Raw genomic sequence first — 60,948 nt, 5'->3', positions numbered from 1 at the left:
TTTTCAAAATGCACTATCCCTATGCATCCCGATTCGACGACGGGGACTGATCGCGCCTGAGAAGAGGATCTCACACACCTTCGGTAAGTATTTTTTTTTTTTTTAGGGCAGCCGAGGCAATATTTTGACATCCAGTCAATACCGAAGGAGCTCTGCAAGGGTGCAGTACCTCACCCAGGTGGGCTCACCTGCTATGGTGAACAGGGGCCTTGTGGGGGGATGGGAAGATTGGAAGGGATAGACAAGGAAGAAGGAAGGAAGCGGCCGTGGCCTTTTTAGGGACCATCGCAGCATTTGCCTGGAGGAGATGTGGGAAACCACGGAAAACCACTTCCAGGATGGCTGAGGTGGGAACCGAACCCACCTCTACTCACATGACTCCCGAGGCTGAGTGGACACCGTTCCAGCCCTCGGACCCCTTTTCAAATTTCGTGGCAGAGCCGGGAATCGAACCCAGGCCTCCGGCGGTGGCAACTAATCACACTAACCACTACACCACAGAGGCGGATATAAGTGAAGTCCAACAAGTTTAAATATACTTTTTCATGAAGTTATTTTCAAGTAGTCAATTTTTTCATTAATTTTCACTTGAAAATATTGTTTATAAACTTAACTAAACTTAACCAGTGAAGCTACCTCAATAATTCTAGTACGTCTTCTTCTCCTCTATGAAATATACGTGCATGCAAAATTTCATCTCGATATCTTAAACACTTGACAGGGCTTCACGTTTTTTGTCATAACTCCGGAAGTATTGGAGATATTGACATAAACTTTGCACTGTTATAGAGGTTCAATTTTAAAGGAAAAAATAAATTGAAAAGTCGCGTTTTTCGTTGGTCAAAGGTGTTGGTACCCCCTTAATTTTATCAGGTGACATTGAGTGGGCCACCAAAGACCTTTAACAAGCCAGCAACAATGACATGAGGTGTCAAAATATTTGACTGCCTTTCAAATAGACTACCTCAGTTGGAATCGAACCCGTGAACTTGGAATCATGTGTAGTTCACTACAACTGGTCCACCGAGGCAGCTAGTCTTAGAACATGCTAACATTCTTTATGAATATGAGAGAGTGTGTCTCGAGCCGCTGTAAGTGATTAGTTCCGTACTAGGAGTATGAATGGTTCACGGAACAACGTCATTGGCTGAGCTTGTAAGTTGCGTGACTGAGTGTCTCCGGGTAAAGTATTCCTTCATTCGCTTCAGAGGACGCTTCTCTTTGGTAAGTAACTCTTAAATTAATAATTATTGCATCGAATATTTACGGCCCAACAACATTTCTTGCCGCTTGAAATGGAGGTCTTATTACATAGCAGACAATTACCATGACAGTTTATGCATTCACTTAATATCTCGCTCTTGTTGTTTGTGTTGCTACTACTTAGTTGTAAGAGTTTCGTGTATCTTCGTCATCAACTAGGAGTATACAAAGTCGATCCGATAACCTGTGTTACTATGGCTTTGGTTCTAGTGTGCGTGTTTGTAACTAACTAAGGCTATGCTAGTGAAGAAAGCGGCTGTAATCTGTGTATCGCATAATATTAGTAGTATTTATCTAGAGTGGAGTGGAGACGAAAGCCACTACCAGTAAGCCTGATAGTGAAATTCTAAACCTTTGCCGACTTAGTTGGATTCCCAAGGTTGAATCTATCCTTAAACATGTTTCAGATTTGAAACAGAATTGGGATTGAAATGTAATATTTAATATTTTTAAAGCTCAAAATGCATATATAATATAATGTGAAATCTACACAAGCATTGCATACTTAATATAATATCCATAGACATATAGCGGGTAATGTACATCATTCACGATTCTTTCACCAGTCTTTAGCAAAAGTACTGAGAGATTGTGTTCTGTTGAAATAGGTCACTAAGTGATAATAATATAATAATTTCGTATGGCTATTTCTAGCCGAGTGCAGCCCTTCTAAGGCAGACCCTCCGATGAGGGTGGGCGGCATCTGCCATGTGTAGGTAACTGCGTGTTATTGTGGTGGAGGATAGTGTTATGTGTGGTGTGTGAGTTGCAGGGATGTTGGGGACAGCAAAAACACCCAGCGCCCGGGTCATTGGAATTAACCAATGAAGGTTAAAATCCCCGACTCGGCCGGGAATCGAACCCGGGACCCTCTGAACCGAAGGCCAGTACGCTGACCATTCAGCCAACGAGTCGTACACTAAATGATCATGAGAACAGGGCATGTCACAAAGTCGACAGACACAGTCATCACTTGGGTTGTGAAATCCATTCGTCAGACATACTGTATCTTCTCATGGATCCCATGGATGCTTAAACGCGTATATATGTGTGTGGCATAATTTGTAATTAGGCCCTCCCCAGACACTAGTCTTTGCTACTTCCGTGTTGAAGAACTCTGCTGGTATTTGTTGTGCGTTTTTTGTCGTCTTTCTTCTAGTACCTTTTTTGTAATTTGCTTTACAGAGAGGTCTTATGGCAACGAAGGGAGAGGAAAGGGCTAGAATTGGGAAGGAAGCGGCCATGGCTTAATGTACAGCCCCAACATTTACCTGATGTGAAAATGGGAAACCACGGAAAACCATCTTCAGGGCTGCCGACAGTGGGGTTCGAATCCACTATCTCCCGGATGCAAGCTCACAGCCGCGCGCTCCTAACCGCACGGCCAACTCGCCCGGTTTTCTTCTAGTATCTCGATCGATGCAATGTTATACGGGAGTTTAAATATAGACTTAATGTCCTCCAAGAAAAATGTCTCATTAGCCATTGCATGTATGAGTCGGTTTTCTGTATATTTTGAAACATGAAGAATTCGTTTCAGAAATCTGGCTTTTATGTTTTCCAATCATCTCAAGTTTGGAGCAGTCAATTTTCGCCATATTAACTTGATACCGTACTTTACTACTGGTGCAATTTTAGGTTTGAATAGATTCATTGCTGTATCTATTGATAGATACCGGAGCTTTCGTATTTCATACATGGCTTTGGTTGCTGCTGCAGTTTTGTCTTGTAAGTGCAGTGTGAAAGTTGAGTATGTAGTTTGAAGCGTGATTCCCAAGTATTTAAGGGAAGTTAGGACTGAATTTATAAAAAATAGTAACTATTGATAGAATTGAATGAAGTTCGGTTTGTGGTCTCCTAATGGTAAAATAAGGCCATATAGCAATTTTCAGGAGAATAGCAACAGAACTTTCTGAGAGCCGCCTCTGTGGTGTAGTGGTTAGCGTGATTAGCTGCCACCCCCGGAGGTCCGGGTTCGATTCCCGGCTCTGCCACGAAATTTGAAAAGTGGTACGAGGGCTGGAACGGGGTCCACTCAGCCTCGGGAGGTCAACTGAGTAGAGGTGGGTTCGATTCCCACCTCAGCCATCCTGGAAGTGGTTTTCCGTGGTTTCCCACTTCTCCTCCAGGCGAATGCCGGGATGGTACCTAACTTACGACCACGGCCGCTTTCTTCCCTCTTCCTTGCCTATCCCTTCCAATCTTCCCATCCCTCCACAAGGCCCCTGTTCAGCATAGCAGCTGAGGGCGCCTGGGCGAGGTACTGGTCATACTCCCAGTTGTATCTCCCGACCAAGAATCTGAAGCTCCAGGACACTGCCCTTGAGGCGGTAGAGGTGGGATCCCTCGTTCAGTCCGAGGGAAAAACCGAACCTGGAGGGTAAACAGATGATGATGATGATGATGATGATGATGATGACTTTCTGAGAAATTAGCACTTACAATTTAAAATTTAAAAAATCGATAACCATAAAAAATGCTCCAACTGAACAGTTACTTCAAATATCACATTCAAAATTGGTGCAGAGGCACTTCAAGGTATGGAAAGAATTTTAACAGAGGGAAAGTCTGCATATGTAGTCCATGAATGTGAGGAAAAAATGTGTTTTACGTGTTTATGTTTTTCTCAAATTATGCTAAAAAAATACCCCTTTGAAGGCTACTATCTTTTAAAGTATCAAAATTCCTTCTGTTAATATCAAGACAATACAGGTGTTAACAACCCATGAAATTCTCATGGAATTTGAAATCAAATTGGTTCAGCTGGAACATTTTAAATACCTGAATATGTATATATGAAAGAAAAAAAAAATTTTTGTAAGTAAAAGCTAGTGGATGGGGTCTCAACTGGACATTTAAATGTCACGCTAGTACTTTAAAAATGGCGGAACCCGACAAATACCACCACCAAATGATCCGCAGGAGTCCGGCGTACAATAATATGCACAAATTGAAAAATCGATAATTTTTACTTTTTTCACCAAAAACTGTCCCAGCCTCCCTTAAACGATGTTACGATTTCCAATTGTGTGCCGTTACAAGTGAACACATCTGTTGTTCTAAGGTCCCTTCCCTTATGAATTTCATTACAACGATTACCTCATTAAGTAATTTAGGTACATTAAGTACGTATTATGTAACTTTGTAAATATTCTTTATGTGTGCGTGTAATAACGTGATAGAAAAAAAAAGGAAACAGGGAGATAGAATACTTCATTGTAAATTTTCCTTGAGGTCGCTTTGAGTGGCTCAGATGGTAGAGCCCTGACGTCTGAGCACAAGCTGGCGAATTCGTTCTCGACTCAGCCTATTGGTGTATTTTTTATAGGTGCCCCAATACACCAGACGACGAACGGTAGATTTTTTCGCGCGCTAAACAACTCATGCAGGTGAAAATTCTCGCAACTCAACGCCTATAGCTAGTGGAACGTAAAATCAAGAACATTATTAATTATCACTTCTCATGTGGTTAATGATCTTCCTTATTTAGCGTATACACTGAATAATGAAACCATTGCAAAGTGAGAAAAAAACGTTTGCTTGTTTTTAACCTCGTATAACATAGATACGTTTTATGAAACTACTGGGATAGGAACAGGTTAGGACAAGGAAAGGGGCGGAAGAAGCCTTGATTAAAATACTCTGAAGAGGGTTTTCCGTGGTTTCCCATTTTTCATACCAGGCTGTACATTAATCAAGGCCACAGCCCTTGCCATCCCATCGTCTCCGTAAAACCTATCTGTGTCGGTGCGATGTAAAGCAAATCAAAAAATTAATTAAGATACTCTCTCAGTACTTGTCTGATGCATAAATGGGAAAGCACAGATTTGAGACTTCAACTTCAACACTGTCGATGGTGAAGTTCGAACTTCCCACATAGCGAATGCAAGCTTACAATAATTCGACCCGTATCCCAGAGCTAACTCACGTGGTCTACGATCCAAGATTTAGTTAAGTTGATCATTTTGGAAATTTTCTGTTGAATGGTGGTATATAAAACTTGTTTCAGGCCATTCGAATTATCCTGTAGTAACTCGCCGACTACAGTTAAATTAATATATTTTGTATATATGTGTTTGTACCTCTTATTCCCGTTTCCTGGGGCCAGTGATGAAGCTATATGAAATAATAATAATAATAATAATAATAATAATAATAATAATAATAATAATAATAATAATAATAATAATAATAATAATTGTATTGCCTTTACGTCCCAATAACTACTACTTTTTCGATTTTTGGAGACGCCCAGGTGCTGGAATTTAATCCTTCAGGACTTCCTTCAGCACGAGGCAGACGTATTTGAGCACCTTCAAATACCACCGGACTGAGCCAGGAACGAACCTGCCAAGTTCGGATCAGAAGGCCGACACCTCAACCGTCTGAGCCACTCAGCTCGGCGATATGAAATTATATGGCATGTTGCATGGTTTTACGGTCGGGTGCCCTTCCTGACGTCAGCCTGATTCGAGGAGCTAATGAAGATGAAAAGAGTGATTGTGAATGAAATTGGGATAAGGAGGTGGAATAAATCAGTTGTAGCCCATGAGTAGGAATTGTCCCAGCATTTGCCTAGAAGTGAAAATGGTAAACCACAGAAAACCATTCTCAGAACAGCCGAATGCAGATCTTGGCTCCAGAGCCGTAGCGCTTTAACACGCGCGGCCACTTCGCTCGGTAAATTCATAAATATTATATATAATATTTCAAATAGGTCTGCCTTTGTAGTGTAGTGGTTAATGTGATTATCTGCCACCCCCGGAGGCGCGGGTTCGATTCCTGGCTTTGCCACGAAATTTAAAGGGTGATACGAGGACTGGAACAAGGTCCACTCAGCTTCGGGAGATCATCTGAGTATATGGGGGTTCGATTCTCACCTCAGCAATCCTCGAAGTGGTTGTCCGTGGTTTTCCACTTCCGCTCCAGACAAATAACAGGATGGTGTCTAACTCAAAGCCAGAGCCGCTTCCTTCCCTCTTCTTGTCTCTCCTTTCCTCTCCAGTTGTATCCGCCCGACCAAAAGTCTCACGCTCCAGGACACAGTCGTTGAGGCGGTAGAGTCCGTGGGAAAGACTAACCCTGGAGAGTAAACGGATGAACGAGAAAGAAGAAGAATATTTAAATAACTAGCGAATGTACCCGTGCTTCGCTACGGTATTCTACATTGTATTCGAATATCGAAGTAAATAGTGTACATGCAGTAAATAAGATAGTTTTAAAATTGCATGTCTCTTAGCGTTATCCGAGAAAGAGCATGGGGAGGTCCCCGTACGTTTCCAATGTAAAGTGTTTGTTACGGATTTGTGATATAACGGCAGGCTCACTTGCCTACTGGCATTCACAATCAGGTTGGGAAGTTTACATTATAATTGCAGGCCCCATTGCCTACTATGCGGACAGAATCGATTTGGGGAGTTTTCGTTAAAATGGCAGCCCCCCTTTCCTACCTCCAGACAGATTACAGTTTTTATTATAATGGCAGGCAATTACCCTACTATCACTCGAAATTGAGTTGTGCAGTTATCATTATAATGACAGGCCCCTTTTCCTACTGCCAGCCAGCGTACTGCCAGTCACACCAAGTTGGTGAGTTTCCATCAAAATAGCAGGCCACTATGCCTAATGCCAGTCACATTTTAGATGAGTACATTTCTTTATAATGGCGGGCACCCTTGCCTACTGCCAAACACAATCGGGTAGGGGAGTTTTAAACAAAACTGCATGCTCACTTACCTTCTGCAAGTCAAATCGAGAAGGGAACTATTCATTACAATTGTAGGCCTTCCTTACTAATGACAGTTACACAGGAGTTGGAGAAGGAACCCTTTCCTACTGCCAGTCAAAGTCGGTGTGGGGAGTACTGATTACAATAGCAGACCGACCCTTTCTCGATCGCTAAATCGACATCAGTGAATATATATAGATCGACATACGAAAGTATATGCGTGTTTACAATATTGAAGACCTTCATTTACAGATTAACTGCTACTAAACGTACGTCATATCGACAAAGGATTATACCATAAGACACGCCGGATTTAGTGGCCTAAATGGCTGGTCCAATGATATGTCATCTATTCTTGGGTCAGATTGAGTTAGAAACGTGGAACAGGGTAAAGGTTTTGTAAGATCATCTCACATTACATTACTTTTCGGATAATAATGTGACAGCTACATACGTAGCATTTGGTTCACATATGGCTACTGAGTGGGCCAATTTTCGTGAAGAGTTTGATGATTCTGTATTTCATATAAGTAATTGAAAGTATGAATAATGCATGTGAAAATTCCAAATTGACTTAACATCGATTAATAGAGAAAAATCAAACGTAAAAGGGATACAGATACGGCATAAAGTCATAAGACCAAGGTTGTAGATCATTCCAAATTGAACGGAGATTGTGCAATCCGTTACGTGATAGGAATTTCCGAAGGTCTGCACCATCATTAAAATTGCCTGCATATTTCGATATTCTTCGGGGATAAAAAATGAAAAATTTAATGATATAGGATTTTTCATTCGTTACAGGCTAAAACGTATAATTTTGTCAAATTTCAATTATCTTCTTATTCTTCTGGCAGATTATGCCACAATGTGGATTTTGGGCGAGGCGGGTAAAAATTAGGACTTTCAGGAAATCAAAAATTATGGAGATTGTTATTATTACCCCTTAAACGGAAAGCTGTACGAAAATTTCGCCAAAATAGTCAGTGTAGAGGTACACAGTCGTTACGATTTGATTTATATAGATAAGGAATCTGCTCCATGTAAAACACCTTTTGGGCTATGTCCGCTGGACTTAACCTGCAAAAGTGACCATTCATGATATCTCCCTTATTAATCCTCCTGACGAAAAAATGCACATGAAAAAAAAGGTTTAGAGGTGGAATTCCATCAGGTTTGGTCGATTTCCAGTCAGGTTGGTCTTGTTCTGTATATATTGTGGAAGAGTAAAATCACCATTTCGGTTCCTTATAAACCGCCAGTCCATTCCGGAACATGAAATGTTATTTACGTTTAAAACCTACCTTTGGACAGGTGGATGCTAAATATAAATTTTGTTTCGAATGTCTTCAGTAGTTTTCAAGTTGTAAGGAATACGCTTTACACGCACCCGCTCGTGAGTTAAGTCCGATGGGACTTGTACAGAAAAACGGTCCTTTAATGATATCTCCCTTATTGATCCTCGTATCGAAATGATGCACATGAGAAAAAAAGGTTTAGACATTAATTTCTACCAAGGTAGGTAGACTTCCATAAACTTTTGTTGTGTATATTTTTTGGAAGTGCAAAATCACTGTTTCGGTTTCGTATAAACCCCCAGTTAGTTCAGGGATTTAGAAACAATATTTGCCCTGAAACCTATCAAGGACAGGTGTATTCTAAATACGAATCTTGGTGGAAATGCATCCAGTAGTTTCTAGCATTCACGTACATACGGCGTAATTAAGGAAGAAAATAATACAGTTAAGAATGTTGAAACTAATAGAAAATGGATTATAACTGAGGACAGCCGGATAACGACAAATAAATAAATGCCGTGAGTTATGGATATAATAAAGCGCTAACAGAGGAGAAATTTAGGTTCAGTGATTCTTAGGTAAACAAATATGAAGATGACTAATGGTGTTATTACTTAATCTATTCGAAGGCGGTTATAACCTCCAACGATATTCCGCCAATATCCCGCAGATGAGCCGATTGATGCCTCTCTTGCCATCTACCCAAGGAACAACCACGAATTTAAAAGCATGATGAGGAAAATGGCAATACGTTACTTCCCTACTGGCATGCAGTCAGAGACGTTGCCATGGTAACCTGTAGGTTCGTTCTCGGTCTGTCGGTCACTAAATGCAGAGCATGATACCAGCAGAAAATTGTAAATTTCTCCGTCATGTGAAGAGTAAGGTAAATTATGAACATAACGAAAGTTGTTTATAATGAAGAGACGTTTCACGTACGGTAAACGAAGTTTACAGAAAATCAATAGTATAAGAGAAAATAGAGGAAAACCACTGTGGTTTTCCTATAAACACCCCGTCTATTCAAAGATTTTAAAATTATATGCATATCGGAACCTTTCCTGGGATGAGTATACTCTAAATATGAAGTTTGGCTGAGATCTATCCAGCCGTTTCGACGTGATGGTGGGAAAACCACTCTGGTTTTCCTATAAACCCCCCGTCTATTCAAGGATTTTAAAATGATATGCATATCTAAACCTTCCCCGGGATTAGTATACTCTAAATACAATGTTTGGTTGAGATCCATCCAGCCGTTTCGACGTGATGGTGGAAAAACCATTCTGATTTTCCTATAATACCCCCATATATTCAAATATTTTAAAATGATATGCATATGGAAAACTTCCCCGCGATGAGTATCCTCTAAATATGAAGTTTGGTTGAGATCTATCCAGCCGTTTCGACGTGATGGTGGAAAAACCATTCTGGTTTTCCTATAAACCCCCTGTCTATTCAAGGATTTTAAAATGATATGCATATCAAAACCTTCTCCGGGATGAGTATACCCTAAATATGAAGTTTGGTTGAAATCTATCCAGCCGTTTCGACGTGATGGTGGAACAGACAAACAGACAGACACAGAAACAATTTTATTTATATAGATTTTTACACTCGTTCTTCACCCCCTTTCCATCCCCGCCCAAAGGAGTCCTACGAGTGCCTTACACAACAGTATATTTTTTTCCCAGATATTAAGTCTTATTTGTACCTATTTTGGTTGACAGCTATGCCCAAACGTACATGCATAATCTCACTGCTCTAGAATCCTGGAGCTGACGTTGCCATGGTTACGGCAGTTCATTTCTTTATCCGATTCCTAGAGCAGGGGTAGTGTGGTGCCAATATCTCCGTAACGGTTGGTTTTAGGGCCTTAAAACATGGTTTTCGGGCCCGTAGGGCATACCGAGTTTTGTTCTTTGCGTCAAGAGGATTAAATTGAGCTTTGTCTCGTCCTTATACGACAAATTCGATATTTTGCCTATAATAGTATAAGAGAAAATGGAGGAAAACCGTTTTTCCTATAAAACCCCCGTCTTTTCAAAGATTTTAAAATGATATGCATATCGAAACCTTCCCCGGGGTCAGTATACTCTAAATATGAAGTTTGGTTGAGATCTATCCAGCCGTTTCGACGTGATGGTGGAACAGACAAACAGACAGACAAACAGACAAACAGAAACAATTTTATTTATATAGAAGATGACGGATAAGCATGAGCACGTTGAAAAGTGCAGACTTCCACTTCGAGATTCATATCTCCTAAACGGTTTATGATATTAAGAAACGGTTTGCGCCATCAGACGCCTCATTTATCGCTCTAAATGTTTGTTTCTAAACCATATCCTCGTATCTCCCATATTAAGGGGGTAAATTGAGTTTAAATTTTGAATAGGGTGAAATTTGGGTGCATTTTTAACATTTTACATTACATTTTGCCTACTTATGTATAAGCTAGAATCATGAAATTTGGTACACATATGTCCCTTAATCGTGCCAATGTGCGCACCTAACGCGATGATCCTATCATTCTTATAAGTGTGTCAAACAATGAAATATACTTGTAAAAATCACCAAATTTACGAACAATCCAGAAATACGGCCAAATTTAACGTATAAGGGAGAGAGATACGACAAAATGTCACAGGGCCAAAGTTGTAGATCACTCCGAATTGAAGGGACATTGTGCCATCCGTTTTGTAATACGATTTACCGTTTAGCCAAAAAATAGCTCAAAAGGAATGTCTGCACAGTCATTAAAATTGCCTCAATATTTCGATATCTTTGGGGGTAAAAAGTGAAAAATTTGAACATCTTGGAATTTTCCCGTCGGTTAGGGACCAAAAGCTATAATTTCACCAAATTTCAATTGTCTACCTCGTCTGGCAGGTTGTGCCGCCATCTTGATTTGGGGGCATAGGGGATAAAAATGAGGAAATTCCGGAAAATTTTTAAGCCCACGAAACCTATAGGTTATCGTTTTGGATATACTATACGACTGTGTTCTTATGCTGAGCCCAAAATTTGAGCCCCCCCGGCGTGCCCCCTTCAGGGAATTTTGAGAATTTCCGATTTTTCTAAGGATCCTGGGGACATCAGTTTCCCTCGTACCAAGTTTCAAATTTCTAAGATTTCTGGAAGTGCCTAATTAATTCACGTCTTTTTTCATTTTTAAATATTTATATATACATCGCTCCAGCCCGACTTGCTTTTATATATATAGATGACGGATAAGCATGAGCACGTTGAAAAGTGCAGACTTCCACTTCGAGATTCATATCTCCTAAACGGTTTATGATATTAAGAAACGGTTTGCGCCATCAGACGCCTCATTTATCGCTCTAAATGTTTGTTTCTAAACCATATCCTCGTATCTCCCATATTAAGCGGGTAAATTGAGTTCAAAGTTTGAATAGGGTGAAATTTGGGTGCATTTTTAACATTTTACATTACATTTTGCCTACTTATGTATAAGCTAGAATCATGAAATTTGGTACACATATGTCCCTTAATCGTGCCAATGTGCGCACCTAACGCGATGATCCTATCATTCTTATAAGTGTGTCAAACAATGAAATATACTTGTAAAAATCACCAAATTTACGAACAATCCAGAAATACGGCAAAATTTAACGTATAAGGGAGAGAGATACGACAAAATGTCACAGGACCAAAGTTGTAGATCACTCCGAATTGAAGGGACATTGTGCCATCCGTTTTGTGATACGATTTACCGTTTAGCCAAAAAATAGCTCATAAGGAATGTCTGCACAGTCATTAAAATTGCCTCCATATTTCGATATCTTTGGGGGTAAAAAGTGAAAAATTTGAACATCTTGGAATTTTCCCGTCGGTTAGGGACCAAAAGCTATAATTTCACCAAATTTCAATTGTCTACCTCGTCTGGCAGGTTGTGCCGCCATCTTGATTTGGGGGGATAGGGGATAAAAATGAGGAAATTCAGGAAAATTTTTAAGCCCACGAAACCTATAGGTTATCGTTTTGGATATACTATACGACTGTGTTCTTATGCTGAGCCCAAAATTTGAGCCCCCCCGGCGTGCCCCCTTCAGGGAATTTTGAGAATTTCCGATTTTTCTAAGGATCCTGGGGACATCAGTTTCCCTCGTACCAAGTTTCAAATTTCTGAGATTTCTGGAAGTGCCTAATTAATTCACGTCTTTTTTCATTTTTAAATATTTATATATACATCGCTCCAGCCCGACTTGCTTTTATATATATAGATGACGGATAAGCATGAGCACGTTGAAAAGTGCAGACTTCCACTTCGAGATTCATATCTGCTAAACGGTTTATGATATTAAGAAACGGTTTGCGCCATCAGACGCCTCATTTATCGCTCTAAATGTTTGTTTCTAAACCATATCCTCGTATCTCCCATATTAAGGGGGTAAATTGAGTTCAAAGTTTGAATAGGGTGAAATTTGGGTGCATTTTTAACATTTTACATTACATTTTGCCTACTTATGTATAAGCTAGAATCATGAAATTTGGTACACATATGTCCCTTAATCGTGCCAATGTGCGCACCTAACGCGATGATCCTATCATTCTTATAAGTGTGTCAAACAATGAAATATACTTGTAAAAATCACCAAATTAACGAACAATCCAGAAATACGGCAAAATGTAACGTATAAGGGAGAGAGATACGACAAAATGTCACAGGACCAAAGTTGTAGATCACTCCGAATTGAAGAGACATTGTGCCATCCGTTTTGTGATACGATTTACCGTTTAGCCAAAAAATAGCTCAAAAGGAATGTCTGCACAGTCATTAAAATTGCCTCCATATTTCGATATCATTGGGGGTAAAAAGTGAAAAATTTGAACATCTTGGAATTTTCCCGTCGGTTAGGGACCAAAAGCTATAATTTCACCAAATTTCAATTGTCTACCTCGTCTGGCAGGTTGTGCCGCCATCTTGATTTGGGGGGATAGGGGATAAAAATGAGGAAATTCCGGAAAATTTTTAAGCCCACGAAACCTATAGGTTATCGTTTTGGATATACTATACGACTGTGTTCTTATGCTGAGCCCAAAATTTGAGCCCCCCGGCGTGCCCCCTTCAGGGAATTTTGAGAATTTCCGATTTTTCTAGGGATCCTGGGGACATCAGTTTCCCTCGTACCAAGTTTCAAATTTCTGAGATTTCTGGAAGTGCCTAATTAATTCACGTCTTTTTTCATTTTTAAATATTTATATATACATCGCTCCAGCCCGACTTGCTTTTATATATATAGATTTTGATATGTGTTTAGTTTATGCCGTATTTTTGCGTCCGTTTTTTGGCACAGAACTTAGTACAAGGTACCCTTCATTAAAGTTCCAATTTCATCTATGCTGTGGCATTATGAAAGCTACAGAGGTATGAGTAGTGTTGAGCTATGATATTTGGAGCACGACTAGTGTATCTGAGTAGGCCTAATATGAAATCAGTCATGCTCCAGTAGCACTTCCTGGTCCAGTGAGGAAAACAATGGCAAACTACCTCACTCTTCATCCTGCTCAGTACGCCTCATTTCGGTACCACCATCGGTTTTTTTTTGTTTCCCAATATCCAACCACCTCTGGGCTAATGGCCTAACAGACAGTCTGTTATGAATAATATATTTATTAATTTATTTACCGGGCTAGTTGGCCGTGCGGTTAGAAGCGCACAGCTGTGAGCTCGCATCCGGTAGATAGTGGGTTCGAACCCCACTGTCGGCAGCCCTGAAGATGGTTTTCCGTGATTTCCCATTTTCACACCAGGCTTTACGTCGCATCGGCACTGATAGGTCTTATGGCGACGATGGGACAGGAAAGGCCTGGGAATGGGAAGGAAGCGGCCTTGGCCTTAATTAAAGTACAGCCCCAGCATTTGCCTGGTGTGAAAATGGGAAACCACGGAAAACCATCTTCAGGCCTGACGACAGTAGTGTTCGAACCCACTATCTCCCGGATGCGAGCTCACAGCTGGGCGCTCCTAACCGCACGGCCAACTCGCCCGGTGAACCAAATATCATCGAGTGGCGTGAAAACATGAATGGGCCAAGGGAGGTCGGATAGGAAAGATGAAAATGAGGAGCCTGGCATAAGCAAGTTGAAGAAATATCAGAATCAGTTCAGAGTTCGGTGAGTGTACACAGCGTCTGCCGTATGTGGGAAACTGCGCGTTTTTCGGGTGGAGGGGTGTTTGAAATGTGATTAACAGGAATGTTCGGGATAGCAAAAACACCCAGCCCCTCGACCTGACCGGAAATGGAACCCGGGTCCCCGAGGGCCGAAGACGAAGACGCTGAACACTGAGACATGGATCCAAACAGAACACGGACAAATCTGTTCGACGAGCTGGCAACTCTGGAAGGGAAGCTATTGCACGGTGCAACATCATTATGACAGAACTCGGAATATGGACATTCCGGCTGATACCCACACTCAAGAAGAGCTAGTGGGCGTCACTGCTGACCTTGAATGAGTGAGGTAACGTCACGACATCCGTGAGACAAGTGCGAGGAGACAGCGAAACTTTGATACACGCTATACTTGAAAGAGGAAGTGTTTACTTGGTATTCTGATCGCTCATGACGCATCGCAAGTTGCTCCAGACACATGTCACATCAGAGAGGACATTGCTGAACAATCACATTTGTCACTGAAGGTGACGACTTCTTCAAGGTGAGCTTTTAATATTATTTTATCTGCACAACACACGTTTGTAACTACTGTCTATTGTTGCACCACGCACAGTGGTTTAATATAATTATATTTGACTATAAAACAATCAATCATTCTCTAATAGAAGTATTTTAAAATTGGTGTTGTCTACTATAACTACTCATCGGATACATTGCCGAGTGGTTTGTGTCTTCTCCTTCGAGACTTGAGGCCCTGGGTTCAATTGCCGTCTGGTCGTGGGAACTGAATCGTAAACAGTTAATTCCCATGGCTCGTGGGCTGGATGTTTGTGCTGTCCGTAATACTCTAACAATGAAGGCTACTATGCATTTAAATTGCGTTTTTTTTTGTTTTTTTTTTTTTGCTATAGGCTTTACGTCGCACCGACACAGATAGGGCTTATGGCGACGATGGGATTGGAAAGGCCAAGGAGTTGGAAGGAAGCGGCCGTGGCCTTAATTAAAGTACAGCCCCAGCATTTGCCTGGTGTGAAAATGGGAAACCACGGAAAACCATCTTCAGGGCTGCCGATAGTGGGATTCGAACCCTCTATCTCCCGGATGCAAGCTCACAGCCGCGCGCCGCTACGCGCACGGCCAACTCGCCCGGTAAAAAAATTGCGTTGGGAATCGTCCTTAATGGGTATCTGAATTGTCAGCGCATGCTATGGACATAATACTGTCCGGCTTCTTGGCTGAATGGTCAGGGGAGTGGACTTCGGTTCATAGAGCCCAGGATTCGATTCCCTACCAAATCAGGGATTTTAATCTTAAATAGTTAATTTCCATGGCTCGGGAACTGGTTGCCTGTGCTGCCCACAATATTCCTACAATGCACACATACCTCCCTCCAGCACAAAAACACGCAAGGCAGATGTCGTCAGCCCTCGTCGGGTGGTCTCCTTTAAAAGGGGAGCACCAGGCTATTAGTAGCCACACGAAATTTGTATTTTAACAAAATACAAATTGTCAATTTTATTACACGGTTCTTTTTGAAAACTGCAAGCGCTTTTTACCACACGTCTGGTCTGTAAGACGTGCGCGGATGCTCAAGAAGTTGCATCTCTTACCCACCTGGGTGATTCTTGCGTTCCAAAGGGCATCTCTTTTGAATTCTAGTACTCAATGAGACCATATTGACTGACGAAGGGGAGTTTTTGGATTAAAATAGAATTTGTGTGGTCTGAAAGACCGGCCCCGAGTAGTTAAGGATTAATAGCCACAAAATATTCCTACTACTACTAATAATAATAATGGTAATAATAATAATGCACACTGCAGTAGTAATCACACATAAGAGTTTAATACCGCTCAAAGTAGGTCTTGGTACACAATAATAGGGAATCTGCCATCTGGATGACAGCATTATGTGCAGACAAGCGATGATTGAATTTTAGTGCTGCAGATAACTCCTCACCTCAGGTTTCCACTGCAGAGCAGAAAATACCACGATGGAAATACTGTACTGTACAAGGCTCTGCTCGATCGGTACGCGAGTGAGTACAACAACAACAACTACTACTACTACTACTAATACGGTTCCAGGACATTTCGTACCTCCGGATTTTCGTACCATTGACCGCCTGATTAGCTGCGAAATGTCAGCTAATGACTTTATAATATTGCACCCGTCCCTACACATAATGGCTCCGGCATGATATCTACAGGGCGTTAACGGGTTGGAATAAAACAAATAGGCGCTTAACTAGACTTAGCTTAAAGGCATACAGGGTAGGAGACGGATCATGCCTAATTACAATGAGAACACATTCGGGTTAAAGTTTAGATTAATACCAGTGGTTTATTAGGCCTTAATGATGATGATGGTAATGACGCATTTATATACACATGAATTACATGGATTATTATCAATTGTTTTGGTTTGTTATCGACTTTTAGTCGTATGTGATGGATCCGAGTATTATCTATCGCAGAGCGATCCATTATGACGAGATTCGAACGGAAAAACACTTATCATAGACACTGAGGCTATGTGATATCATTGACTAATAGGATTAACATGCATGCAACGAGTCTGAGCAATCCCTATACTAAACACACAACTATTCCCCAACGAAGTACCGAGAAGGAACTCATAAAAATGTGGAACAAACGCCCGGGTTTGAACCGACCCTCACGTGTATACAATTCACCACCCCGATGGTCAGCACCATCGGCAACTCAATTATAATCACAACAAGATACATAAACACTTAGAGAACACAAATTATATACAGTAAACACGTGAGACATCCAGCCTTCGGTTGAGCATTGGGGTACCAATGCCGCTGTCGGGAACTGAACTGACACCCCTTTGGATGGAAGTGGGACTCTGAAAACCCTAAGCTACATTATCCTCAACTGAGTAATGACAGTAAACTAACAAGTACTGGTAACAATCGCCGTGTCATTTATTAGCGACTACATCATTCTGGCGTGTTGAATATCTCCATTATTAGGCGACTCTTCCGGGCCGCGTTCTCTTTAACTCAAGGCTCCCCCTTATACGAGCGGACGAGCATACAAAAAAAACAACACTTCTCCTCACTAGGTCAACTGCCCCACCCCCTGCACGGCGGGTGGTCAATGGCCTCGGCCTTCACAGGCATAACGCCCTTTCTTAACAAAACACCTCATCTCGGGGATCGTTCACTAATAAACTGAGCTTCATTGTTCATTAAGCAAAATTACATCGGCTCTCAATACTTCACTTCAATTCAACACACACATTCGTTTACAATATCATGATCCCGCGACGCGACACCGGTTTCTATGATACCAATACTTGCATGATTACCATAACTACAATTTATTACTATTATTGTTATTATTATTATTATTATTATTATTATTATTATTATTATTATTATTATTATTATTATTATTATTATTATCGGGTTCATCATTACACTATCTCCCTACACGACTTACCTGGAAATTAGACCATACTGCGTGATCATAATTAACTTCCTCGTAATAACGTTGTAATTAATCCATATCTAAATTGTGATTTCTGATAAAATCGTCACACGGTAATACAATTATGAATTAAATATTCCTCAATTTGCACTTAAATTGTGATAAGCCTGCCTATTAAAATTGTACAATTCCTATCTAAATATATGTCAGTGGAGGCCTGTGGTGTCAGTTCCGAAGTCATATCTCGTAGTTCTGGGTGCTCACGAAATAAAATTACACTATTTACCAGCCATGCATTATCAACGCTGGACTAACTACAGCCTAACTTGAATTACTCTGAATTACTAAAATTTGGTTTCCTGACGCATCAATAATTACAAGTTTCCCCAAATAAAATGATTAAGTTAATCTACTACTGCATGCAAACTTATCGTATTACACCTTTATTTACAATTGATTGCTCAGACGTGTTACTAATTAAATAAAGTAAATAGAAGCTACGTGTATCATGGTAGCACATCTACATTACTGAAGTTACAATCTCTAACATTATAGCGTCAGGTAATGATAACTGTTCCCCGCCCAATCTGATCACGTCATATTAAATATGATTAATACTCATCTCCATCACTTGATGACCCGTTGTCAGCTCAGGAAGTCCATTGCTGGTTTAGTGCTGACCCATAGGCACCAAAGCAGTTACTGGAGGCACCATTCTTCTTTCCAACCGGGAGTCCATTGTTCTAGGTTGACGAAACCGCTGGCAGTATTCCTGAGGCACACAATACGTCACTATTTATTCCAAGATTTGTTTAGTTACATTCAGTGTGAACGTTCAGCCGCGATATCGGCCCTCACTCCGCAATCCGCGGTCCAGCACCGGATTCCGCGTACCTTTGTTACTACTCGACACAGTAGCGCCGTAGTAATAATAATAATATTATTACAAATTATATTAAATGTTCGCGACACGTCCCTGATCTTTAAAGTTTAGACACTATAGTCCATCTTCGTAGTAAGCGTCTTTCTGGACGACCGGAGGTGTGGCCTGGCCTCGTGTGCGAGGAACTATGGGAGCGTTCGCGCTGGTGGTGGGGGAAGAACTTGAACCTTTCCTCCAGCTGACACAGTCGAGTTCAGGCAGCGGACGTAGCCCTGGGAACTGACTGAAATAGTGTGGAAAGCTTAGGCGCGATACGTTCCCGGGTCGGGGTGGTCATTATGCAATGGCTCATTGGTGTACATACATCACACTAACTCAAAGGTGTAGGAATTACTTAATATGATAAACTAGTGAAAATAAAATAGTACCGTACATTGTACAAATCGAGTCTTATATTTCGATTGTCTGCCTTAAAACCTTGTCAATTAACTACACAGGCCTTTGAGCATAACATTCTAAAATTTCAGTTCTATTCCAGTACGGAAATACTTCGTAACTTTCGTCGTAGATGTTGGTGACGTCAAGAAATCAGAGGGTCATGCCTAAAAGAATTCATATCGGATGATGCTTTCGACCCAACGTGAAATAAATCTCAGTGTATAGTAAAAGTGGAGGTCAATATTTTGGCACTCTGTAGCCTTTAATTTATTCTTATACATTCTTATTATACATTCTTACGAATATGAAATCTGTTATATAAAATTGAAAGGTTTGAACCATTTGGTAGAAAATCAATTGAACATAAGACAGTAACTTGCAGCTGGTAATACTGCGAATAAAGGAAGTTCGTTTGAAACTGTACTGTACTGTATACCAAGGAAAGGCGCATCGGTACGCGCTATCAGTTCATCAATCGCCTAACGAATAGGAGGAAGTTGTTTCCACTGACAGCCTGGAGATATAATCTACTTAACGTGATTTCTAGTGAAATACGTATAAAAGAGATTAATTAATGCAAATTTGTCGGGAAAATGCAGAGAAGAAGCATTAGTAGAAATACTTCAGCTACTTTCATAATAATATTAACAATGTCTACTTTTCTTGTCCATCAGAAGAAATATAATAATATATAATACTCTTGAATAACCTGCTATTGTTATGACAGAGAACAGGTCTCCTACAGCAACAGCAGCAACAAAAACAACGAAAACAGCAATAAAATGCTCCGGAACAATAGACAATATAAATCTGTCTCATAAAATCAGAGCAAAAATATTATCGGACTTCTTACGTGTTCTATGATCACTTTTGTTTAATATTCGGAGTTCGGGGATCTTACTTAAAAATTATTCAGAATAATCTTCACTCTCGTCTGAATCAGTGTCATCTGAAGTTTCACCGAGGTTGATGTCGGACTGGTCTAATTCTAATTCCTTATGCATGGTGTTGTCACGCTCCCAGTATTCCTGCTCAGTGTCTTTTACGTGGTCGCAACATTTTTTCCGTTTGTCTTGCGAATACTGTGCAAGCAATATCCGCAAAGAGCTTCCTTTTTGTCGAGTGTGTCTGCTGTCAAGTCACGAGTGATCTATAAGACAGAGAAATATTTCGTACAGAATAAGCATTTTTATTTATATTGGGAATAGGAGCGCGTCATTTATGAACAGTGAAGGCAATAGAGATGCTATGGCACACATTTTTATGCTAAAAAACTAATTATGCTGTATTACTATTAATTGAGATATTCTTTTTCTAGAGGCTTTACGTCGCACCGACACAGATAGGTCTTATGGCGACGATGGGATAGGAAAGGCCTAGGAGTTGGAAGGAAGCGGCCGTGGCCTTAATTAAGGTACAGCCCCAGCATTTGCCTGGTGTGAAAATGGGAAACCACGGAAAACCATCTTCAGGGCTGCCGATAGTGGGATTCGAACCTACTATCTCCCGGATGGAAGCTCACAGCCGCGCGCCTCTACGCGCACGGCCAACTCGCCCGGTGAGATACATTCTTATCACGGACCTCTCCTTTGATATCTCCCCAAACCGACTCAGCGTGATTGAGATCTGGATGATATGTTTCATATGTTCACTCATGGTATAAACACTTTCACGTGCCTAGCCTCGCAGTGGTCTCCCAGATTTAAAAGAGGACCTAGAAGCCATGCTCGTCACTTCAGTAATTTCAACTTAGCCCGCACGTAACAACACGCGCCGCTTGAGAGACGTTTTCACTTCAGCGCTAGCCTGGCGACTGGACCTGCTGTAGGAGTGGGGGGACGATAGCTCCCACCACTGCATGCGCAACCATTTCTCGCGCAGGACGCTTTCAACCAAAACGGACTATAGCATCGCGTCTATCCAATCTCTGCAATATTTACGCACAGTACGCGATTTCACTTGTAAATTAAATTTCAATTCACTCAAACAAAAGATCGCTGGAAGCTCGACTGCACATAGCTTCGCCGTCTGTAAGCCACAAATCCCGACTGACTCTTGTCCCTTCCTGCAGTAGTTTTTACTAGGGAGCGATACCCCTTCCACTAATTTGCGTAGCGCCTATTCCCGGCGTACTCGAGGTAAAATAGTACGGGTGACCGGTGACCAATATCTAGTTGGTGCGATTGAGACATAACCACTCAATTATCCTTCGGTGAATCTCTTTAAATTAATTAAAATATGTTCTGCTTCCCCTACCACACGGGGTGAAGTCCCTCCGTCGAGGACGTGTCATGAGACTAACCAGATGGCCTCAGTACTTTTCCACGCAGAAACAACACAGTATTCTTTCTTCGGCTGAAAGTTATCACGGAAGAGGACATTAAACACTCTAAATAAATGTCCCAGTAACATTTATCCCTTTTAAATCGGGAGATGACCCCCTAATATGAGTTTTATTAATTTTCTATCTCGTAGGTAATTAAGTTGGCCAGTCCGATTCCAAGATGGCTCCTATATTCCGTTTCGAAAAAGTTAGTTTCCCCTCATTCTGTGAGTCTTGAGGAGGGATGTCTTCTCTCGAGTGATGTCACAGGGAATCCCCATTCGTAACCCCTCCCGGGTCTAAGTTGGCTTGGCTTCATCTGCAGGGCCCCCGCCACACAAAGGATAATACTGCGCAATAAGTCGCAGACAAATAAATCTCGTAGAATAATTTTAAAATACACAACTTATCTATCTCAATGGTATGAATATTAATTAGTTTCGGTATGACCTCTATTAATGATATGATTATTAATCATTTTCAGCGTTCTTTCCCTTTAATAGCATTGCGTGCGTAATTACGGAGATCGATATCAACCTAAGGTCCTTGGATCATGCCCCTGTCGGGTTCAATATTTAGGAGAGGACATTCCGTATCACTTGAAAGAGTGGGAAGTATTGCAAAATAAAAATGTGGTGAATTTAGTCATTTGTATATCCATTGTCCACTACTGGCGCAGAAGCCTTCGCACGGTGCGGCCACTACCGATGTTAACCTTCGCCGGGCGCAGCTGATCTGATCTTCGCGGGGACCTAGCTACTTCCTGTTTCCTCGTGACCTTCCAGCCCACATCGGCCATCTCATCAGAATCTTTTATTTTACTTACTTGATAATGAAATAATGCAGCAGTTTATAAATATTCACAATAATAGTAATATTATACATCCTTGTGCTCGTCAGGCACACTGCGCCCGAACACGATGTATATTTCTATTGTATTGTTTTGTTTCAGGATTTATACTTCCAAAAATCGACTTTCTTATGATAATATTTACGTAAACGTAAGTAATTAATTAATTTCGTGTGGCTATTTCTAGCCGGGTGCAGCCCTTGTAAGGCAGACCCTCCGACGAGGGTGGGCGGCATCTGCCATGTATAGGTAACTGCGTGTTATTGTGGTGGAGGATAGTATTGTGTGTGGTGTGTGAGTTGCAGGGATGTTGGGGACAGCACAAACACCCTGCCCCCGAGCCAGTGGAATTAACCAATGAAGGTTAAAATCCCCGACCCGGCCGGGAATCGAACCCGGGACCCTATGAACCGAAGGCCAGTACGCTGACCATTCAGCCAACGAGTCGGACGTAAACGTAAGTGATAAATATAGTTCAAAATAATATACACGTTTTCTTCAGCAAATGTAATTATTTTTCTGATTTCTAAAGTGTGTCTGTCAGGCTAATTACGCTAGTTTGACATGAAGCGGTACGGATTGTCCTGGAGTTAATATTTGGGGATTACGAGAAAATCGCTCGCAGGTAGCTACTACTACTACTACTACTACTACTACGAGAACGCCGTCTATAAGCCAAGGGAGATTTGATTCGGTGAAGCAGATATTTAGGGACGGTGAGGGGATTGGCAGACGTGGCCTATGCTAGGAACTGTCTAAGTATTTGCCTTAGTGAACGAGAATAGAGAACCATGGAAAACCATGCTCAGAACCACCGACGATGGGAACCAGCACGTCTCCGTCTATCGAATGCAGAGTTGTAGAGCCACGGTCCAGCAGGATCAATCGGTAAAATCCGATCTCTGTAGTAGATGCTGTGCATCTAGTGAGACAATACAGTTTATCACTTCTGCATCCCAATTATTGACAAACGGGGACTGTAGATACAGGCATGAACAAGTGGCAAAAATAATCCCCCATGACTTAGCTCATCAATTTCATCTCACTAAGTACTTAATACTTTACTGGAAGTAAACGCCACTGTCAGTCCTTGAAAATGAGTACTTTATTGGGATAGAAGTATCATCACTAGCAAGACAACTCCATACCATAGACTAGACATTATGCAACATGATACCAAGGAAACCTGCTGCATCATAGATATTGTATGACCTAGTTCCCACACCCTGTAGGCAACACACGTAGATAAATAATACCAAGTTCACTGATCTGTCGATGGAAATTAAAACAATGTGGAAAACACAATAATCACAGAGTGCAATGGTGTTATTACAAAGACATTGCATAGCTGTCTCAAAATTCTTAAAATCCATCCCTTTCAGCGACATAGAACAACTAATTACTGATAACACTCGTTTTGGGGAAGAGACATTATATATTGGAGTAATTTATCAAGGAAGACGTTCGATTTAATTGCCATTTTTTAAAAATTATTTAAAAATATGTCTAAGTAAACAATTGACCGAGCGAGTTGGTGGTGCGGCTAGGGTCGGGCAGCTGTGAGCTTGCAATCAGGAGATAGTGGGTTCATATCCCACCGTCGGCAGCCCTGAAGATGGTCTTCTGTGGTTTTCCCATTTTTATACCAGGCAAATGCTGGGGTTGTACATTAATTAAGGTCACGGCCGCTGCCCTCCCAATCCTAGCCCTTAGCCATCCTTCCGTCGCCCAAAATCTTCGAGGTGTTAGAGCGACGTTAAACAAATAGGGAAATCTGATAACAATCATCATGAGGATTGCCTAAATATTTATCAGTAGCTTGACATAAAACATAATGACAAATTGTATACACAATGACATGGAACGCTTGGCACTTTAAAAAAAGTTCTTGGATCTGGGTTAAAATTACTGGTAATCCAGATTCAAGAACTTCATTAAAGTGTCAAGCGTTTCACGTCATTGTGTATATTTCAACTAGTTCGTGTGTTTTCAAGTTGATAGAAAGAAGACCGACAAGTCTTTTCCGTGATGTACAAACACACGGCAATATTTTTAACCCAGATCCAAGAACTTTCTTAAAGTGCCAAGTGTTTCATGCCATTGTGTATATAGTTTTGTCATTATGTTTTATGTCAACCTGTTGAGATGTATGTAGGCAATCCTCATGATGATTGTTATCAGATTTCCCTTTGATTTAATTATTCTACAAGAACTGATGATTAAATGAAATGGCGTATGGCTTTTAGTGCCGGGAGTGTCCGAAGACAAGTTCGGCTCGCCAGATGCAGGTCTTTTGATTTGACTCCCGTAGGCGACCTGCGCGTCGTGATGAGGATGAAATGATGATGAAGACGACATATACGACATATACACCCAGCCCCCGTGCCAGCGAAATTAACCAATTAAGGTTAAAATTCCCGACCCTGCCGGGAATCGAACCTGGGACCCCTATGACCAAAGGCCAGCACGCTAACCACCTAGCCATGGAGCCGGACAACTGATGATGACTCCAAGAGAGTTGAAACCAGTCTTGGCTTAATACATTTCAAATATTGTATATTGTGTTGAATGGTGGAACATCCCTCATACCCTATTATATTTGTTATACGTCAACACGGAAATGAAAATCATAACCTATGATTTGTTGAGATTGTTTCACAAATGCTGATGCACTAAATCGAGTTGTTAAGAGGAGAACGATTTGGCGAAATTTAACCGGAATGAGAGACAGAACGATAAAGCGCATCTTGAGAAATTCAGGACTTGTTCAGTTATTTTTCGAGGGAAGTGTAGACGGTAAGAACAGTAAGGGTAGACAAGGTATGAAAGTGACAAAGAGATTTGAATACATCTAGGGTGTAGTAGTTTGGTAGAAATTAAAATCTTAGCACAAAAGTGAGTGACACGGAGTGCTGCGTCAAATGAGTCTATGGACTGATGACCCACCCACAACATTATGACGTAAGGCTCCTAAGATATGTAGTAATCATCAATATAAAAAGTTCAACAATGCGTTGTTAGCCAGCCCATTTCCTTAAGCTTCGGTAACATAGCCACGTTCGAACTCCTCATCCTATATTAAGTAGTGTCTCATTTGGTCAAGATCAAGGCTAAGGTCGACCAGTCCCTAGTGCAAGTAAAAGCCGGTTGATGATATCATCAATTTGTTGGAAGTGAACGACCTGCCTTCGTCCACCTCTGTCTTGCTCGATGCTCTGACAGATGAGGAATCGGGAAGGACGTTGCCGTCTCTTTTGTGTAAATTCCACCAAGGACGTCGTTCATTTTGAGGCTGATTTTCAGACTTGAGCGTACATGAATATTTCTTAAATGTTCAGTCGAGGTCCAGCAAAATGATTTCAACATAATCTGATCAATTCAGTCGTACGTGCCTTTCAAATTGGTAAAGAAACACAACACAAATGATGTTTCAGTAAAAACCTTCAAAAAATGAACAGTAAATAGAGGATGCTCAACTGAACATTATGAGATAGGAAACCTAGTGTCTGAGAAGGCAGCAGCTACCGGGCTAGTTGACCGTGCGGTTAGATTGCATCCGGGAGATAGTGGGTTCAAACTCTGAAAGAAGATTTTCCGTGGTTTTCCATTTTCAAACCAGGCAAATGCTGCGGCTGTTCCTTAAATAAGGCCACGGCCACTTATTTGCCACTCCTAGGCCTTCCCTATCCCATCGTAAGACCTATTTGTGCCGGTGCGACGTAAAAAAAAAGAAAGAGGAAAGAAAAATTCCAGCTGAAGTTGATTTGAGCTTAAACATGTTTATCACTATTATTGTTTACCGGATTATTTAGATTATATTTTACACATACTTATTTACAATTTAATTATTACGTAATTTAATCTATGCTTTTACATGGATTTTATTTACATTCACTTTTCATTATTTCTCTGTGGGTGGGAGTGGTACTATACATTCACGGTATCCCCTGCCTGACGTAACAGGCGACTAGAGTGTGGAGCACGTAAGAAGTCAGGTGAGCGAGAGCGTTCTGCGCACTGCGACTGGGTAAGTCACTGCGATGTCATCAGACTGCTTCTATGATAACAAGCACACACACACTCTATTTCTCTTCCGGTGGTAGGTTCTATAATTAGGCCGAGTGACTACGAAGCAAAGATGCTTATAGTTTACAAATTTTCTCTCTTTTCACCCAAATTTAACACCGAACCAACAAATCGCTCGTCCCGGGGAGAAACCAGTTCTTCAATTTTTTTTTAATTTTTGCAGTATCCTACTAAGGTCAATGGAATCATCTTTTGGTTCTAACAATATAGGCCATTTCGTTATAATACTGAAGAAATAGCCAAATTTTATTTCCAGATTATTCAAGAAAAAGAATCGAATAAGTTATTTTAATATTGTGAATGTTGTTAATAAAAGTGGCTTCAGAAAGATAAGTCAGTTTACCTGGTGTGTGGCATATTTTTTGTTGGTATGTGGACATGGACATCATTATCTAGTAAATGAATTATTGGCAGTGGATTTACACAGCTGTATTATTTAAAGAGCGCTGTTAACACTTACAAGCTAACAATGCACAAATGGGACTTACACCACTTTGGTTTTAACTGATCTACATCAGAAGATACTGTCTGGTGAATACAGGACAAGTCACTTTCATTCAAGATCCAAAGAAGATACTTCATTAATATTTTGAATTAAACAGAATCAAATATTAAAAAAACATCACTTAGAAAGCTGTTTCACATAACGCAGGATGGCTTGACAACATTTGGTTAATCGGTGAGTTCGAATTGTTTAAAAAACAGAAAATGCTTTTCTCAGAACTTTAACTTTTTTGAATTAATTTTGTTATTCCCTGGGATGGGCGAAATAATCCAGATACTTCGTGTGATCTCAAAAAAAGAAAAAAAAAGAATGGCAACAACAAACACCGCACGCGCCTCGAACTGCACTCATGGGAGAGAAACGGACAACTACCGACTATTGGCTCACTATCACGTGGTACTTCTACAGCTAGTGTTCATCCGCCTTCTTACGTGCTCCTCACTATAACAAGGGCTTTTATCTTGAGAGCGTCCGACTCATTGGCTGAATGGCCTTCGGTTCAGAGGGTCCCGGGTTCGATTCCCGGCCGGGTCGGGGATTTTAACCTTCATTGGTTAATTCCAATGGCTCAGCGGCTGGGTGTTTGTCCTGTCCCCAACATCCCTGCAACTCAAACACCACACATAACACTATCCTCCATCACAACAACACGCAGTTAACACGCAGTTACCTACACATGGCAGATGCCGCCCACCCTCATCGGAGGGTCCGCCTTACAAGGGCTGCACTAGGCTAGAAAGAGCCACACGAAATGATAATGACCTTGAGAGCGTGAGTTGATGACCACAGGTCCCTTAGTTGAGTTTGGCAATGCTCCCACTTACTTGTACCAGGCTCCTCACTTTCATCTTTCAAATCCGACCTCCTTTGGTCAAATCTTGTTCTTTTCTGACCCCGACAGCATTAGATTTGCAAGGCCTAGAGAGTCTTTCACTTTCACGCTCTTCGTGGCCTTTCTTTTGCCGATACCTTCATTCTTCATAGTGTCCGACCTCTTTCATTTTCCCTCTGATTAGTGTTAATAGAGGATGGTTTTCCAGTTGTACTTCCTCTTAAAACAATAATCACCATCACCACCGCTTTTGCATTATTTATATTTATTACTGCACAGTATCATATCATTGACAAACCTGAGTTAAAGTGCCACACAACCGCTGCTGAAAATGACAGCTACCGATCTCAGTTCAAGCATGATATAGGCGTACGAGAATCTGCTGAACTTTTTTAAACTATCACCGGGGTTTGTAATCAGCCGGGCTGAGTAGCTCAGACGGTTGATGCCCTGTCCTTCTGACCCCGAATTTGCCAGGTTCGTTTCAGGCTCAACAGTGCTCAAATACGTCAGCTTCGCGTAGGTAGATTTACTGGCACGTAAAAGAACTCCTGCGGGACTGAATTCCGGCGCCTGGCGTCTCCGAACTCTGTAAAAGTAGTTAGTAAAGTCAATAGCATTAAAATGTTTTCAATCACGCCACAGGCCCGTATCTCCTAAAGCTGGCTTCTCAAATCATAAGTCCCCTATCTTAAAATGCCCAGTAGAGCATCACCAATCTCCTGTTTACTTTAAGCGCATTTTTTGTGAAACAACCCCATATACAAGGTGTGTCATAACTATACTGACAAAAAAAAAATCAGAGATGCTCTTCATTTTATGTTAAGAACGAAGGTGCAATCGGATTGGAGGAGAACATTTTTCTTTTCGAGAAAATGAGGTTACTTTGTTACTTCCGAACGCGTGATTCTAATTGACGAAAGTTTTCCTTTTCGAGAAAATGAGGTAACTTTGTTACTTCCGAGCGCACGATTCTAAATGACGAAAGTTTTCCTTTTCGAGAAAATGAGGTTACTTTGTTACTTCCGAACGCGTGATTCTAATTGACGAAAGTTTTCCTTTTCGAGAAAATGAGGTAACTTTGTTACTTCCGAGCGCCCGATTCTAATTGACGAAAGTTTTTCTTTTCGAGAAAAAAGGTTACTTGGTTACTTCCGGGCGCGCGATTCTAATTGACGAAAGTTTTCCTTTTCGAGAAAATGAGGTTACTTTGTTACTTCCGGGCGCGCGATTCTAATTGACGAAAGATTTCCTTTTCGAGAAAATGAGGTTACTTTGTTACTTCCGGACGCGCGATTCTAATTGTCGAAAGTTTTTCTGTTCGAGAAAAAAGGTTAATTGGTTACTTCCGGGCGCGCGATTCTAATTGACGAAAGTTTTCCTTTTCAAGAAAATGAGGCTACTTTGTTACTTCCGGGCGCGCGATTCTAACTGACGAAAGGTTTCCTTTTCGAGAAAATGAGGTTACTTTGTTACTTCCGGACGCGCGATTCTAATTGACGAAAGTTTTTCTGTTCGAGAAAAAAGGTTAACTGGTTACTTCCAGCCGCGCGATTCTAATTGACGAAAGTTTTCCTTTTCGAGAAAATGAGGTTACTTTGTTACTTCCGGACGCGCCATTCTAATTGACGAAAGATTTTCTTTTCGAGAAAAAAGGTTAATTGGTTATTTCCGGGCGCGCGATTCTAATTGACGAAAGTTTTCCTTTTCGAGAAAATGAGGTTACTTTGTTACTTCCGGGCGCGCGATTCTAATTGACGAAAGATTTCCTTTTCGAGAAAATGAGGTTACTTTGTTACTTCCGGACGCGCGATTCTAATTGACGAAAGATTTCCCTTTCGAGAAAATGAGGTTACTTTGTTACTTCTGGGCGCGCGATTCTAATTGACGAAAGTTTTCCTTTTCGAGAAAATGAGGTTACTTTGTTACTTCCGGGCGCGCGATTCTAATTGGCGAAAGTTCTTCTTTTCGAGAAAATGAGATTAATTACTTCTGGACTCGCGATTCAAATTGACGAACTCGCCGTATTTTCTATGCCGGAGCACAAGCTGCTTTCGTGCTTCAGGGAAGAGAAGGGGCGGGAGGACAAGTGGGGTATATGTTGGAGACAGAGATAACGCTCCGCGCATATGCACAAGTTACCTCGTTCGACTCGCACAAGATTATCCTTGTTTCTTACAAACAACATCCCCAATTCGTTTATTAAAACACTGTAACTACACACACAGTACAAGAACACAGTTTAATTAAGACACACTTGTTAGTCAAGGAATGCACCAAATCGTCTCTCCTCTCATCTGATCTGTATTATTCAACATTATTTATTTAACACGCTCGAAGATGCAACGCAACCGCTCCACTATTGTGTAATGGAATGAAATACTGATCGAAGGAAACAATATGCCCAATGGTTTTATTACAGTAGATGCTCAATATGCACCCGACCTTCTTCGATCCACAGTTCACAATGGTGTAGTAGTGACCTTTGCACTCTGTTCAGGATGTGTGATGTGTTCTACTTCCCATTTCTCCTCCCTTCCTTTCCTTCCTCTGACGCACAGCAAAAGGCAGCGGCTGGATCTTTGGCATAGCAAATATGGCAAATCCATCAGTTTGAATCTCGCTCCCGGAAGTAACCTCATGTTCTCGAAAAGAAATATTTTCTCTGCCAATCCGATTGCAGATTAAGATAACACGAAGAGCGTCCCTGATTTCTTTTGTCGGTATAGTTATTGTACCAGTTGGTACACCCCGAGCCCGCAAATTTAAATATTGCGCCAGTTGAAAAACTCCTCTACAGGAGAAAGCCTGAATTTTAACAAACTGTATTAACTCAACGATTTCTCGGAAGATGTCACTACTGTAAATTTGGTAATTTTGAAGTGTTCTGAACTGTGTCTATTTTGATTTGTGTTTGTTTGTTCCGTATCAAGAAGTTTGAACATTCTCTAACAGATGTCGCTACCCAAAACTATGGTAACACACTCTGGTGCAATGGAATGAACTTTCTTGAAGAAATATAGTATTCCTACGTTTTATTTTTACTAATTTTTTTTTTCTGTGGTTTGTGAGTTGGCAATATAAATCCTTTCTTTCCGCCCGTTTTGAATGCAACCAATCATGAATTTACGTAATTAATTTTCCACCAATGAGGTGTTTCTTCCTCGTCTTGTGTATTAGTTTTTGCTGTTGGCCAATAAAAGTTTGTGGGCGGGTTGTTATCATTCATGAAAGGTCTCGAATGTTCCACGAGGGTATATAAACTGCTAATTCTCTTGTCTCGGTGCCACTTCTGTAACATCCTTCTTAGTGTGTGAATATGTAGCAGGGGGGCGGGAAGCGCCTCTTTCTTCAAGCAGCAGTTTATCTACAAGGTAATGGCCTGTTAACATCTTCATTTCTTGCTAGCTGAGCAGTTTAACTCTCGGGGAGGGTTCGAAACCTTTCGTATGTAACCTACCTTTTTAAAATGTAAATTCTTTTCTGTCTATCTATAAGTTACAAATCTGTAAAGCGGGGATACAGAGTGCTTCACCCTCTCGAACTCCCCTTCATTTTTGAAAAGGAGGTGACTACGTTTTCATAACCGTTCTTCTCTTCTTTAATGTAGTAAAGTTTTCTCATACGTGTCACCTCCCTAGCTTGGGATTAGCCCCTGTATGATCGGCCTAGCGCCACATAGGTTTTAGACAAAACTTGGTGTAGGAGTGCAAGTTATCGCCTCCATTCAATTTTGTATTTTGGGCCATTTACTTAACCCGTTTGGTTTCCTTCCTGCGAAGGCCCAGTAGATTGGGTACAATATACCCCTGTTTCTTTATTATGCCTTGATGGCAGGTTGTCTAAGAGTCCGTTATTGCCTTCATAGGCTTGAAAGATCGAGAGCGGGACAGCTCTTTACAGTGTTGTGGTAAAAGTGCCTTAGAGAGGCTTGAGATGTAAAGTTGGGAGCTAATGCACCATGTAATTAAGGGTGTTCTGCCCTTTGGTACCTTGTTATTGTGAGCTGAGAGCTCAGAAATTATATTTGGGGCTCGAAGCTCAGATCTTGTAATAACCCCCTAAATCTTGTGATTTCTTTGTACCTGATTTTGGCTTGTTGTTGACTTGTTAAGTTTACAAATTCTATGTCATTGTTAAGCTTTGAAAATATAACCTTTGGTAAAGTTTTAAATTAACTTAAATTTTGTAGTTGAGACCTATTCCTGCCGGCACCTTCTTTCACCTCTAACTACCACGGATACCTCCGTAACAAGTGGTAGCAGAGCGGGGTTGAATGGGTCTCAATTTAGCCCCTTCTGACGGCTAAGACTTACTTTGTTTTGAACTCTAACAATTTTCTCAGTCGCTGGTTTTTCTTTTTCTTAATTTCCAAATTTGTTAAGTTCTGTTATCATGCCCGGCCCTCGCGATGTCCTCCATCCCGGCTATTTGCGCAAGGAGGAATTGATTTATGAATTAACAATTAGAAATGTGCAATCTGGAGGCACGGTTGCGGCCGATACCTCGAAGCTCAAAGATTGCTTTGAATTGCCTGTTTCCATCCCAACTTTGGGTGAGAAAGAGATTGATGACTCTCTCTCCAAGATCACTGACAATACTACGGAACTAGCGTCCGTAGTTAGATTTTTTGAAGAAAATGATCCATCACCAAATCAACTTAAGCGTGTACAAGCTAGACTTTTCCATTTTTATAATAGATTTCACGATCTATTGTCTCTTAAGTTGAGTGATGTTCAGGGGAAAGAGTCTAGTGCTCTTATCGAAAACATTTCTAAATTGTCAGGTAAAGTTAGCCAATTGTTAACTGGAGCAACGGCCCCCAAAACTGATCCGCCCATGGGGGTGAACATTGTCAGCGGGGAGCATGCTCCCACCGGGGAAGACAGTACAAAATCTGTAGAAGTCCAACAAACTTCTGTTCCATTAGGAGCTGAGTCCGTTCGTCGCACATCCATTCCACCCTTTGTGTTGAATAATGCACCTTTGGAATCTGCTTCTCCACCACTTAGGCCCCTTCCTACTATGTCACCTGGTTTCAGCAGTTTGCCCCGTCCATTAGCTATGTTACTTAGAGGTATTTCCAAGTTTTCTGTTAACTCCACAACTGATGTCATTGCTTTCTTAAGGTTTTTAGTTGAATTCCAAGGTCATGTCCTAGTTTTTCTCTTTCTCCGTGTCAAATCCTTCAGATAATTTACCCTTATTCCATTGGTGTCCTCTCAGACAAAATAGTAAGAGCCATTGCTGAACAATCATCGATAGAAGACTTCCACGCCCATTTATTGGCAAATTTCATTCCGGCTAGGGCAAGGTCATCATTAATACAAAAGTACTACTACCGTGTACAGTGTATGGATGAGAATCTTGCTGATTTCATCCAAGATATTAAATTATATACCAGGGTGTTTGCCCTTCACTTCCTTGAAGATCAGATTGTACAGGTCATTGTGGAAGGTATTTCTCCATCATACCGATCATACTTGTGTTTTGCGTCGCGTCCGCAAACTTTTGCCGAGTTAGAGGCTATGGCTGTCTCAGCCGAAGGAGTTAGATATGCCGATACCTTGCGTGTCGCGAAAGAACCCCCTCCATCCTCTAGTAGTTTTCGGCCTCCATCTCGCCGACCCGTCACACCCCGTAAATGTTATGCTTGCGGGTCACCTGACCATCTTCGCAATAAATGTCCATTGATCAAGTCTAGTGGGACAAGGAATGGAGCAGGGTCATCTCAAGGCTGTTTTAAATGCGGCGCGTTTTCCCATATCGCCAAGAATTGCCCAAATTCGAATAGCACCCACTCCTGCTCAACTTCTGGTGCAACTTCCACCAATGCCAATAATAACAAGTGACTAATGGCTTCGGCTGAGTCGACTAACTCTTCTTTCCGAGGCTCAGCCCCAAGTAAAACTGCCGAGTTCCCAAGAAAAACTCAGTTTTCGAATTCATCTTTTGAAGGCCCTAAAGAATGTCTTAGGATTGCGGCGGATACCCCCGCACCTGTTCCATTTCTTAAGATTGAATTGAATAATGAACCTGTAACCGCCCTATTAGACTCTGGTAGTGTATGTTCCATTATTTCGTATGAATGGTATTCGAAATTGAAATCTGTTTGTAAACTTCCTGACTATTGCTCGTCTTCAGTTCAATATGTTTCGGCTAATTCTTCTCCATTAGAAATTTTAGGTTCTTTATATGCCAAAATTCGTATTACTAAATTTACTTGGAAGGTTAAACTGTTTGTGGCAAAGCACTTGTCTTGCCCCATTATATTGGGAGCTGACTTCATGTCCCATACTGGTCTAGTGCTCGATCTTCTGAGCAAGTCATGCACGTTCAAATTTGCTTCAAGTTGTAAAATTCCCTTATTAAAATGTAATTCTGTGTCGTGTTCATCTGTTTCGCCTACCCAGGATGAGATGTTGTTAGACCTTAGACATCTCCCTGAGGAGCAGGCAGAGAGTATTCGTAAGTTGTGTCAGTCGTTTCCAGAGGTTTTCTCTGATACTCTTGGTCTTACTGACCTTATCGAATACAAGATTGAGGTTACGGATTCGATTTCTGTCCGTTTTCCACCTTATAGGCTATCTCCACCTCAAATGGAAGCTTTGAAGGAAATCATAGATCAGATGTTGAAGGATGGTATTATTCGGCCCTCTAAGTCGGCGTATTCTTCGCCTATTTTTCTAACCCCGAAGCCCCAAGGTGGCTTCAGGCCTGTGATTGATTATAGGGCTCTCAATCGGAAGGTGGTGTTACAATCTGTGCCCCTTCCCGACCTTCATTCTTGCTTTTCCTGGTTTCGTACAGCTAAGTTCTTCATCATCTTGGACCTCAATCAGGCTTATAACCAGATACCGCTAGCAGAGGAATCCAAACACCTGACAGCTTTTGCCACAGATTGGAACTTGTACGAATACAACCGCGTGCCTTTCGGGCTCCCCACGGGAGCAGCTGTGCTTACAAGACTGCTAGATTGGGTCTTCTCCGACATCAAATTTGAGTACTTGTATCATTATCTGGATGATGTCGTCGTATTTTCTGAGACCTTTGAGGAACACCTTGATCATCTAAAAGAGGTTCTTAATCGCCTTCGGAAGACAGGGTTAACAGTTAAGCTGTCCAAAGTAGCTTTCGCTAAACCTTCCATGTCATTCCTAGGGCATATTGTGTCGCCCGATGGTGTTGCAGTCGATCACTCTAGAACACAGGCCATCCGTGATTTCAAGCCTCCCAAGGACATCAAAGGTATTGCTAGGTTCATTGGTATGGTGAATTTCTTCAGGAAATTTATTCAAAAGTTCGCCAATAGAGTGGCGCCCTTGAACTTACTTCGTAGGAAAGGCATCAAATTTGTGTGGGGACCTTCTCAACAAGCCGTTTTTGAAGATCTTAAATTAGCTCTCTGTAATGCCCCTGTTCTTGCTATGCCTGGTTTCTCTAAGAAATTCATCGTCCAAACCGACGCGTCGTCGTCGGCGATGGCAGCAGTCCTTCTTCAAGGGACTGAACTAGGGAGGCGATCCATTGCCTATGCATCTAGGACTCTATCGGCTCAAGAAGCCAAGTATTCCATCTATGAGCTTGAAGGTTTGGCTGTCTTATTTGCTTTAGAAAAGTTCCGTCTCTATCTGGAACATGTCAAATTCAATCAATCAATCAATCAATCAATCAATCAATCAATCAATCAATCAATACTGATCTGCATTTAGGGCAGTCGTCCAGGTGGCAGATTCCCTATCTGTTGCTTTCCTAGCCTTTTCCTAAATTATTTCAAAGAAATTGGAAATTTATTGAACATCTCCCTTGGTAAGTTATTCCAATCCCTAACTACCTTTCCTATAAATGAATATTTGCCCCAGTTTGTCCTCTTGAATTTCAACTTTATCTTCATATTGTGATCTTTCCTACTTTTATAAACGCCATTCAAACTTATTCGTCTACTAATGTCATTTCACGCCATCTCTCCGCTGCTCGGAACATACCTCTTAGTCGAGCAGCTCTTCTTCTTTCTCTCAATTCTTCCCAACCCAAACATTGCAACATTTTTTGTAACGCTACTCTTTTGTCGGAAATCACCCAGGACAAATCGAGCTGCTTTTCTTTGGATTACCGGGCGAGTTGGCCGTGCGCGTAGAGGCGCGCAGCTGTGAGCTTGCATCCGGGAGATAGTAGGTTCGAATCCCACTATCGGCAGCCCTGAAGATGGTTTTCCGTGGTTTCCCATTTTCACACCAGGCAAATGCTGGGGCTGTACCTTAATTAAGGCCACGGCCGCTTCCTTCCAACTCCTAGGCCTTTCCCATCCCATCGTCGCCATAAGACCTATCTGTGTCGGTGCGACGTAAAGCCCCTAGCAAAAAAAAAAATTTCTTTGGATTTTTTCCTGTTCTTGAATCAGGTAATCCTGGTGAGGGTCCCATACACTGGAACCATACTCTAGTTGGGGTCTTACCAGAGACTTATATGCCCTCTCCTTTACATCCTTACTACAACCCCTAAACACCCTCATAACCATGTGCAGAGATCTGTACCCTTTATTTACAATCCCATTTATGTGATTACCCCAATGAAGATCTTTCCTTATATTAACAACTAGATACTTACAATGATCCCCAACAGGAACCTTCACCCCATCAATGCAGTAATTAAAACTGAGAGGACTTTTCCTATTTGTGAAACTCACAACCTGACTTTTAACCCCTGCTGTCCATCTCACAACATTTTCGAGGTCACGTTGCAGTTGCTCACAAGCTTGTACTTTATTTATCCTCTATAGAGAATAACATCATCCGCAAAAAGCCTTACCTCCGATTCCATTCCTTTACTCATATCCATATATATAAAATAAGAGTTTTGTCTGTTCATTGCTCCGAATTTGAAAATAATGGTATTTCTGTATCGGTCATGTCCATAGTAACAAGAAAATGTACTTTTTACTTTTCCGTTATTTCTGTCTGTCTGTCTGTCTGTCTGTCTGTCTGTCTGTCTGTCTGTCTGTCTGTCTGTCTGTCTGTCTGTCTGTCTGTCTGTCTGTCTGTCTGTCTGTCTGTCTGTACACGCACCACGAGAAAACGGTTGAAGAGAATTTAATGAAAATCGGTATGTGAAGTAGGGGGATGAGCCTCTACAATCTAGGCTATAAATCATTTTACTCGCGCTGAGTGAAATGGTAGTTTAGGGGAAGGCCTAAAATTGAATTCTCAACTATTTATTAGTGGTCGTATTTTAAAGAAAATGGGTAAGCAAAGTTGGGGAATAAATTGCTACATTCTAAGCTGTCAATAATTGTATTCACGCTGAGAAAAATGGTAGTTTAGGGGAAGGCCTAAAATTTAATTTTCAGATATTGTTATTAGTAGTCCTATCTTGATGAAAATCGGTATGCAAAGTCAGGAAATAAGTCAATATAGTCTAGGCTGTAAATTATTTTATTCACAGTCAGTGAAATGGTAGTTTAGGCGAAGGCCTAAAATGTAATTCTCAAATATTTCTTATTAGAGGTGTAATCGATGAATGCTACATAACTAAGGTTATGTATGTGTATGTTTAGTCCTCAGCCCGAAGGCTGGTTGGATCCTCAACAGCTCTGCCATCAGCTGTCGTAGATGGCCTAGGCATCACAGAAGAGGCGTACTAGGGAAATGAGGAGTGAGGTAGTTTCCCGTTGCTTTCCTCACCGAGCCAGAATTTGCCATTACATATCAGTCTGCCAAGCCCACTGAAATGCATGACCAACCAACCGAGTAACGAGAAAATGGGTAAAGAGTATTTAATGAAAATCGGTATGTAAAATCGGAGAATAAGAAACTACAGTTTACGGTATAAAATATTTCACAAATCACAGAGTCGAAAGAAAACTAAATGTGTAGGCCTACAATATAGAAAGCTCATAACATTGATCAACAATAACATTACATTGACCATTGTTTGTCGTGATGTGCTTTGTGTCTTCTGTTGCCCCTCATCCCCGGTAGATAGGATTACTGCTGCGTAAAGAGTATTTTTTATTTGATTTACGTCGCACCGACATAGATAGGTTTTATGGCGACGATGGGATAGGAAAGGGCTAGGAGTGCCTTAGGCCTTAATTAAGGTACAGGCCCATCATTTTACTGCTTTGAAAGTGGGAACCACGGAATACCATCTTCAGCGCTGCCTACAATGGGGCTCAAATCCACTATCCCTCGGATGCAAGCTCACAGCTGCGCACCGCAAACCACACGGTCAACTCGCCCAGTCGTACAGAGTGTAACAGCCTACCTGAATATTGATGTGAAGTAGCTGGGGAGTTAGATAACTTTCTTCTTTAGCATGCCAGTTCCCTGGTTTATAAATTTTCTGATACTACTGGTACGTAACACACTGGATCATCATAGCATTCGGGCTATTCAATCCCTACTCTGAGGCACTGATTGGAATGAACAGCGTGCATATTTAGCGGAATAATGGCAGATGAGTGTTCATGGCAATCTGCGGCCTGGTCATCCCAGCTCTGGAACTTTGGACTATTAAATTGGCACCACAATCTAACCGCAGAACTGTTCATTAAAAGTGATTAAACGTACGGCTTTCCATTTGATCGAGTATTTTATATGATAACATTGCTTTTAATCGCTACATTCATACTTACGTTTTTGTAATGACCTATGTCGATTTCAGTTAGGAAAACCACAAAGTCAGTCTTTCTGAGAATCCCGTAGCAAAGCACGGGTACATCAACTAGTCATTTATATATATAAGAAAACATAAAGGTCCGATAATACTGCCTTGAGGAATTCCCCTCTTAATTATTACAGGGTCAGATAAAGCTTCACCTACTCTAATTCTCTGAGAGCTATTTTCTATAAATAGAGCAACCCATTCAGTCACTCTTTTGTCTAGTCCAATTGCACCCATTTTTGCCAGTAGTCTCCCATGATCCACCCTATCAGATGCTTTAGACAGGTCAATCGCGATACAATCCATTTGACCTCCAGAATCCAAGATATCTGCTACATCTTGTTGGAATCCTACAAGTTGAGCTTCAGTGGAATAACCTTTCCTAAAACCGAATTGCCTTCTATCGAACCAGTTATTAATTTCACAAACATGTCTAATATAATCAGAAAGAATGCCTTCCCAAAGCTTACATACAATGCATGTCAAACTTACTGGCCTGTAATTTTCAGCTTTATGTCTATCACCCTTTCCTTTATACACAGGGGCTGCTATAGCAACTCTCCATGTCAAATTCGTCTTGGAGACAGATAACCAAGCCTTAAGTTGGGTCTTAGCTAGGCCGCGTCGTACGGGTCGTATAGCCCGCTGGGCCATCAGGATTTCTGCCTTCCAGTTTGATGTTAGGCATATCAGAGGTACTGAAAATGTTGTGGCAGACGGACTAAGCTGTATGTTTTCCAATGATGTAGAGACCCATGAACTGGTTGATAGTTCTTCACATCCCGAGTTCATACTACCTGAGGTCAATGCCTATCTAACAGATGCTCCCATGCTCTTTATGGATATTGAAAAATATCAACGTGAAGATCCGACGCTGGCTCCGATCATGGAAACCCTTTCTTCTGGGGAACATGTCGTCCCTTATGTATTGAGGAATGGTGTTTTATGTTGCCCGTCGAGGCATGATAATAAGATGAAAGTGGTGGTCCCAGCCGTTCTTGTGCCCATGATCTTCAAGTACTATCATGAGACCCCATTAGGGGGGCATTTAGGTATCTTCAAAACCCGTGAAAAGATCCGAGAGATGTTCATTTGGAAAGGTATGGACGGTGAAATTCGTGAACTAGTTACAGCTTGTAAATCTTGTTGGCTTAGTAAACCCACCATGGCCACTAAGCAAGGGCTTTTGTCTTCTCATCAAGCGTCGCGCCCCATGGAACGTCTTTACATCGACTACGTAGGACCCTTCCCCCAGTCAAAGGGGAATGCCAACAAGTTCATCCTTGTGTGTGTAGATGGCTTTACTAGATTTTCTTGGTTATTTCCGAATAAGCTGGCTACCGCTCAGTCCACTATTTCCTGTTTAAATTACATTTTTGCTTCTTTTGGTCCGTGTCAATATATTGTGTCCGACAATGCTAAAGCTTTCACTTCCAAACATTTCCGTAAATTCTGTTTTGATCTGTCCATATCTCATGTGACAACTTCTGCTTATTATCCTCAACCATCTCTAGCTGAACGGGTCAATCGTAATTTGAGGTCGGCTCTTATTGTTTATCATCACGACGATCATTCTAGGTGGGACACGTCCCTGCATTGGTTAGCTTTCGCTTTGAATTCGGTCGTTCATGAATCCCATAAATTTACTCCAGCTTCTTTGATGTTCAAGTTTGTTCCAAACACGCCGCTCTCTAACCTTTGGTCTCTGAGTGATTTTCTACCTGAGACAATAGATCCTGATAACATTAAAGAGCTTTGGAAGAAGGCTAAGGCCAACCTTAAGGTTTCTCATGAAAAGGTTAGGGAAAGATATGATCGTGGACGGAGACCCACCAATTTGAAGGTAGGCGACCAGGTTATGGTCAAGAATTTTGTTCCCGCGGGCAAGCTTGCCCCCAGATTTCATGGGCCGTGCGTCATTTTAGATTTCCTTACTCCGGTGACGTTGTTACTAAGCAATCCAGCCACCGAGAGGATATTTAGGGTTCACCTATCGCAGGTGAAACCTGTGTAATTTCCGTGCTAACTTGGTCTTTATAATTTTGTAAGAACCTGGAGGTTATATTTTTAATTTCATTTTTAGGCCTTCTGCCCCTTATATTTTTACATGTGGTTGAATCTGCCTTGTATAAATATTGTGAAACCTTCCTTGAGGTTACTCTGCTGTCCTCTCCATACGGCCATTACCACGCTCCCGTCTCCTGCTGAACCACACCAGTGGCTAATTTAAATGAAATGAAAACTTCCACGCCGCTGGCCCCTCAACCTCACCACAAAGAATGTACCCTAAAACCATTAAGGTCCAACAAAATTCTGCCGCCGAGATCTTAATGTTTCAGTGCCCCCGCAGCCGTGCGGCGCCGTACTGCCACTGAGGTGGGGTACGGGCCCACTCCACTCCAGTGAGGTCAACCAGTGTACGGCGAGCCTGAGTCCTCCTTCCGGCCAAGGCTGATGTGCGGCGCACCTCCTGCAAACTACCCGCGTACTGTAAACAATCGTCGCATGTGCGGCGTGCTTCACCACCACTACCCCTCTCATAGTAGCGGGAGAAGTGTATCTCAGAGTACTTGAGGGGTCCGAGCGGCCTGCTCTGGACACTAGCAGCGGCGGCTGGTCTGGCCGTCAAATTTAATCAACAGCTGAGGTTCTTCTTCAGCTACATGGAGACCTTATTTCTACGATTAATATTTTTTTGCTTCAAATCAACCTTTGGTGGACCACAAAAAAAATTGCTTTCAAGAATTAAAGTGTTTTTTTGAATTCAACTACTACAAACATAGAGACCTTTCATCAAAATCTACTACTAAGGTTTAAACTGGACTTAATCTAGTCGCACCCACCAATATCAAACCTATTAAGAGATCTCTGACTACTGAAAAATTGGTATTTTCTCAGCTAAATTTTTCTTCATCCAATCTGCAAAAAACAAAACAAAAAAACGGGGACTTTGTTTTAAAACAAAAGTTTTTGTTTTCTTCGGTGTCACCCCTTGGAAGGACTTTTGGGAGGGGGGGTCTGTACCAGTTGGTACACCCCGACCCCGCAAATTTAAATATTGCGCCAGTTGAAAAACTCCTTTACAGGAGAAAGCCTGAACTTTAACAAACTGTATTAACTCAATGGTTTCTCGGAAGATGTCACTACTGTAAATTTGGTAATTTTGAAGTGTTCTTAACTGTGTCTATTTTGATTTGTGTTTGTTTGCTCCGTATCAAGAAGTTTGAACATTCTCTAACAGATGTCGCTACCCAAAACTATGGTAACACACTCTGGTGCAATGGAATGAACTTTCTTGAAGAAATAGAGTATTCCTACGTTTTATTTTTACTAAATTTTGGTTCTGTGGTTTGTGGGTTGGCAATATAAATCCTTTCTTTCCGCCCGTTTTGAATGTAACCAATCATGAATTTACGTAATTAATTTCCCACCAATGAGATGTTTCTTCCTCGTCTTGTGTATTAGTTTCTGCTGTTGGCCAATAAAAGTTTGTGGGCGGGTTGTTATCATTCATGAAAGGTCTCGAATGTTCCACGAGGGTATATAAACTGCTGATTCTCTTGTCTCGGTGCCACTTCTGTAACATCCTTCTTAGTGTGTGAATATGTAGCAGGGGGCGGGAAGCGCCTCTTTCTTCAAGCAGCAGTTCATCTACAAGGTAATGGCCTGTTAACATCTTCATTTCTTGCTAGCTGAGCAGTTTAACTCTCGGGGAGGGTTCGAAACCTTTCGTATGTAACCTACCTTTTTAAAATGTAAATTCTTTTCTGTCTATCTATAAATTACAAATCTGTAAAGCGGGGATACAGAGTGCTTCACCCTCCCGAACTCCCCTTCATTTTTGAAAAGGAGGTGACTACGTTTTCATAACCGTTCTTCTCTTCTTTAATGTAGTAAAGTTTTCTCATACGTGTCACCTCCCTAGCTTGGGATTAGCCCCTGTATGATCGGCCTAGCGCCACATAGGTTTTAGACAAAACTTGGTGTAGGAGTGCAAGTTATCGCCTCCATTCAATTTTGTATTTTGGGCCATTTACTTAACCCGTTTGGTTTCCTTCCTGCGAAGGCCCAGTAGATTGGGTACAATATACCCCTGTTTCTTTATTATGCCTTGATGGCAGGTTGTCTAAGAGTCCGTTATCGCCTTTATAGGCTTGAAAGATCGAGAGCGGGACAGCTCTTTATAGTGTTGTGGTTAATTTAATTTCGTGTGGCTATTTCTAGCCGAGTGCAGCCCTTGTAAGGCAGACCCTCCGATGAGGGTGGGCGGCATCTGCCATGTGTAGGTAACTGCGTGTTATTGTGGTGGAGGATAGTGTTATGTGTGGTGTGTGCGTTGCAGGGATGTTGGGGACAGCACAAACACCCAGCCCCCGGGCCACTGGAATTAATCAATGGAGGTTAAAATCCCCGACCCGGCCGGGAATCGAACCCGGGACCCTCTGAACAGAAGGCCAGTACGCTGACCATTCAGCCAACGAGTCGGACAGTGTTGTGGTAAAAGTGCCTTAGAGAGGCTTGAGATGTAAAGTTGGGAGCTAATGCTCCATGTAATTAAGGGTGTTCTGCCCTTTGGTACCTTGTTATTGTGAGCTGAGAGCTCAGAAATTATATTTGGGGCTCGAAGCCCAGATCTTGTAATAACCCCCTAAATCTTGTGATTTCTTTGTACCTGATTTTGGCTTGTTGTTGACTTGTTAAGTTTACAAATTCTATGTCATTGTTAAGCTTTGAAAATATAACCTTTAGTAAAGTTTTAAATTAACTTAAATTTTGTAGTTGAGACCTATTCCTGCCCGCACCTTCTTTCACCTCTAACTACCGCGGATACCTCCGTAACAGTTATGACACACCCTATATGAGCAAAGTTACTATTTAAGCGCTATGCTGATTGTGTTGGTCAACAGAAGTTTCTTCCCCAATTCTCTGTTGAGTTGATGTCCTGGTTAGAGTTGCCTATCATCACTATAATCAACATCATTATAGTCAGCAGCATATTTGTATTCGTTGTTAGAATTCCCCTTAATATTCAAGATTTTGGAATTGGTGCCACAGGTCTATTCGGCGATTTTACGAGAAAGATAAAATTGGTTCAGATTTCTGCATATAGTTCTTCTTGACCTATTAGAAAGCGCTGTTCAAAGCTCTCTCCGTGTACTGTATACCATTCTGGGATGAAAAAATCTATGTTTCATTTCCAGGCTCGGGATATGTTGCGGCCCTTCGTTGTCGCAGTTGTGTTGGCTGTGCTCCTAGTTGAGGTGATGGCGCGGTACCGTCATTTGACCTTAAACATCGGTTGTGTGAACAGCGACGACTGTGAACCAGGCCACTGCTGTGTAGTAGGTGAGTAAAGAATAATTAATAATTATAACTAAAATAAGGAGTCCTACTGCATGTATCTACTCGTCTTCTGTACACGATGCTAGAGTAGCCTAGATCCTTGAAGTAATCGTATTTATAATGGGACACGAAATGCTTAATCATTCAACATACGAGGAACATTTTCTGAGAACAAATTCAAGTTAGAAATTTATAACTTGTATCGGTTACTGGGGAGCTGTGTGCTTGCATTCGGGAGAAGGTGGGGTCGAATCGCACCATCGGCAGCCCTGAAGATGGTTTTCTCAAGTTATTTCTGGCGTCGCTGGAACCACCCATCATCATTTTGATTTTGGCCGGGGATTTAAGACCGGATGCCCTTCCTGACGTTATGTGATTTTTGACATAGAAATCTCAACCTAGAATAGACCGGAATTTGAACCTCTGCAGTTCTATGTGAGAAGCCAGAAACTAAGCCAATGAGCTAATTTTATTTATTTTCTTAATTTTAGTATCCGTTCTCATTCGGGAGAACATAGGGATCGGGGAAACATCCCTTCTGATTAAATTATACATTTATGCGAAATTACTGATTTAATATAAAAGTCCGACTCGTTAGCTGAATGATCAGCGTTGTTATATAGACCAAAGGTATCGACGAAATGTCACTGTAATATTTGTCCCAAATGGAACATAATAATTGCTTTTGCACCAATAAAGTGAAAAATCCGCGGTAAATTAAGATATACTGTCGTTACTAGAGAAATATCTAGAGAAATATGTATACGTACTTACGGGCCGTAGACAGGACTCTTTTATGTTATATTCCGCTGCTCGTGCCGTCTTTTGTTTCTTTCTTGAGGTCCACGGTTTTCACCGACGAGTGGGAGTGCTATGTCTGTGAATTGTCATTGTCTTTGTCCATATAACTAGCGCGGGCAGTTCAAACAGCAAAATAGCATGATCCCTGGACCAATAAAATATATTACTTGTTTGTTGAAAGGAAAATAGCATGATCCCTGGACCAATAAATATATCATTTAATGAATGAGTTAGGGCAAAAAACGAATAAGCAACACGAAGAAAACGACACCTAATTAATTCAAACAACTTCAGTGAGCAAAGACATCACACACGAAAGTGTTAGACAAACAAAACACATACGCAAGTGCTGCAACGTAGCAGAAAAAATAGTTGTAAGGTCGTACGGTACGAGTATGTATCCATATTATTCCCTGAAAGTAAAATATTTCATACTATTTCTTAATTTACCGCAGATTTTACACTTTATTTGAGTAAAAAGAATTGTTATATTCCATTTTGGGCAAATATTACAGTGACATTTCGTCGATACCTTTCGTCTACATAACCGGTTAGCGTACTTGCCTTCGGTTCAGAGGGTCCCGGGTTTGATTCCCGGCCGGGTCGGGGACTTTAATCGCTTCTGATTAATTCTTCTGGCTCGGGGACTGGGTGTTTGTGTCCGTCCCAACACTCTCCTATTCATATTCACATAACACACTACACTACCCACCACCGCAGAAACACGCAATAGTGATTACATCCCCCCATATAGGGTTGGCGTCAAGAAGGCATCCGACCGTAAAACAGGGCCCAATCCACATGTGCGACGCAGTTCGCACCCGCGACCCCACAGGTGAGGGAATAGCGGTAGGAAAAGAATAAGAAGACTGATTAAGACAGGTCGGGTTTAGGAAAGGTTATTCCAATCAGGCTCAATTTGTACAATTTCAGCAAGACATAGTAGAAATTTAAGATTCAGAAGGTCTCAATGGTTATATCGCTATTGATCTATGCAAGACTGGAGATGGACAGCAGAGAATACTAAACGGAGTGAAAAGACAGGCTGAAAATTTCACCAAGAAGAAACATTCTCTGACTTCAAATTATAATGTTGATGGAGTGGAAGTACCCCATAGGGATCACTGTAAGAACCTAGGTGTTAATATAAAGAAATCTCTTCATTAGGGTAATCACATTAATGGGATTGTAAATAAAGGTTACAGATCTCTTCGTATGGTTATGAGATCATTTAGGGTTATGGGTGTGAAGGAGGGGGCGTATAAGTCTCTGGTAGGACCACAATTCGAGTATGGTTCCAGGGCATGTGAATCTCACCAGGATTCAGGAAATGGAAAAGGTCCAAACGAGGGCAGAGCGATTTGTCTGGGTGATTTCCGGCAAAGGGGGTAGTGTTACGAATTTGTTGCAAATTTCAGGCTGGGAAAACTTTGGAGTAAGGAGGCGAGTTTCTCGACAAAGTGGTGTATTCTGAGCTGCCAGTGAATTGATGGGGTGGAATGACTTTAATAGACTTATAAGTTTGAATGGAGTTTTCAAAAGTAGGATATATCAAAATATGAAAATAAATGTGATGATCATGTTGATGATTGTTGTTTAAAGGGGCCTAACATCGAGGTCATCGATCGCAAAATAAGTGTGATATTCAAGAGAATAAATAGGGGCAAAAATTCGTTTATATGAAGACGAATCATTTACGAATTGGAATAATTTAGCAGCGGAGATATTCGAAAAATTTCCAACATTTTTGAAACCATCCCATAGAAGTATAGGTAAAGATTTGAGGGGGAATATGCCAACTTGGTGAAAGCCCTAATATTAGATCAGTGGTGACTAATTGATATTTTAAGATGATATTCAAGGAATGGCTATCCCATTTTGACAGATTTCGAAACGTTAATCATGACATTTACGACTCCCTTATCCTTTCTTTTAGAAGATGGATATCGTGACTAGTAACAACAAAACGAGAAATTGAAGAAATGTATTTACATGCATGTATATTAATTGTAGACTATTATGCCTTTCAGCGTTCAGTCTGCAAGCCTTTGCGAATTAAGTAAGTGCTTCCACAATCCTCTTCTGCCAACTAACTCCGTGGCCTCGTTTAGTTCTACACGTCACATCCTTAAATAATTATAAATTGATTCTCATCACCGTCGTCTTGACCTTCCTCTACTTCTCTTAACCTCCATTGACGATTCCTGTATTGCCCTAGGTAACTTGTCATTCTCAATTCCCTTCATGTGACTGCACCACGAGGCTAGTTTAAGCGTATAGCTTCATAAAACATGTTTATTTTATTCCTAATTCAGCCTTTACCTCCTCAATTCCAGAATCATTTTCGTTAATTTTAGGTCTGGTACTTCTAATTTATGAATGAAATATTCCTAGTCCACCCTGTTTTCACGCCCGTTCAGCGAAGGCAGTCAGAAAGCAGACCGATGTAAAGGTGCCTTCGTCGGATAGCTCTCTCATTTTCTGGCAGAACAACTGTGATTGGAACTGCGAGTTCACTGTATTAACTTTTAGGAGCTTGATTCAATTTCACGTAGTACATCATCATGCTGGGATAATGAAAATAAAAAAATGAAAATCCATAGCCTGTTTCTAGTTTCAGAAGATGGTTGCCTAGTTGTACTTCCTCTTCAAACAATAATCACCACCGCCTTTCGAGTTTCAACAGGGTCAGGAACGAAATGAATGAAGCACGTATCTAGCGCTGGCTGCCGAAGCCTATTGCACTTTCCTGGGGCAATGATTAATGACTGACATACGAAATGATAATGGAGAGAGTTGCATGAATGAAAAATGGGAGGGAAAACCGGAGTACCCGGAGAAAATCTTGTCCTGCCTCCGCTTTGTCCAGCACGAATCTCACATGGGGTGACCGGGATTTGAACCAAGGAACCCAGCAGTGAGAGGCCGGTGCGCTGCTGCCTGAGCCACGGAAACGGGCTTGAAGAATGCACATTCTAAATACTTGCAATGGTGAACTTGTTTCACTTTCGTATTTACTATCTGGCGTTCAAACCTCTTAGACTTCTTCGCTACTGACATCATTTTAGTCTTGGAAATTACTTATATAAAAATTGGTAACTGAAACAGCATACAGAAACATGAGTTGTTATTACATAATGGAAATTAGTATGCAGCTGCAGGTTATGGTAAATAAACGTCAAGGTGACCGCAGATCGTGCTGAAGCTATTACTTGTAAGTGTCGCTGGGCGTAAACACAACAACGATGTACTTGTTCAGGGAACAATTTCAACGATAACAATAGATACGGCAAAGATCGAATCATAAAGTGAAAGTTGTCGGTATTGTCGAACAAAAATACAGATATTTTCTGAATAATTTAATTTGTTACCTACAGAGCGAGTTGGGCGTGCGGTTAGGGTCGCGCAGCTGTGGGCTTGCATTCAGGAGATAGTGGACTCGAATACCACCGTAGGCAGACTTAAAGATGTTTTTTCCGTGGTTTCATTTTTACGCCAGGCAAACACTGGGGCTGTACCTTAATTAAGACCACGGCCGCTACCTTCCCAATCCTAGCCCTTTACCATCCTTCCGTCACCGAAAACCTTCGATGTGTTAGAACGACGTTAACCAAGCAAAACGCCGGGGTGAGTGGCTCAGACGGTTGAGGCGCTGGCCTTCTGAACTTGGGAGGTTCGATCCTGGCTCAGTCCGGTGGTATTTGAAGGTGTTCAAATACGCCAGCCTCATGTCAGTAGATTTACTGGCACGTAAGAGCATTCCTGCGGGACTAAATTCTGGTACCACGGCGTTTCTGAAAATCTTAAAAGTAGTTGGTGGAACTGGGAACGTAAAGCCTATAAAATTGTCTATATATTAGAAGAGTTTACTAAAAAAACACCGATTTGCTTAATTTTTGTTTTATTCTCCCCGGAATTACCTGCCGGTAAATCATGAGGCACTGATAGGTCTCTAAGTTCAGACAACTTTGAGTAATCATAAAATCAAATCATTAAATGGTCATTCCAATAATTGCAGGCGAAGGTATACCCGAACCCGGAATACATTCTGTACTTAGCATGTTGCTAAGCGACTAACACTTTCATTAATATTCTGATATATATGTTATTTTCATCCTTAGTAATGCCATCGCATGCGACCATGTTTGATTACTACACTTCTTCTCATCATGGAAAAATATTATTCTATGCTATATACTCTTTGATTCTCTGACCTTCACCACCTTCTAGATATAATCAACAGATGGCAGAACTTTCTTAATAACTTGCATGCTGCTAATAGAAGACATCGAGCTGATGGGAAAGTACCAAGTCGACTAGCCTTCTGTATGACCATTACCAGTAATAAAGCACAGGGACAAACTCTTGAAAAAGTGGGTGTCTACTTAAACGAACCAGTATTCAGTTCCGGCCAATTGTATGTTGCACTGTCTCGGGCAAGATCGTTTGAAGATCCAGATACGCCTGAATGGTCGAAGCACACAGAATATTGAATGGAAATAAGTGTTATAAATAAAGCCCGGATTTTTATGCAGTAATAGGTTAGATTTTTTGCTAGCGGCTTTACGTCGCACCGACACAGATAGGTCTTATGGCGACGATGGGATAGGAAAGGCCTAGGAGTTGGAAGGGAGCGGCCGTGGCCTTAATTAAGGTACAGCCCCAGCATTTGCCTGGTGTGAAAATGGGAAACCACGGAAAACCATCTTCAGGGCTGCCGATAGTGGGATTCGAACCTACTATCTCCCGGATGCAAGCTCACAGCCGCGCGCCTCTGCACGCACGGCCAACTCGCCCGGTAATAGGTTAGATTGCAAACTAATTTGGTTAGTAGGAAGTGTCGGCCACCCGCTTTGCCATAGCGTAGTAAGAGTAACATAAATTAAAGGGGGGGGGGGTTGATGGATCTTACCCCTAATGTCTATGAAATCCCCATAGCACAATGGTTTTGAAGGTAGACTATTCTTGCAACTCGCTTCAGTAAGTTTGCATTCTAACCTATTAATAAATAAAAATCCGGGCTCTAGTCATAAACTACATTACGAATGGATTAATTAGTATGTACCGGTATTAAATGTTCATAAAACTGTTGAATGCCTTAGCTGGGGAGACCGTGTTTACTGTGCACTGTGTCTTCTGGTATAAGCTAGAGAAACATTTTTTTTTTACTTTCATTGACCTGTCTCAGTCTTATCCTTGGCTTTCACAATATGAAAGTGACTGAGGTAGGATTGATGCTAGTAATGCCATTCCTTATGCAGCCAGTCCCTGCTATGAATGGTGTGAAAATGTTGCTCATAGGGTTGGTTGATGCATGCATTTCAGTGGGCTTGCCAGACTGATATCCTATAGCAACTTCTGGCTCGGCGAGGAAAGCAACGAGAAACTACATCACTCCTCATTTCCCTAATACGCCTCTTCAGAGATGTTTAGGCCATCTATGACACGTGATGGCGGAGCTGTTTAGGATCCAACAGCCTTAGGGCTGAGGACAGAACAAAAATGTGGAAAAGAGAAGGCAAAACGATATGATTTCGACAGGGATATCAAGACGAGTTATCTGACCTAATTATAACCACTGCTGTGGAGCAACACAGGTCTACCAGTTACTTTTAACAAGCAAATTTACCCTCCAGGGCTGGTTTTTCCCTCGGACACAGCGAGCAATCCCACCTCTACCGCCTCAAGAGCAGTGTCCTGGAGTGTAAGACTTTGGGACGGTGCATACAACTGAGGAGGAGGACCAGTACCTCGCGCAAGTGGGCCTCACCTGCTATGCTGAACAGGGGATTTGTTGGGGGATAAGATTGGAAGGGATGGACAAGGAAGAGGGAAGGAAGCGGCCGTGGCCTTAAGTTAGGTACCATCCCGGCATTTTCCAGGAGGAGAAGTGGGAAACGGAAAACCACGTCGAGGATGGCTGAGAAGGAAATTGACCCCCACACCCCCTCTATTTAGTTGACCTCCAGAGGCTGAGTGGACCCCGTTCCAGCCCTCGTACAATTTTTCAAATTTCGTAGCAGAGTCAGGAATCGAACCCGGGCGTGTGGAGTGGCAGGTAATCACGCTAACCATTTCACTACAGAGGAGGAGAAAAAGTTACCAGTCATAATTTTTTATTGGATGTTATACTTCACAACGCGTTTCAGAGCCATTCCATGGTACAAATACTTCTATCTAAACTTACTTATTTTTAAGGCGTTTCATGGCTCGAAGGCATTGTGGACATCTCTTTAATATAGGGCCTATAAGATGAGTAGACACTGAGTGGTGATAATAAGTTTCCAAACATGTATTCAATATAAGAAATGCTGAGGTAAGTGGAACCTCCAATTTTTTAATTTTTTTTTTTGCTAATGACTTTACGTCACTCCCACACAGAAAGGTCTTGTGGCGACGATGGGATAGGAAAGGGCTAGGAGTGGGAAGGAAGCGGCCGTGGCCTTAATTAAGGTACAGCCCCAGCATTTGCCTGGTGTGAAAATGGGAAACCACGGAATACCATTTTCAGGGCTGCCGACAGTGGGGTTCGAACCTGCTATCTCCCGAATACTGGATACCGCCCGCACTTAAGCGACTGCAGCTATCGAGCTCGGTACCTCCAAAATTAATGCAAAGGAAACTAAAACAATGACATTATGAAATTCCCGGCAAACCTCTGTAAAAGACATCAAAATTGGCTCCGATAAAATTGAAGAATGTGAAACGAATTTGTTACCTTAAAACCCTAATCACGAGTGAAAATAGGAGTCTAGCAGAAGTCAGGAACCTTTTAAGACAAAAAAAAGGTAGTACGTAGTAAATAATATTTTGGAAGTCTTGAACAATTTCTCATTTTATGTTGGAAGCAAAAGCTAGAGCTCCGATAACACAAACGGCTTCCCTTGTGTGATCTTCGAGGGTCAACATTGTTAAGTTATAAGGCTGCGGTTACGAAAGCACTAGCGGCTACCCTCGTGAGCTAGCGCTAGCTAGCTCCAGTTAGCACTTTATTTTACAAACATTGCCCAGTGTTGAAGCGTTTGAAATTTTCATTTTATCACGCACGAGCTGGCACCATCTAGCGCCAGTAAAGCGAATGAAACGGTCTGTAGTCGGTTTCCTCGCGCCAGCTGAAGCTTGTCAGAAGAGTGGTAATCATGGATTGGGAAAATTAATACACGAGGACAATTTGATTTCATTCCATTCCTCCCAAATTTAAACATTTTATAATAATTATGAAATAAAATATTATATTATATTATATTACATTATATTATATTATATTATATTATATTATATTATATTATATTATATTATATTATATTATATTATATTATATTATATTATATTATATTATATTATATTATATTATATTCCAGAATATATTAATTTCATCAATGTCCTTACCTCACTGTTATTACACGTTTTTCTTCTGCGGAAATGGAATGTTTTTCTGTGCCTTGTAATAAGGTCCTTTATACTATATAAAATATGGTAAAATGTAACTGGCGTCGTTCGATAAATTTTTTTTCGTCGTCTAAACATTGTATACAAATGATGGAATTACCGAGTTCACGTCGATTTTCATAAATCGGGTGCACTGAATAGCTTCGTCTATGCAAATATCTAGATTTCGGAAAACTATTTTCATATAAAAGTAAGTCTTCACCTACAGAGAACTCCATGGCTTGTAAAGAACTCGCTCAGACTGGCATATAGTCAACTTTCGAGAACAAGCGTGAAAGCATCCACTAGCTAGTAGCATTTAACGTTATACACACTAGGTACAAAAATTGACTTTAAAGCAATGTAAATTTAAATCTTATGGCAGTTTTATGTTATTTTTGATGTGATTCCACACATTGTATATGAGCTGATTATGTGTGTAAGTACAGAAGATATTATGAGTAGAATTTTGTAAATAATATAAAACAATGTATTAAGGATGAGCTGTGTGTTTAATAGAAAACTTGGTAATCTAAATTGTATAATGCTGTATTTTAAGAAAATGACTTTTTTCATTTTTAATTGAAAATTAAGTTGTTGAGAACGATGTATTTTTGTGTATCATTTGCCACCGAGGTAGACACCGCAGTTGCAAATAAAGTATATTGATTTGATAATGGACATTACTGGAGTTTTGTTCATATTTTTTCTTTCCAATATGCTTGTGATTAGTGACGGACAGAACTGAATATAATGCATTCGAGAACTTTTGAAAATCAATACTTCGATTTGAAAGCTCTAGTAGAAGCGTGATGTTTCATAACAGCAGCCTAACGCTACTGGCGAGTCTAAACTTGCAAGTAACAAACCATTGATTAATTTTCGGCCGTTAGAGGGGCATTCTGAGTAATTATGCAAGGTAATGGGTATTGTTTTGTTCATAATCCTACTTCAGACGATTTTTAAAATGAGAAGTCACGTACCACTGAAGTTCCTGAAACTATACTCCAGATATCGACAGTCCCGTAAATTTATAAGTTTGTTTGCTTGTTTTTTGTTTCATTCGAAATTCCGTGATTTGAAAGTCAGTTTTGATTATCTCTCATCTTATTTAATGAATAACCTCACTCCAATCATCGATGCTGTCTCTGATGTGTAGAATTATGTTTTGTTATTGAGCTAACTACGGTGTACCTTCTCTGTTGCAGGTCACACTCGCTACAGCTATCCCATGTGCCAGCCACTGTTGAAGGAGGGTCGTTCCTGTAGACCTCGGGGACATGATCCAACGAACACAACTCTATACTACCCGAACGATGAGACGGTCGACCTCATAAACATATACTATACATTTTGTAGGTGTGAAGAAGACCTAACCTGTAGCGAAGAAACAGCTACGTGTGTTGCCTGAACAAGTCATTTTGTCTTAATAAAAATTAAATAAATTAACTAATATTTATTAATAAATTGCAAGTCCTATATATTCATGGTACTTGTTATTCTCGCCGAGCTCGATAGCTGCAGTCGCTTAAGAGATAGTGAGTTCGAACCCCACTGTCGGCAGCCCTGAAGATGGTTTTCCGTGGTTTACCATTTTCACACCAGGCTGTACCTTAATTAAGGCCATAGCCGCTTCCTTCCCACTCCTAGCTCGTTCTTGTCCCATCGTTGCCATTAGACCTATCTATGTCGCTGTAACGTAAATCAACTTGTAAAAAAACCCTGTTATTCTGATGTGTAAATATTACTTAGCCTATGTTAGAATTCAGTTCGATTGCATATGAGGAGTGTCTGTTCAAGAGGTCCTATTTGCACCGTAAGAAATTTGTGGGAAAAGCGGAAGAAACTTAAAATAAAACGCACATGGAACGTACGCATGATCGGGCCTGGTACAAATGCGAACACAAGAATTCCGGGTGGAAAAGGAAACAGGTAACGTTTGGGCGAAGAACTTGGCCAACCCTGAGGATAAAGGAGAAGTAAACAAAGCAACGTCACATGTGTTCGTCGTCCAGGAGGTGTTACGCACTCAGAGGTCACTCCCAACACCATTTTCTCGGGAACTGATTAAGATGTTTCTAACGTTAAATATTCTGACTATACTGGCTTCTCCTAATCAAGGAATACAATTAATTAACTGTAATTTACTTATGAAAAAATGTGCACTATGCAATCCCGCCCCAATACGTGTGGTATTTGTTTGATCAGCTCTGACAATAATTCCATTGGAACGGTTTTCCAAACGCCCTTGCTATTAACAAAGTAATGAAGAACCATTGTTTCTGTTTTTCCCTAATTAGTTCCCTCCAATGATTTGAATGGCTAAAAATTATTTTTATGGAAAACTAGTGCAATGTTTAAGATTATACAAATACAATTATTTTCGTATGCAGGAAGCGTTCATTTTATTTATTTACATTTTTCTTACAAAATTGACTCCTTTGTTTCTTTTAAGACATTTTACTGTGATATTATGAGATTATCTTATTTTTATTATTACCAACCATTATTTTTGTCATTGTGAATAATATTCTTAATTTACATGTCCTTTAAATGTAAGCACTGTTCCTGTCTTGTATTTTTATACGTCATCTTATCCCATTTAATTTCTATCCCATTTCCCATCATTCTATTAAGAAAAACGAATGGTATAATATTTCAGTAAAAGGGTAGATACTAGATATTTATATGAAACAGTTACCTTCTTTCATTTTAATTTCGTGCGTTCAAATTTGTTATCCGTGTATATTTTAGTGCAAATTATATCAATTCTTCTTATTAAAGTAGTTTAATTTAAAAGGCCAATATTGACGAAAATATGGGTCATTCTTTCTTACAGTGGTTGAGCGCGATGATAATGAAGTGATGGTCGAGACCGCTATCATTTCAGCCAGGCTTCGCACGCAAGAGTTACAAAGAAACTGGAGAATATGACCCTCAGTGAGTTGATATACACAGTACGTCTGTTGCCTTCAAGGACTCCCCTCTTTCCCCTCTCTCATCGTTATCAAGTCAGGGGGAGGGGGGACGTTGCTGGCAGGCGGGGAGCAAGTACTTTCCCCTCCGCGTGTTTCGTTCGTGCTATATATCCCGTACTTCGTTTTCTCCACCTCCCCTCGCTCTTGAGATATGTGCATGTGTTACGTGTCTAATGGATGTCACCAATGAGAGAGAATGTGTAAGCAGGTACTGGGCTGTTCTGAGAGCTGTACTGATTTCTTGCCTGAAATGAATATTTCTGGCCACGAGATACTAAAGTTCTCGAGTATACAACTTTTAAGGAATTGCATCTTTCTGCTCTGGATTGCTCATGGCATCGATAATATTCAACTACTGTAATGCATGTGGACGAAGTACTGAATTTTTTTCCTGAAATGGAAATAGCGCCCTTTGAGCAGACACTCCTCATATGTGAGTATTGTGGTGTATATACCTTTTCATGTGATTAACTACGACAAGTCAATAACTATCTGCAATCAATTTTTATAATTTTTTACAAAAAGGGTTCATACGCTTTATTGATATCATTTTTCAACATCATCACAAATGCACATGGTCCACCGTTTCACGAGCTTTCCGACACCCTCTGAAAAAAAGGGGGGGTTTTGGTTGCGCAGCAAACCAACTATGCACCGCTTCTCCCACGCTCGTGCGATCCCTTTTGAACTGTTCAATCCACTGGTAAACACTTTGCTGTGGCAAAATCGTCCCCGTATTGTGCTGAACATCTTCTATGAATTTCCGCTCCTGGTACATCCTCAGACCAAAAAAAAAAAAGAAAGAAAAAACTAGATTACGGAAGGCTGTTCTTCCTGGGTGAAAACAGAAAATGGGCGACCATCGTTACAGCGCAATCTGTACTGATCCGATTACGCTGAAACCTACCACAGACGTAGACAACGGTGCCATCTAGCGGCTGGTGAGCACACAACGCTATAGAGCCAACCTAAAGACAATTAGAGCAAAACTGCAGAAACTTATTGACTTGCCTACGCACAAAAAGGCTACATTAAGGCCAAATGCCTCAAAATCCCAGCGAGAACGAATGTGGAATATTGCAAGGCGGAAGATTTTGATGTGGGTATTGTGACCGTTCGTGGACGCGTAGGATTCGAAATAATGATCTTCTTCAATAGGCCTCGACTAGAGTTCAGTGGTTTGCGCAAGAGTCCACTCAAGGGCATGGCCCTTCGACGAGAAAGCGGTCACAACCTCAATAATTAATCAGAAACTGATGATTCTACCTCACATCTCATTACTCTAGGTTCTTATATATATATCAGACAAGAAATGATAACTACAATTAAAATTTGGAAGGGCATTAAATTTTAATAAACCATCTAAATTAAATATAATTATAATGATCAGAACAAGCAACAGGTTTGGAAGATTTTCTTATGCAAACCCTATCGCACTCTGTTCAACCAAAGTCCTTCTTGAAAGAATTGTCCAACATTAAATTCAAATATCACAATAACTCATTACACCTTTCGATACTTCATTTAAATAAATTATTAAATACTTTGGAAATTAGTTAATCGAGTCTTTCACCTCTTTTTAACTTGTTTGTTCATTCAACTATAATTCATTTATATCCGCATCTTGTCTTCCCTGTTCTATCTGTTTCATTCTCAAAATATCTAACTAGCTATTGACAACTTGAATTTCCTAACGGTTCTTCAATCAAATATAGAATTGTCTCTAATGAACCATCATAATATAATTATTCAGTAACTAAATGATCATATGCCGTCATACACCTGGATGCTCCGCATAGCTGCACCTGAAATCAACTACTAACTACCGACATGATAAAATAATCCAATGGTGGAAAGTCAGCGCTGCGTCAACTCCTCTCCACAATGCTGAAAATAATACTAATGCATAAATAGCTACCTCAAGCAGTACTACAAATACTAATTCACAATCACAGGTGGCATTGGTAACAAATAATTCCATCTACAGTTCAGGTGTAATACTTATCGAAGATCCTACCTACAAATCCGCTCGTCTGTTCCACTATTTATGTTATGCCCAAAATCGAACCGTGACAATTCATACGCTCTCATCAGAAATCTCTTCGAAAACGCTTACAATTCCAACATTAAATATATCGCTCGTTTATCCATTACTCAACATACGCGGCAAGACACGTCATTCAATAACACCACCCTATCACATTGATCGTCTCGAAGAATCAATCTACCACTGTAATAAACAATTCAATAAATCTCATTTATTAATCATCTCGCACCAAATAATAACTTCAGACGATCCTACACTCGCCTCATACCATCATAATATGCACCGAATCAAACAAACATTAATTGAATAAACAAGCAAAGCAACCGAAGAGCCTTAATTTCATGCATACGGATATCACATAATTCCTACCGAATAATTACATAATAACACTTTACGGAACTATTCACAATAAAGGATCACATCACAAATTATATTACACACACATGTCACCGGAAACTTACCTGTAGCACTCTACCTATCTTACAATTCACTTCCACGATTATTTCCATCAGTGCAGGAGCAACGAACGAACGAGATCGCGCCTAACTATAATAGTTACTGACGACAAGTGGAATTCTATCATATGAGCAGCCAGACAACATTTCACTAAATTAAGACAACTGACCCGTTAGGTTATTCAAGTTATCTTTTAAAATCATCTGCGTGATATTAACATCTATTTCTACAATAAGCAACTACAAATAGAGCAAGGTAAGACAATGTACGGTTACTCAACGTTTGACGATCCAGTCGTTCATCCCATCATGCAAGTAGTGGTACCTGGGTCATCTGTTCATGTTATCTCGGACATTTTAGCAGAGTCCGGATCCATCAGGGACCCTGCCAGTTTAAGCACACATTTCCATTTTATTATTGTCTTGGTTCATGATCGTAGACAATATTACTGGCTCCAATCCTGAAACTCGTACAAAAGGCGTTAAACAGAGTTCATACGTATTTTACAATTCCACTTTCATTATGTAACACCTGCCTGCATATATCAATGTTGTGTAAACAAATATTGGTCTTATTAATGCTGTATAGCCCTTGAAACTCAATAGACTTTCTCAATTTTAAGAGCGTATCTCCAAGCTATGCTCACTATCTGCTTACTAAATGCTTTCTTCATACATGTATTGTAGGAAAAACAAAATTCTATTTCATTATCTTACAATAATAAATGATTCGCTTTTCATAATTCACAGAGCTACCATATTACAACTTCATTACACCTGACTTTGACATTTGAGGAACTTGTCACCGCAATCGCTCTTTCATATTCACAGAACCTCACAAAGAAAAACATCCTGTAATCATTTACTCTATTAACACATGTGACATGTAACACGTCACACCGTACGCCTTCTAGATGATTGACCGCGCATGATTCCAAGTTGATCTATGGCCTCCTCTAACGCTTTCCGGACTAAATACCATGTCTGACCTTTCCTCTTCTCAGTTGTTGATTTAATTACTCCTTATCGACATCTGCTTGTATCAGAATTATCCTTCACTCAATTTGTCTTACACTACGGGGTTCTGAGCTTGATTTTCCTATTTCCAACCGTAAGATCCACCATAAATTTGCGAGTTGTATTGGCTTTCGTATACGATGAACATCTAAAACAGCCATATACCGGCGATTCACATTACTTCTGTGCTATTTGCTTAAATCTGTTTAACTTATGACTTTCAATAATTCCTTAACATACGACCACCACATCATTGAAAGGTCATAGTATATATATAGAGCTCTCGTCTTTTCTAGTCAAGATTAGGGTCTTGAATTATTTCATTTATTCCGTTTCTATCTACCCAGTCCTTTGGTCCAATATCCCCATTTATGGGGAGGGGACACCCAAATTCAGGAGGTTAATGGTTTACATTATTATTATTATTATTATTATTATTATTATTATTATTATTATTATTATTATTATTACAGAGCGGGCTGGCTACGTGGTACCAGCCGCGTATCTGTTAGCTTCCATTGATTCTGGTTCTGAATCTCATCATCAACAGTACTGAGATGGTTTTACCTGGCTTCCAATTCTTTTTAGTTTTTTTTTTTTTTGCTAGTGGCTTTACGTCGCACCGACACAGATAGGTCTTACGGTGAGGATGGGATACGAAAGGCCTAGGAGTTGGAAGGAAGCGGACGTGGCCGTAATTAATGTACAGTCCCAGCATTTGCCGGGAGTGAAAACGAGAAACCGCGGAAAACCATCTTTAGGGCTGCCGACAGTGGGATTCCAACCCACTATCTCCCGGATGCAAGCTCACAGCCGCGCGCCCCTAACCGCATGGCCAACTCACCCAGTCTTTATTTTTTACATCAGATTAATGCTGGAACTGTATCTGACTTAAGGCACAGTCATTTGGTTCATATCGCATAGTTATCTGAGTTACTGGTACATATAAGTTAGGAAATTTGTTTAGGAGGGTTATATGGAGGTACATTCAGGGAAACAGGGTGGCCTAGGGAACGGTGTTAAGGGAATAGGGAACTGGAAATCAAGAAGGGGTGACATAAAACTGTTAGTGCTCAACTGTAGAAGTATTGTAAAGAAAGGAATAGAATTAATTTAATAGATATATACTTACCAGATATTGTAATAGGAGTGGAATCATGTCTGAGAAATGATATAATGGATGCAGAAATGTTCTCACGGAACTGGAGGGTGTATCATAGGGATAGGGTAGGAATGGTAGGAGGGGGAGTATTCATTCTCGTGAAAGAAGAATTTGGAAGCTACGAAAATGTTAAAGATGACAAACACGAAATTATAGGGGTAAGGCTCATTTCTAAAGATAATAGGCAACTTGATATCTTTGAAGTGTACAGACCAGGAAAGGGTAGAGCAGATGCTGATTCAGAATTATTTGATAAGGTAATCAGCTGTGTGGGAAATGATAAGGAAAGGAACGTGATTTTAGCGGGTGATCTCAATTTACCAAATGTCAATTGGGAAGGTAATGCGAACGACAGGAAGCATGACCAACAAATGGCAGATAATATGGGTAGGGCATCTGATTCAGAACGTGATAGACCCAATTAGAGGGAATACTATTCTGGATGTGGTGCTGGTATGGTATTAGTGTTCATGAAACTGTTTATGTGGTGATTAAAAATAAATGTGAAAGAAAGGAATAGATTAAAGTTAGGACTATTAAGCAGTACCATGTGGCTGATAAAACAGGCATGAGGGAGTTTTTAATAAGTAACAATGTAACTGTTCGTTCTCCTAACTTCACACTTGAGGAGACGAAAGTTAATACCTGGGGACACATGAATATCAAATAAACTATATGTGTCTTGCCCGCAAATTGCCACAAAAATATAATCAATTAACATTCCATGGTTTACCATTTCTCTATGTAATGTTTGGGCGCCAGCGTTACAGTTTTAAACAAAACTGTAAAGCAAAATGTATATTTACTAGCATAGAGACTTACACTTAAATCACAAGGATAGGATTTTAAATAATTAACCATTAAGTATCGCTTGAGAAAGAAAATTAACGCAACATAAAATAAAATGAATTTATTATACAAAAATGAGATGAATCGGAAAAGTTCCTTAAAGCGTGGAGGGATTATAGAATTTACTTAAATTAACTGTTGCGTGCTTTATCTAATTGAGGCTCACCAATTGGAGCTTCCGTTGAAGTCATCTGGATTCCGTGGTTACTCGTTCCCCTCTTCTCCTTGTAGAATTGGCTCCTATTGGCATCCTTCCTTCATTCAGTGATATGGTTTGGGCTATCTGGACTAGCACTCCCTAATTGCCTAGTCTTTAAATTATACATTATCCCTATACTTGTGAAAATTGACCAGCGTTGATCGTAAGATGAGAAAATTCAAAGATATGAATTTTTTCCATT

General features: G+C 40.8%; 1 protein-coding gene across 2 annotated transcripts; it reads left to right on the top strand.

Moving 5' to 3' along the window:
- The first annotated feature begins 1,081 nt into the window (after positions 1 to 1,081).
- LOC136861652 (astakine) lies at positions 1,082 to 53,488 on the top strand. Of its 2 annotated transcripts, none has more exons than XM_067138836.2 (3): positions 1,082 to 1,224; positions 43,669 to 43,813; positions 53,248 to 53,488. In XM_067138836.2, the coding sequence occupies exons 1-3, from the start codon at positions 1,123 to 1,125 to the stop codon at positions 53,448 to 53,450; spliced, it is 450 nt and encodes a 149-aa protein (XP_066994937.2). In that variant the 5' UTR covers positions 1,082 to 1,122; the 3' UTR covers positions 53,451 to 53,488. The 2 variants fall into 2 exon arrangements, 1 of the variants encoding a protein (XP_066994937.2); XR_010859049.2 differs by lacking the exon at positions 1,082 to 1,224 and adding an exon at positions 14,814 to 14,970.
- Positions 53,489 to 60,948: the final 7,460 nt, after the last annotated feature.

Source organism: Anabrus simplex, chromosome 1 (assembly GCF_040414725.1).
Source record: "Anabrus simplex isolate iqAnaSimp1 chromosome 1, ASM4041472v1, whole genome shotgun sequence".
Classification (NCBI taxonomy): Eukaryota; Metazoa; Arthropoda; class Insecta; order Orthoptera; family Tettigoniidae; genus Anabrus; species Anabrus simplex.
This window is presented reverse-complemented; position numbering and strand designations above follow the sequence as displayed.

What these genes read in the sequence shown, in the direction of transcription:
- LOC136861652 (XM_067138836.2), top strand. Translation starts at nt 1,123, where the DNA reads ATGGTTCACGGAACAACGTCATTGGCTGAGCTTGTAAGTTGCGTGACT. An exon ending in TCAGAGGACGCTTCTCTTTG is followed by an intron (nt 1,225 to 43,668) that starts GTAAGTAACTCT and finishes TTTCATTTCCAG; the next exon opens with GCTCGGGATATGTTGCGGCC. An exon ending in AGGCCACTGCTGTGTAGTAG is followed by an intron (nt 43,814 to 53,247) that starts GTGAGTAAAGAA and finishes TCTCTGTTGCAG; the next exon opens with GTCACACTCGCTACAGCTAT.